Source organism: Podarcis erhardii (genome assembly GCF_964252035.2).
Source record: "Podarcis erhardii genome assembly, chromosome: 6".
Lineage (NCBI taxonomy): Eukaryota > Metazoa > Chordata > Lepidosauria > Squamata > Lacertidae > Podarcis > Podarcis erhardii.
Window position 1 is genome coordinate 35,974,009 of NC_138510.1, and position 53,580 is coordinate 36,027,588.

The following is a 53,580-nucleotide window of genomic DNA, read 5'->3' on the forward strand; positions in this document are numbered from 1 at the left end:
TCAAGTTCAGACTCACTCTAGTTATTCAGCATGCTCAGGACAGCCACTTACAAGTTACCAGTATTCCTAGGAACAGAAATAACATTCAACAGGAACTCCTTCCTTCAGTACAAGTGTAAAATATATTCATACTGGACACAAGAAATGGACTACGCACTTAGTCCTTTCTAAGACTTTCCTCTTCCTCTATATTTACCATGAAAAACCAAGGAGTTCACTGTGTCTCTTTATTGGACGAAGGTATATTACAATAGACAAACATATTACACATGCTATACAAAATATACATTCTGATAAGTGAGAAAAATATAAATAGATACAAGGAAATGACAGCTGCAAGCAAGGAGGCATTGGTTTGTGCTGCCTTAGAAATGTCCAGCTACAATTACTTTGGCATTGGCAAAAATCGAAGTATTAGTCAGTGGAAAGAACTTTCTTTCCATCAATTTAAACACAGAGAAGAGATGGGTGAAGCATGTTTCAAAATTAAGTGCCCTTGCTTCAGTCCCAAACAATATCCCTTACAGTGCCTCTTATTTTAGAATGAGAGAAAAATTTCACCCAAGGAGTCCCCCCGCCCCCCACAATTTATACCACACATAGAATGAGGCACTTCACAATTCTTAGATTCTTCTACGTGCAAGAATATTCTCAGCTCAGCTCAAAGATCCAGCTCTACTGCTAAATCCCATCACTCCTCTAAACCTGCGTGAATTACCATATTTTTTGCTCTATAAGACTCACTTTTTCCCTCCTAAAAAGTAAGGGGAAATGTGTGTGCATCTTATGGAGCGAATGCAGGCTGCGCAGCTATCCCAGAAGCCAGAACAGCAAGAGGGATTGCTGCTTTCACTGTGCAGCGATCCCTCTTGCTGTTCTGGCTTCTGAGATTCAAAAAATTTTTTTTTTCTTGTTTTCCTCTTCCAAAAACTAGGTGCGTCTTGTGGTCTGGTGCATCTTATAGAGCAAAAAATACGGTACTTTACACAACAATCTTGCCACGATGGTAAAGCACTGAAGTTGAGTGACTGACGAAAAGGCTTGGGCCGGTAAATTTCTCTCTGTATTTATGCTTTTAAGTTTCTAGCGTGAACACTCAGCACCATTTATGCCATGGTTCATTTGAATCCTGGCATATCTCACTCCAGTAATGCATGTTGATACAGGATGAGACCTTGTCACTGTACACTTTGCCAGCCTCTTTCCTAAAACCTGAATAAGGCATACCAGATTTTCTATGGGAAAGTCAAGCTGTCCTAACTTTTTGGGGGTGGGTGGGGGTGGGATGAGAGCTGCAAGTGCTCATTTACTGGAACAGCTTTACATCAGGCAGGAGAGGAATGCTTTAACTGGAGGCATGTGCTGCTGTACATGCAGAATCAGCAACATGAGATACCACTGCAGTACAGCCTTCCATTAATGAATGATTTTAACCACAGTGTGACATCATGACACACTTTTGACTTGGATTACAAAAGAGCAATTCATACCAGTTGCCCTTTCTTCAAAAGATGTGAAGCAGACCAGATCAGCTTTAGCTACTGCATTACTCTTACCCTTAAAAGCACGTAGTACTTCACAAGGGGCTGTCTAAATGAAAGACACTTCTCTTGCACAACTCTTGGCCAAAGACCAAATCCCCTGACATCTGAGACTAAAGTGCCTTTGTTCTGTGAATGATGGGAATGGCTCTCCTCCTCCCTCTCCCCACCCAAATATTGCATATCCAGTATTTTCACTTTTGCTTCTATAGATCAGATATGGGCTATCACAGACAATAAGGCATCAAGCAGTGAAGGAGGCGGCAGTTAGCAGTGATACTCTAATGCTGATCATATACATTCAGTACTGTGAAGCAAACACCTGGCAGAGACAAAGATAGATGGCTACATCTCTCTGCTCCGAGAAAGAGCGGATTTAGGCTTCTTGTGGACCACAAGCTGACTTGGCTTTAGATGTTTAAGACACTTTTGAAGGCCCCTGCTTTAGAACCCTGTAAGACTTTTGGGCGTAATATAAAGCAGGAATAAGCAGCATGAGAGTTGGCACTATCCACTACTGCCAATAAAATAAAGGCAAGGCAAGGAACTGCCATGAAATGAGTTTGCACTTGTATAGCTTAGGTGCCTGGCTGGGCTCTTGCTGTAACTGGGACAAGCCCTCTGGGGATTCTTAAGTACAAAGGAAGAAGAAAGTACAGTTGTTCTCAACTAGAACTCCGGCTTCATGTAAGAGGATACACAGCCATAAGAGAATCCCAGAATTCTAACTACTAAAAGGAAGCCTGCAATCAACCTGGCCCAGTCTGATTCATAATGAGCTGTATGCAAATAAGTTAACTTAATTAGGATCTTGATTGTCCTGGCAGGACTTTCTTACCCACATCATCTTAATATAAAATGACACCCAAACAGTCCAGGTAACACCTTTTACTGGGCTGTATGGAAAGATTGCTGCACAGAACAGGAGTTGTGGCTAATCTGCACATATAGTTTTTCATGTGTTTTGTTCCGACTTAAGAACATGCCAGGCCATAGATAATATAATTATACCTAATTCCATGTTTACAGCTTGCAGGATGTCTTCAAGCTGCACTCTAGAACCCCAAAATGTCACAGCATGTTAAGATTAGCAAGAACTAATAGTTTGACCTTCTTTACCCTGAGTTAACATTTCTTTGCTTGCAATTTCTTCCCAAATCCCCTTACTTTTGATCATGTGCTATAGGAGACAATTTGGGGTACAACAGCATGTTTGAAGGGTGAGAAATTCATTTCCATTCGTGCTGTGACAGCTGGAATAACCAACATTTCCTCTATGGCTAGCTACAGGTGTTCGCCTCATTAAATCTGAAGACCCATGTATGTCCGACACTTGATTTTTCTCAGATCTCACCGGAAAGCATTATTTGAGATATAAAAGTTCTACCTAACCTTTGACGGCTCATCCACATATAGACGTTATCACTTCCATCTTTCTAATCTCTAGGACACAGTGCTGCCATGGTGTTAATCTTTCACAGCAGTCGTGAATTTTAGAAAATGACCCAACTTGACAGCTCATTTACCTGGGACTTTCAACAGTAACTGACACAGGAAAACACTTGAGCTAAGTTTGGTGCCCAAACTACATATATCTAACCTTGTTTCTGCTCCTCTGCAAGGCCAGCCCCACCATTAGGTAGAATGAGATGGCTGCCTCAGGCAGCAGAAGCTGGGGAAAGGGTAGCAGCAGTGCAGTGTTGGAATACACACATTTGAGTGCCCCCATGGCTTACCCTGCACTTCTTAGCTAGTCTGTTGCCCTCAGATGTGACAGGGATGCTGCCCACTGCCAGTGTTCAACCATCAATCCATTTGGCTTCTGTACAGAAAAGGGGCAGGGGCACCATGTTTTCCTTCCACCTCAGGTAGCACAATGACTTGGGCTTGCCTTGGTATGGATCAGTTCACATGAAAGCCCCATGCAAGACAGCTACTATCCACACCTAAGACAAAAAAATGTGTGAAGAGCCATCACATAAATGAAAACTTCTATGAACCAAGTATCATATGGTAATTATAACCATCGTGTGCAAAACATGATTGTATAAACTGGCCCTCAAGCCTTCAATCCTAGGAAACAAGCCATTTATAGTATCTGGTCAGCAAATGTCCAAATGACAGGACAATATGTAGTTTTTGGCATAGTGTTTTTTAACATTTCAGCCTGAATGTGTTTAGTAGTGTATACAAAATATTTATATTATGCAAATGTATTTACAACTGAAGTATTTATTCACAGAAAGGGTAGAGTAAGTTTGTGATTGGGCACAATGATATGAGTTCCTGCTAGTCATCAGGAGGAGAATATAAGTCAATCAAGTGCTTCATGCTTACGATTACTGAGGGATCTTGAAAATGGGCTCTTACAAGTTTATTTCTTCAGCAGGAAACAACATCTGTGAAGCTTTCAGGGGATTGCTCCCAGGCAAACAAAAACCTCTCATTTATCATGTCCATTGCTGTGTATCCTTTATTCTTTTCTGCCCACCATTCAGTTCATTAGACTGTTGAGCCTTGTGCACATCTTATGCAGAACAGAAGGAAAGGACTCTGTCATTACTTTTTCCCTCTTTACTTGTAGCTTGTAGTCACTGATTTTGTCCACTGATGCTGCAATGCTACACACATACACCTGGGAGTAGGGCCCATTTAACTTGAAAGAGACTTACTTCTGGGTAGAGATGCCTAAGTTTGTTCTGTAAGCCTCTGTTGCAAGCATGGAACATCTTTGACCAGGAGGCCAAACCTGAGGTAGTAAAAATACTGTTAACTCCAAGCCTGCTGCTAAGGCTTCTTACTTTTGATGCATTTTATGTAGCTTCGTGATGTTCCTGTATGTTCCGAGTCCTGTTAAAGTCAAAGTTATGTTCATGTAACCTGTGGCAAGGTTTGGGGGAAATAGCTTGCTCACGTTCAGTCTCTGTGATGCATTCACTTTGCAGAACTCGAGGCACCTCATGGGTCTTTGGTTGAGTTGAGAAGTGAGGATGCAATGATCCCATATCTTTATTGATGCCCCATAAAGGCAGCTGAAAAGGATCTGTGGAAGGAAAATGAAAAAAAAGAAAGACTGAATTTATGAAGAAAGCTCCCAGCACAACGGTTCTCCATTGTCTTTGAAATTCTGGCAGTGAGAGGCACATTATTAAGTCAAACTGGTTTTGCTCTTCCTAATATTGCAAAATTATTGCTAGAACCAACAAACACAAGCCTAAGAAACAAGAGGCTCCCTACAAAAACACAACCACAAGAATATTCTTTTGAACCTGCAAAAACCAGAACAGATTTCTAAGTGAGCTGAAGCAAGTGTTAAGAATATACTTGTATCATATCACATACCATATCATATCATATTGAAAGCAGAATGTTTGATTTTATTTTGTAATGCAGCCACTTAGTACTTTAACTATCTGTTCTGTGACAGACTGCCTTGCTCTTATTCAGCTGAAAATGGAATAATTTTAAAATCAAGGTACAATAGCATCAAAATACACCACTTACCACTGCTGCATGGTTGAGAGCATGGCTTCCTCTCATGTAGTCTGTCTTGATTGTTAAGGAAAACAGACATGTCTCTGTCACCTGAGAGACTATCCAGAGTGATGGCTTCATGCTGGGGGCAGACTGGATAGGGCTCTTTAGACATCTGCACCATTAGGCTGGAAAGCGTTTGATCAAGTGGGTCATCTTCGGTGATGTATGTGTAAGGACAATATTCTCTTGTTCTGGAGTAGATGTTGGCATTGTCATAGCAATCTGAGCAGATTACCAACGGCCCTGTGCCACCTAGTGGAAGCAGAATAGTGGGTAGTTAGCAGAATATTCTGGCATGGGTCATCACTATAGACCCTTACAAGGTGGCAGAAGCATAAAGCCTAGCTTGCAGAGATGGCAGTCCTTTGAGCCAACTGGCTGGAATTGGCAGCTGTGCATATATTAAATTCTGTGCATATTAGGAAACAACTTTGAAAGCATAGAAGAGTCTTATCAGCAAGTGTCACAGCCCCAAGAAGAAAGCTTCAAAATAAAATTCAAGGAGTGAGGCACTTATACACATTTGCCGAAAGGAAAAGGACTCTTTCCCCCATCACAGTTAACATAATAGCACTTAGGGTTTTTTTGTTTTTTTAAAAAGAAGCACAGGAACACAAAAAACAGAGAGCGTGGGTGGGTGTTGATTCCAGTATTTGACAATTTGCCTACACAGGATAGAAGCTGTGAGCATGTATTTGGTACAAGTACCTGGTTATTTGAGGAGATATCTGCTCCCTTGAGGCTAACTGTGATAAGCCAACAGAAGTAGAAAGGAAGGCAGAGGGGACTTTCAGTGATGTAGCAAGTGAAGTCTCATGCTGGGATCACTTAACACATAAGTTATGCTTTGAGCATGCACTTTTGCTTAAGAATGCAAAAAGGGGTTTGCTTGATCACATAAAGCACCACAAAGTCCAGCATTCTTTGCAATAACTTCAGCAACTAGCAGGCACTTGGTGAGCCACTAGAAACTGGCCAGTTTTCTGTCCACCTCTGATCAAGAGAATCAGGGCTTACCATCTGTGCCTTTGTGCACATATCCGTTGGAGGGAGGCATAAGTTGCTGGTTGCTTCCTGCTTCAGAATTACTATACCCTTCCTGTGGCTCTGACAGAGTCCCTTGGGAGGATAAGTAACTGGGAATGTCAGTAGGTAAATTTACCTCCTCTGAAAGAGAAAAAAAACAATAGCAATATGATACTGCATTTTTGTTATGGCAACAAAATCATCCAGCAGATCTCTGTAAAAATGATGGTGCTCACATAGACCTCACTGTATACAAGTAAATAAAGATCACCTTGTGGGGATAGAATGCAGTTCCTAGGAATATTTTCCTTTCATTCCTTTCTAATGCTGATTTATGGCAATCTTTCACAACTGTAAAAATGAAATTTCCCCACTGCGATACAACACCCCTTTGTCAAAGCATAATGAACCAATATTCTGAACATTTGCCATTTATAATGGCAATTTCTCTCTCAAATTCTGTGGCTTTGCTGAAAAGCTACAAGATCATCACAAGCAGCCAGACTAAATCCTGTCTATGCTCATTTACTGGTTTGAAATACTCTCCTATCCAACCCCTACTTCGTCCTTTTGCTCATTTGACTGTTACATGGTATCAGAGACTGTCCATACCTATGTGCATATAATATCCATTATATACCCTCTCCATCAGATGTCAGGCTGTTTTCCAAATGAAGAACCACCCTGGCAAAGGGACCACATACCAAAACTCCTAACCGTAACACAGGATTTTCTTCTGGTCATGCTGAGCTGAATGACTCCAATCCCTTATCAAAGCACACATACTTATGCCGAGTGCTCCTCACCTGTGCTAGTGATGCTGTAGTCTTCACTCTTCCTTCTCATATGGTAGATAACAATAACCCATATCAAGGAGGTGCCCACAACGCAACAGACTACAACAATTATCACAATGCCAACTGTCGTCCAACCATCTTCTTCCATGCCACTTTGGGAAGTTTGGGAAGAGTCGCAGTTTGGTGAGGATATGACATTCAGGTAAATATGGCCACGCACTGTGCCAAGTGTATTGGACATTATGCAAGTGTATTTTCCAGCATCCTCTAATCCAGCATCTACAATGATGAGGAGTTGATTGGCGGCAGCAAAAAAATGTCGTTCTGTTACTGTGAGAGGCCCATCATCTTTGGTCCAGTTAAGGCGAGGGGCAGGACTGCCACTAGCAATGCACTGCAACACTGCTGTTTCACCTTGGGCCACAGTCCTGTCTTCCAGGGGCCTGACAAATGAAGGCGTTTCTGAACACACAAAAAAGGACCAGATTAGATTTAATGCTACAGAATTACAATGACAACTGCATGAAACCAAAGATACACTGCTACATATATGCAGATTGTGATTTTGAAGACTGATCTGACAGCAATGTAGCTCATGGACAAAACAAAAGGGGAATGTGTGTGTTTTAGGCTATACTCTCTCTGACAGAGAAAGAAGCCTGGTGTGGCTAACCTGTGGCCTTCAAATTGTTGTGGAATTACAACTCCAGTCAGCCACTGGTTAACTACCTCTGCTGAAAGTGTCTAGGGGTGTTCTGCTTAATTACAGACTTTGTCCAGTTCATGAGCCAAAGCTCATGGGAGTATGAGAACAGCCACCTTTAAAAGAGTTCTTGGTTTTCTAAAGATGAAGTAGTTTTAGGGGGACGTATCATTTGTTTAATTAAATTCTTACTGCACATGCATGCCCTATACAGAGTCTGTCTCTAAAAACTTAGCACAGGAGAGCATAGCAGTGACACCATATTAAACCAGATCTCTTTCAAATTATCCAAAATTAAGTGGGTCAGCAGCAGGCAACCATACTAAAAACAGATGCTCTTGAATAATTTGTGTTAGGATTTTTTTTTTATGGGAAATACCAGACCAGCTTCTTCCCAGATTGTAAATCAAACAAAAAAGGAAGGAGAAAATTGTGGTGTCCCTTTTCAATGCTGCAATTGCATCCACTGGAATGAGCTCAAAACTACTTTTGAAAAGTACCACATAACTTTAGCAAATCCAAACCAGTAGGCGAAGCTGATTCAATTAACTTATCTCCCAAGTTTGTTCCTATCCCCCAAATAAGGTGAGACTTAGAGCAGTTCTCAGACTTGTAGGCTTCCTCCTCCTCCTTGTATGCTTCCTTCATTTGCCTGTGGGATAGCTCAGTCAGTAGAGCATGAGACTCTTAATCTCAGGGTCATGGGTTTGAGTCTTATATTGGGCAAAAAGATACAGTGGTACCTTGGGTTAAGTACTTAATTCGTTCTGGAGGTCCGTTCTTAACCTGAAACTGTTCTTAACCTGAAGCACCACTTTAGCTAATGGGGCCTCCTGCTGCTGCCGTGCCACTGGAGCACGATTTCTGCTCTCATCCTAAAGCAAAGTTCTTAACCCGAGGTACTATTTCTGGGTTAGCGGAGTCTGTAACCTGAAGAATATGCAACTCGAGGTACCACTGTATCTGCATTGCAAGGGGTTGGACTAGATAACCCTCACGGTCCCTTCCAGCTCTACAATTCTACGATTCAATTATCTTTTCATCAGAAAAGGAAAAATCTAAACTATGAGATCCTGTACTTATCTGAACATCTGGCCTACTATAATCCCAAATATTGAAACTATCCTTTAGTAATTTGAGTACCTTGGTTACTAAAGTAATGCCATGTTCAGGTAAGAATGGGCTTTCAAGATTGGGTGTTACCTTCTCCACATGGTGAACGGAGATGAGGATGAAGTGCGTGAACTTTACTCCTCCTGCAGCCAGAGCATTCAGGCAGTCCACAAATACCACCAATTACAAGCATGAAAATATACAGTAATCAAATAACCCATGCAGGCTTCAATAATTTGCTTACCTAACACTGTCAATGTGGCATTTGCCGACAGACTCCCGGCCACATTTTGTGCCATGCAGCTGTAGATGCCCATATCTTCTATTTTCACATTTGCTATGAAAAAGACATCGTCTTCTGGCATCACATGCATGCGCCTTTCACGAGCTGCAGGGAAGTCTGTGCCTCCATCTTTCTGCCAGGAAATCTGAGGTGGTGGATGGCCTTCTGCAGCACATTCCAATTTAGCTACAGCTCTAGTCCGGATTGTTAGATCCATTGGAGTTTTCACAAAAGAAGGCAGCTCTGAATGAAGACACACATTAAAATAACTAAGTAAAGTTTCCTAATACTAGTCACAGCATCCCTGACTTTCACTTTGTTAAGAATGGCATAACCCTTGTTAAGTTTTTCAAGCTCTTTAATTTAGATCTGTAAGAATTCTAGCATACTGCTCTTAAAAACCACCCTAAACAGCAATTCAGATCTCACGAGAAAGGAGGATGTTACACCTAACCTTTCTTTAAAAGAAATAAATAAACTGGCACACAGCAAGCTTGTGAGTCCTCATCATGTTTGAGCTTTTTTCTTGAATGAGGTTGCTTGCAGAAGTTTTAACAATTTTTCACAGGAGAGACAAATGATTTTTTGTCTTTTTCGAATATGCCACCCCTCGAGAGCTCTCTTTCTGTCCCTCTTACACCCATTAATACTGATTAGAGTGGATGTGAGTTATTTTAATTCAGCCAAAGGTAAGTAAAAACCTGCCCTGGCAAAGACAACCCCATTAGGCTGCTTTCATTTAGTAAAGGGTAATACACAAGGGAATAATTTGAAACTGGCTGCACCTTTAGCAAGGCAAGAGAGAATCTTTATTTGCCTAGCATAATAAGCAGCTGAAGCTGCTTCTTAGACATGGACTAGTTCTAAAGAAGCAGTCTTGGATTGATGAATCTGTGCACAAAGAGATTGCAGCTGGTACAAACACTGCTCATTTCCAAACTAGAAAATGCTCGGGGGAAATGCTGCTGTTTGGGCAGCTCTCTATGTCTGGTTAGAAGGAGTCTCTGGGGATTTGTGCAATCCAAGCTTTTTTATATCCAAAACTATTCCAATGTCTTCAGCTTCCCTAGTGCATGGGTAGGCAAACTAAGGCCTGGAGGCCGGATCAGGCCCAATTGCCTTCTAAATCCGGCCCACGGATGGTCTGGGAATCAGCATGTTTTTACATGAGTAGAATGCATCTCTGAGTTATTTGTGGGGCCTGCCTGGTGTATTTACATGAGTAGAACGTGTGCTTTTATTTATAATGCATCTCTGGGTTATTTGTGGGGCATAGGAATTTGTTCATTATTATTTTTTTTCCAAAATATAGTCCGTCCCCCCACAAGGTCTGAGGGACGATGGACTGGCCCCCTGCTGAAAAAGTTTGCTGACCCCTGCTCTAGTGGATTAACAAAAGAGAAGACCTCTGGGGGTGCCTTTCCTTTAGTCCCTGAGTGAACTATCCAAAGTTTTCAAACCGTTTTAGTGATTTTTGAGTGTGTGTGTAGAAAGGAAAAACAAAAACTACTGCATACCATTGACAGTCAACTTGGCCTTGTTGGAATAATTAGATCCAAAATGATTGGAGATGATACACTGGTATTTTCCTTCGTCAGTGAAGTTCACATTGAAAAGGTGCAGGAGAGTAGTGTACTCCAGTACTTCGCCATCTTGCTGCTGGTACCTGACAAAATTCTCAATGTCTGCATCATACAGTATTTCACTGTCCTTTCTCCAGGTGGTGGACATAGGCGAATCACTGCTGCTCACCGCCTTGCAAGTCAGGGTGACGTTGGTGCCTCTTAGTGCAATGGCAGTCTCAGGATGCGCTCTGATCTGTGGCTTGGGAAAGTTATCTGTGAAACACAGATCACATTTCTTCAGCACGTAACTAAGCTAACAAATACTGATGCAGAATGTAACAGTTGAGCTTGTGCTGGAGGTGACACTTGCCCTTAATTCCTCAAACTAAGAGACATCTATTATCTATGTGATCACACTAGAACTGGCTATGTGGGTATGAAGCAGGATGTCAGTGTTACGAGCATAAGCAAGAGGTACACTGCAAGATGAAGGGATTTTGTCATGAGTCCTTAGAACTCACCATTAAGGAATATGAACATGAATAAATCTGCAGAAGGTCTCTTAAAACCCAGTTGTGGATCTCAATTGGAGGGGAAAAGAACCACTTTATGCATTCACCACAAGTGATATTACCACCTCCTTGTCACAATGTTTGCTCACTAACTATCTGAATGCTACCTACTTTCAGGAATTAAGCCATACTGCACTGGGCAATATTAATTTCCTTCCCTAATAATAATTTAGTTGTTAACACACACTCATCATTTTCCTGAGTATTTTGGCAATGCATACATATTGTGTGCAGCCAATTGTTGCTCGAAGGAAGAGAGATAAAGCTCCTGATACTCAAGCTCTCAGATTCTGCCTGCCTAAAGGAGATTCACTGACTTCAGGAAGATCCAGACTACAATGTTAATATCTACAATTGCTTTTTTAAAAAAACCCAGTTAAAAGTCTTTGCAGTTAGGTGCAAAAATTCAACAGTAGTACTAAACAGCAATACTGCAGCCTCTTCTTAATAGATTTTTGGATTAAGGGGTAGTCAACATGCATCTGTAAAGGTCTTTCCTAGAAGCCCTGAGAGGACCCTCCTCTCCCTGCTGCAATTAGGCTTGAAAAAATGTCATTTATTGTGGCAAACAGAAGGCTTTTTTTGAAGGCTAATTACAGCTTGGGCTGAATTTGGGTGTGGACACCACTGTGACACCCGTCCACCCCCACCTGTCAATTAGCCTTGAAAGAAATTTTCTATTGGCTACAGTCTCTGCAACAGAGGACGGAAAATTTCAGGACTGCCACAGCTGGGGAAAGGAAGAGTTAACCCCAGAAAATGTAGCCCACTCCGCAATTAGATTTGAAAATTAGATTCTTGCAAGCCTAATTGTAGCAATGTCTTTAGGCTTGAAACAAAACAAACAAACAAACAATTTTTTTTGCAAGTCTAATTGCTGGGGCTGGGGTTGTAGTGTGGGGTGGGGTGGGTTGTCCCCTCAATAGTTTCTTATGTTCTGAGATGTGCCCATGGGCCAAATGAAGGTTGGCACCCCCTGGCTTAGATCCTGGGAGAGGAAGAGCTTTTACGTTTCAGCATGACATAATTTCACTGGCTTCAAAACAAAGGCTTCTTTCACACTCTCTGCCCCTAACTCTCTCCCTGCACAACAGATTTCCCATAGGCCCTTCAGTTATTGCTAGACTATGACTCCCATAATCCCCACATTCTGTCATGCTGGCTGGGGCTGATGAGAGATCAAAGTCCAACAACTTCTAGAGGGCCACAACTTCTCCACCCCTGATTTACAGTGACTTGCTATAATGGTTCCACTGTGGGAAAACTCCTACAGATGATGATCTAGAAGTATCTTTAAATGAACCAGTGTTCCTGTTAATCTCTGGAATCTGGATACAAGAGTGCCCAATATACATAAACAGGAAGCATAAATGTTGTCTTGTAACACTGCAGGGCATCACAATCCATGAGAATCCAATTCAGGTTGCAATCCAAACCACGCTTACATAAAGTAAACTACACAAAACTCAATGGGGCTTATGTCTGACTAGACATGCACAGGATTGTAATATATCCACTGAACAAGTCAGTGAAGCCATCTCCCCTCTCCCCAACTCTCACACATGATTATTTTCCAAGGCAGATGTCATAAGGGCAATGTGCCCTGGGAAGCTATGATAGAAATGCAGTAAATAAATGAAGCCATTAAGAGCACAAACCACAGATGAAGTCTTCAGGGTTCACACTGAGGATGCTCTGGCCAGACAGCCATTCGGGGTGGGCACAAATGACACCAACAGCATCCTGCAAATGGTTGTGGTTAAGCCACTGGGGCAGCCATTTCAACTGGCAGTCACACAGTAAGCTGCTAGTGTTCAATACCCTGAAAATGTAAAGGCAAAAGGAAAATGTCTAAGTTTTTGTAAGTAAGCAAATGACACTTCATCTGCAGTCACCAAGCAGATCTCCCCCCCCCCACCCATACATCTGCTAAAGTATTTGTAACACTATATACGTGAACTGCCTGGTAATGAGTCCTAACTGTATTTTGAGTAGCTTCAGAGTCTCTCGTTGCTGTAAACAAATTCACATTTCTCCATCTTCACATATAATGTGTTATTCTAAATGAGAGGCTGTTCCACAAAAAGGTCACCTTCCTACAAAACACTTTTTTTAAAGCATCCTTCGCAGGACAGTAGCAGTACAATCACGTAAAGGACAAGTAAGAAGAAACACCGCCCCACACACACTATGCACCAAGTCAAGAGGGTAAAAAGACATTAAGAGATGCTCTTTATGTTTTAGACAGCAATAAGGAACTCCTAACTCCAATGGCCCCACATGGCCATAAATTGTGGGAGTTGAAGGTCACTGGCTTCCAGGGGACCACAGGTTTCCTATCTCTGTTTTAGACAGTTCAGGGGATCGCAGCCCTTTAAAATAAAATATACTGTAGTGTAAATATGTGGCAAAAGAATATAAATCCCAATCCATACCCTTAAAAACTATATCCACACCCACAATCATGCCTCAAGGATAATCCTAAGATTTCCATCAAAACAATGAGCAGTCTATGAGAAATAAAACATGACACTGTAATTTGACTGTTTAGATGATGTTGAGCAGAATACCGTATTTTTTGCCCCATAAGACACAATTTTTCCCCTCCAAAAATGAAGGGTAAATGCGTGTGCGTGTCCTATGGGGCGCATGCAGGCTTTCACTGAAGCCTGGAGAGCGAGAGGCATCGGTGCGCACCGACCCCTCTCGCTCTCCAGGCTTCAGGAAGCTATCCACAAGCCTTGCGCGCCTGGCGGGAGGTCCCGCCGAGCGCGCGAGGCTTGGGGCGGCAGCCTGCCGCCTGAAGCACGGGGAGCCCTCCGGAGGGCTCCCCGTGCTTCGGGCGAGTGTCCACAAGCCTTGCGCGCCCGGCGGGAGGTCCCGCCGGGTGCGCGAGGCTTGGGGCGGCAGCCTGCAGCCCGAAGCACGCGGAGCCCTCCGGAGGGTGCCCCGTGCTTCGGGCAGGTGTGCGCAAGGCTTGGGGCGGCGGCTGGGGGGGGGAATAAAATTTTTTATTCATTTCCCCCCCCCCCAAAAAACCCCGAGGTGCGTCCTATGGGCCGGTGTGCCCTATAGGACGAAAAATACGGTACCTCTGGGACTAAATCAATTTCTAGCATTGAATTATACACATGTATCTTATTGGTTATATAACTGATTTCATAATAATGCCTTTCACAAACACTGTAATTCTGAAAATGCCTCCTATTCTTGACAGCAGGTATGAAAGTAACTGGTGAAAACCCAGAGTAATGTATCAGTCCATTTGAGAATTCTTTTCCTGAACACATACAGGAAATGGTCCTAAATTGCTCAAGTGCAGAGCCAATTTTGACCTCTATACCCTGTGCAGGGAAGAACCTTCAGCAAGACTGCATTTTACAGTCCATCTGGTAAGAATTAGCTGAGAAGCAGTTTTAACAAACAGTCTTCATATTCTTCATTTTAGAGAGTGCTTATATGATATTGCTTGTAAAGGAAAGAGCAGGGTTCTGAAAAAACAAGCCTGATGCTTAGAGGACAACAGCTACTCACAAGGCAGAGAAAAATACTAATTTCCACAAGAAAATAATGTGGAACAGCATTCTCCATCTTTTTCCAATTACAGAGAAAGTACTGTGACCTTGGCTCTTTCAAAGTACACAAAGCTGTCTCATTACCTTGCAAGGCTAGATGTTTTCTTATTTTTCTCTCCTAAGCCTCACTGTCCATTTTCTCATTAGTATTACTTTCAGGTACTCATTTCATGCCAATTTTTGGAGCTCAGTCCTGTGAATGTGAATGGTGTACCAGATACCTGACTAGCAACCACCACATGCTCCACGCCACCAAAAAATATGACTTGCTGGGCATGTCGTGAATCTGTTTGCATATCTGCGTTTCATGCAGAGCTTCAATAGATGGTTGCTGCCTGAAAATTACCTTGTGTGGAACTGAGTTGTTTGACTCTAGCACCTTGAGAGGGGGGACTGTTCTGTTTTCTGATGTCAAACCATATTAACATTTTGCTTCAGACATCAGGCTTACTGTATATGTATTCCACCATTTCTTTTGTAAGAAAACAGTTGGTATTCCATATTCATTCTTAAAAGAGTCATCTAACCACTGGCCTCTCAGATGAAACACGACAAATATTTTCAGGACTGCCTTTACCAGCCCCTCCCCCCATCTTGAACTTCTATTATCAGCTTAAATGTTTATGTATGAATTAAGGCTGTTTTTAGAGTATTGCATATACTCTACAGCAAAAATGAACTCGTATACAGATTGTGGTGTACTTCAGACCAGTACTATGTCATTAACTGAAACTGTCAGGAAATTTCTAAAGTCATTTATATTGTTAGCCCAGTTTGCAGGTTATATTAAGCCGTAGTCTAAAACAAACTATGGTTCAATGTGAACAAGCAGTGTGGTGGTGCACCCTGCTCAAATATTCCAAGGGCATTCATTCCCAACGCCTGCCATGCTGCAGATGAAAGAAGAGTCTGTCTTGTCATGTCATCCAAACCCTGAAAGAAGTGGTTTGCTTCTCTCAGACCATGAGGAGTAAGCCAAGAACAAGCCAAGGAAACTAACCATAAGCGTAGGATTAGACAGGACAAGTAAGACTTTGGTTTGTTTTATCTGTGGTGCAACAGCAGGAACAAGGGAGGAGAACCAATGGAGCATTTGAGAATGTATTACTAAAGACCATGAAGAAATGAAACTGAGTTCCAATATACTTTCATTGATCACAAGTGCCTTGCAAGTAAAATATTTATACCAGTTGTAACATTTCTATTGAAGTAAAATATGTAGCACTAGATACTTACAGTTCTTTAAGAAGAGGCTGGGAAAAAGCACTTTCTTGAATAGACATTATTGCATTGTTGTTCAAATCTCTGCAAAATTAAGTAAGAATCATGCCTGCATGAGTGAATTGTGTTCTGCACCTCTGAAAACTGGGATGCATGCAAATTTGAAGAGAAAACTTGGTTGACAGAGAAAAGGTTACAACATATACTTACAGATATTCAAGAGCCTGAAGGCTAGAAAATGCTCTCTTTGTGATTGACTTAATCTGGTTTCCTTGCAGAATCCTAAAATATAGCCCAAAGGAAAATCTTAAGTAATCTTAAGTAAATTAACCAACATTTGTTACGACATCAGAATCGGGGAGCCTGGTAAATAAGTGTTTAGGACCACCACCCCCGCCAATTCTGATGCAGAACGTGTTGCTACTATAATGGCTTCAAGCGCCCCTCCTACTTCTCTGGCCTTAAGATTGTAAAAGAGGAGGAAGAGGAGAGTATACACATTTCCAAAGCATAGAATTAAGGGTCAGAAAATAACCAGCAGCAGGGAAAGGCAACTTGCAGAGACAGGCAGTCAAGTGGTAGGCACGTCGCAAATTGCATGGACAGAATTGGGAAAAGATATAAAGATTACAGGTTAGGGGTCCCTGACAGTGGCTAGAAGTTTCCCCATAGCTATTTGTTTTCTAATAAACATACAAGAGGTGAAAAGTAATTTGTGTCCCACCACATGGTGGTGCAGGGGCTTTTCCTTCATAAATTGTGAGGGTAAGAAACCTTTAGTGTGATCGGTGGAAGAGAGAGGAAGAACACAAGCTGAACTGTGCTATCTACAAGGCTACAAAAGCCCTTGGACCCTGAAGTCAAAAGGTTAAAAATTACCCCTTTCCTGACTCCCCTTCCATATGGGATGAAAATGGGCATGACTTTGAACCATGTCTGTAAGAATATACTGTAAGAGACAAATTACCTGAAAAATCCTAGCTCAAATTTGGAATGTCCAAGTCAATTATTTTCTTGATGTACTAGTGATCATAAAGTAAAGGTAAAGGGGCCCCTGACCATTAGGTCCAGTCGTGGCCGACTATGGGGTTGCGGCACTCATCTCACTTTATTGGCCGAGGGAGCCGGCATACAGCTTCCGGGCCATGTGGCCAGCATGACTAAGCCTCTTCTGGCGAACCAGAACACCGTTTTACCTTCCCGCCAAAGCAGTACCTATTTATCTACTTGCACTTTGACGTGCTTTTGAACTGCTAGGTTGGCAGGAGCAGGGACCAAGCAATGGGAGCTCACCCTGTGGCGGGGATTCGAACTGCCGACCTTCTGATCCACAAGTCCTAGGCTCTGTGGTTTAACCCACAGCGCCACCTGCGTCCCTTGATCATAAGCGTTACTAAATAGATTTTTCAATTCAGAGTAAAACTCTTCAGGTGATCATTTGTATGAGTGTAATCAAAGCTCTAAATTGTGTAGCAGGGAGCTTCTAATAATAGAAGAGGCTCCCCAGTTCAAAAGAATGCCTTAATTCATGGTGGTTGTAAAGATGGATAGGGTAACCGGGGGGGGGGGGGGAGGCTTTCCAGCACAATCACATGCCTGAGTGGGGCTACTGTTGCATAAGTTTTTGAAGTTTTTACTAAATACAAATACTTGGGTCTTCACTTCCATTCTGGTAGGTATGTCAATTCTATAACGAGTAAGACTTACAATTTACTGAGCCTGTCAAGTCCAACAAATGCTTCATTTGAGTCTTCTATGGCCCAGGAGATCTCATTATTTCGCAAGTCTCTAAAGAAACAAATGCACCAAAGAACAACACATGAGAACTTTAGCCACAACTCCAACACCAGCTCCCCTCCGTTCCCTTTGCTGGCTTGTGATTTTTGAAACGTAAGATCTCATCTATGCAAAGAGATTGTCCACCTGTTTTACTAAACTGGGACTATAAATTCTCATAATGAGAAATCTGCTGGCTTCAAAACGGCAGCACTCTTTGCAGAGACAGTAATATTAGTGCATAGTACATACCCTACCCTAACCCATTATGATCAGACATCTTTGCATGAAAGCAATTTTGGGCACTTTTAATATATGAAAATGTCCCTATGGAACCAATACAAAGTGAAAGACAACTGCTCAGTCAACTAAAGTTACCAGCATGCTTGGGACTCACATGCCCTGCAGCACTGTTTCCTCAGCAGAGTAACATCTGTTAATCTAGTAAACACAATATGCTATTGACCATGAACTGGGGGAGCCTTCATAAGAGACTTATGAATTGAATTAATGCTGCCTGTACATTGCTTAATCTTCTGGAGTGAGAAGCTTGTAATAACGTTAGCATATTAAGAGATTATATACAGGTCAGGTGAAGAACGGCTAGGCATAAAAGAGTAGAGTTTCAGAGAGAAGTGTGGGTGGTTCTGCTCACAAATCCTGTTACAGGCTAATGGGATTTCTGTCTGACCCTTACACTGCACTTCTACCCCCAGCACAGAAGAGAAGGCTCTTGTTTAAAACCAATTCAGTAAGGTCCTCTTGGGCAGGGGAAGATGCTTCATTAAGGTCTAATAGATTCAGCAGTGCATTTGCTTTACAAGGCAGGTCATAAATATATCACAGCAACAATTCTCTTTTTGTTTACAGCTCAGTGAACAGAGGAATTTAGAGCTTAGCCAGCAGTTTATCAGTGACAAGGCATATAAGACACAATCAATACTGCATTTTTAAATAGGAGGATTCTGCTGTTTGATACAATCTATTGGTATACATCACAACATTAAATATGTTGTTTCATTTGTTCCATTAATATTATAAAGTGAGAATACACTTAAGAAGATCTGCAATGCTTTATACATAACTGCATAAATGTCTGTAGTCCAATGCCTTGCCTACTGGCTGGTTCCATAACTAAAAAGATTTCTCTCAATGGCTGTGTTCACGGGTCACACTAAAATTAAGCGGCTAAACCATAGCTTAGCAAAATATGTATAGGCCAAAAGAAGCAAGCTATGGGCTTATGCATAATAGCTCTTCTTTTTCTGTGTGGTTTCTGCTTCCCTGTGGTTTTTTGTTCTGTCCAAATCATCAAATTGTAGTGAGGCTGTGGTTAACACTAGTGTGTTTGAAACAAGCCAAGTTAAATCACAGTTTGTTGGTTCAGAAGCTTCAGAAAGCCTCTTGCTGACCTTGTGGGAAGAGGAGATGGGAGGGGGGATCATGTGAGTCTGAGGCTCACTATGGCTAATTCTAGTTACTAAAATTGTGCTTAACCAGGGAGAGCCAATGTGATACTTTCAGCCAGCATGACCAATGGTCAGAGATGATGGGGGTTGCAGTCCACAACATCTAGAGGGCACCACATTGGCTGTCTCTGACCTAAGCTGCTTTAGAGTGATGTATTAACACAGCCAATAGGTCCGCTAGCGTTAACTTACACCTTACAAATGCAAAGAGAAGCTTGTACAGTGGTACCTCTGGATGCGAATGGTATCCGTTCCGTAGCCCTGTTCGCATCCTGAAGCAAACGTAACACACGACTGCGCATGTTGCGTTTTGCTGCTTCCGCACATGCCCGTGACGTCATTTTGAGTGTCTGTGCATGTGCAATGATGAAACCAGGAAGTAACGCATTCCATTACTTCCAGGTCGCCACAGAGCGCAACCCAAAAATGCTCAACCTGAAGCGTATTCATCCCGAGGTATGACTGTACTGCATAACAAATCTTCTATGGCCCACTTTTCTGCCTGGAACTAGGTCCTTGAAGTGGTAAAGTAATAAAAATAGAATATATTCAATTTTATGAGAATTTTCCTGGCTGTTAAAATTCCCACATTTCCATCCCACTTTGAAGCATGGCAAGTTCTTTTGAAGAACCTAAGAAACTCAAAGCAGGCCCTTATTGTGTGGGCCAGCTGAGTTTGCTGTTCATGCCTGGTTAGGCATGAATGCTTGGAGCCCTGTTAAACATTTTCACCCCATTGTCTAAAGAGCCAGCGACCCTGAATCAAAAAGCCTCTGGGTCAGCTGCCTGACACCTCCTTAGATTCTAACAAAATCCACTAATTAAACTGCTGCTCTTTTTCATGCTATTGTAAGTCTAAAGATTAGTTTTAACTGGATCATTTAAAGTTTGTATTAAGATTAAGAGACTATAACTGCTTACATAAGCTTTTCTGAAGACTGTGACTATTTAGGCATGTGCTAAATGAACCAACATTTAACATTTGAATTCATTTTTTAATTTAAAATCTGCTACTTTTCATTGTTTTTACTTATCACAGTGGATAGCTATACTCTTCATAATAAATGTCTACTTTATTTATCTGTTTTACGCACTTACAAAGACTGCAGATTTGAAAGTCCTTTAAAGACACCATCCGCGATATGACTGACTCTGTTGTCACTCAGATTTAATCTCTCCAATAAACTCAGTCCAACAAAAGCAGATTCATCTAGGCGGGTCAGCTGGTTGTAAGATAGATCGCTGAAATGTAACACAATGGAGAGAGAAATTTAAATAGATAAAAAAGTAGAAGTGCAATGACATCACGAAACTATCTAAGAAGAATGAGACCTTTTTGTTGGAGAAATTAAGCAACTTTCCCTGCAGAAACTAAAGGAAGATCATTTTTGTTACTGATTTTACTCCAGTTAACATCAGAAAAAAGCCCCAAGGAATCAAATCATAGTTCTTACAGTTCAGAAAGCCTTTGGCAGAACTCCCACGCATCAGGACTGATCCTGTTAATGGCATTCTGGCTGATATAGAGCTGCTGTAATGCCTTCAAACCATACAGCCAACCCTTGTTTATGTCTGTCAGGTTATTCTGTTCCAGTTCTCTGTAGAAGCAAAAGCAAATGTTATATGTGAGCACTATACTTTTCTACCACTTTACTGGGGACACATGCAGAGTGATTTACAAATACTAAGCTTCATAATAGTCCTCAACACACAAGTAAAAATCCGAGAGCACAGTGAAATAAAATGGTTAACTAGAAAGCAAGAGCACATGGGGAAAGTGGCCTTGTGAGGCAGGAACAGGGTTAGCTGATGAATTCAGTAACTCAATTCCGTTTATGATTGTATTATTTGGGAGAACATGACCTGCCACCATTCTATGGAAACCTAGAAGTTACACAATAGGGAGCATACTGTTAAATGTGATGATTATACTCTCTACCAAAACCAGTTTTGGTCCAAACTACTCAACCCTGGGAGACTGTTCAAATCTCTAGAGGCATCCACTTATCGTTCTGCTTTGCTTCTTCTAAAGTTAAAAAAGTGGTGACCACTTTAACACTACGAAGACATCGTAACAATGTCTTTTGTCCTATAACTGAGAAGTAATCAACTCAATCAGAAGACATGCTAGTAATTCAGCATAGTGCTCAGGAGATGGCTTGTCTGATGGAATGATCTTCCTTCTCTGTGCCCTCCAAGTTCTGGAAGTTCTCCCACCCATTCATCCTAAAACAATGAGGAGGAAGGAGAGCGGGGAAGAGACCCATTGTGCGAGTGGATGTCCTTGCATGGGCTTCTGCTAGCAGGACCGGTTAGTTAAATCCAGTCCTAGGTTTGTTGATTATCAAGTACAATCCTCCAGGCCTTCTTATGAAGAAACCATAACAATGTGTACTTACAATTCTTCCATGTTATCCAGTCCAAAGAAGGCACCATCCATTAGCTTGTTAATTCCATTCCGCTGCATTTTTAATGATTTTAAGGAGTCCAAGCCTTGGAAGGTAAGGCTCTCAATTGTTTTAATTCGATTTCTTTTAAGTTCCCTAAATAATAGTATTATAAATGTTAGTTGGTTGAAATCAAAGTATAATCTTTATTTGCTCTATGCTTCTTGTCTCACAAAAACACTAGTAGTACTATTAAGATTCTGATCTATGCGGATGTCATTTAGCCATTCAAAAGGGAAGCAGCAGAACTGCAAAAAAATCAAATGCAGGTGAGCAAGAACTTAGTTGCAAAATCATGCAACATGGATTCACTGATTATCAATATGAATTTCCCTACCAATTCTCTGCAGTTTTGGAGGAACAATACATATCCGGACCACAGCACGGATGGAATTGCTTGAACTTGCCCTCCCCACCTCCTACAGTGATGATTATCCCACTGGAGGCTACTTTCATTCTTTAAAAAAATGTGCACATAAAATGCAAAGATATATTTAATCTCACATCTTTTTGATAGCGATTAGCAGTAGCAAATGAGGGGGTGGCATGGTAGCAGTGCCCTCCCAGCCAGTTGGCAGGGTGGGGCAGAATGAATTGTCCCCATCCTGCCAACTCTGGTTGGCAGCAGCGGTGGCAACCCTGCAGATGTGCCTGCACCTGCAGGGTGGACACCACTGGTGACCTAGCGCTCCTCCTGACCCTGTTCCAGTCCAGTGAGTGAAGAACAGCAGCACCCACACCCTAAGTCCTGTTGCTAACAGTGCTTGGCATAGATAGGTAGCCGTGTTGGTCTGCCATAGTCAAAACAAAATTTAAAAAATCCTTCCAGTAGCACCTTAAAGACCAACTAAGTTAGTTCTTGGTATGAGCTTTCGTGTGCATGCACACTTCTTTTGAAGAAAGCTTCTTCTTCTTCTGAAGCTCATACCAAGAACTAACTTAGTTGGTCTTTAAAGTGCTTGGCATATTCAGCATAAAGGTTCAGAACTGATTATAGGGTATAATCACTTACAATAACTGTACATGAGGCAACCTGAAGGTCTTCAGTGGAATCATGCTTATTCTGTTTCTGTTTAGTTTCAAAACGATTAAGAAGCTGGTTAAGTTATCAAAACAGCCTGCTTCCAGAGTAGTGATTCTGTTGTTGCTCAGATTCCTGTTAAAGCACAGTCAAAAGGAACACACAGCTTTATATAATTGAATCCTGCTTGACAAACTACACAATAATTTCAAAGGAGCTGCTACTCCTTCCCTCGAGGAAGCCCAGTTTCAAAAAGGAGAAAGTTTATTGAAGGTTATTTCACTGATCCTGAGTGGCTACAGTCAAGAGCTAATCAAGCACAATTATGTACATAAGAATATAAGAAGAGCCGGCTGGATCAGGCCAAGGGCCCATCTATTCTAGCATCCTGTTATCACAGTAGCCAACCTAATTCCTGTAAGAAACCAGTGAGCAGATGGGCACTCTCCCCTCCCTTGGTTTCTAGCAACTGGTATCTGGGAACACTGCTGCCTCCAACTGTGGAGGTAGCCACTAATAGCCCTCTTCTCCATGAATGTGTCTAATACCATTTTAAGGCCATTCAAGTTGGTGGTCATCAATCTCTCCTGGGGAGAACTATTTTCCACTTTTTTATGTCTGTTTGAATCTAGTGTGGGGTTACCAACCCAACACCTGTGGGTGTCATGCCACCCATGAAAGCTTCCAGTGGTGCCCCTGAGCAGATGCCCCAGCTTCCATTAAAAAAAAACCCTAAGTCTCTAGTCCTCCTATAAAGTAGTTTTGGAGCAAAATGTGCAGGTGCCTTACAAGTGATTTCCGTGAAATTGGAGTGGTATGGCTACGCTGTATATTTTCCCTGGTGCTGAGGAATGTTCCCTTTTGTTATTAGACACAAATAGCATCTGTGTTTGTGTGTGTTCTCCATAATCAGCACCAGCAGGACATAGCTGACTTCCCCGGGTAAGAATGAGGTTATTGAGGTTGGTCATCTCTAATTTTGTGTCATGCCACACTCCACGCAGCAGCCATTTTGTGTTATGCCATGCTGCCTCCATGGCAGCCATTTTGTAACTGGTGCCCTCTCTCAAAATTCAAAATGAGCCCACTCATCAGAAAACATTGGCAACCCCTGATCAAGTGTAAATCAATTTCAGTTGAGTAATCCACACCATGAACAATTATATAAACATTTATCATGTTCATCCTCCTTACCCCCTCCAGCAAACAGAACTGCATGTTCCTGCAATCCAGAGGGACTCAGTTACAAGACCTTGAATTATGAAACTATAGCATTTCCTGACCATATTAGTAATCAGAACAGATTTATAACTTTGTTTCAGAAATCATTCTGCTGTTGAGAAGTTATGTGAAGATGAAACATAAAAGAATTCTGTTGCACAGCATTCCATGCTAGTTCTTGAATCCTTTGGGAAAGGTGTTGAAGATGGATATACAGATGTTAAAGTATGTGCTTTCAACATAGCAGGTTAGCAACCTCCTCCTACTTACAGATACTTCAGCTGCATCCGTGGGAATGAAGAGGCTTTGATTTCAGAGATTAGGTTAGAGCTGAGGTCAAGGTTCTCCAAGGAAATGTAATGCTGTAGCTGATCAGGGACAATCTCTGAGATTGTATTATGCACTCTAAAAATAGAAAGAAAAGTGCTAGACCATTTCTGAAGTTCAGCAGCAAAATTTAAAATATTTTAGGCTAATGCAATGTGTCTCTAATGCGACACACGGAAGTTATTTTGATGCCTGTAGGAATCTGGTTTAAACAGCCAGTTGAAAGCTGAACCTCATTCTCTTAGTATGAGTGTAAGGTTGAGTTTACAGCAAAGCATCAAGGGATAGAACATTTCTCTTTGGGAATTATGATTCCAGAACAACTGAACAGCCCACTGTCCAGGGACACAATGTAACAAAAGTCAGAATAATCAGATGGGCAAGTTAGAAAGATTATGGACACTATTCTGCTATTAACTGGTGTTTTGTAATGTAAAGACATACAATACTTCATACATAGATTTACACTTAATAATAATAATAATAATAATAATAATACCCTGCCCATACCCAGCCACTCTGGGCAGCTTACAGTATATATAAAAACATGAACAAAACACCAAACATTAAAAAAACCTCAAGTGCATGCTTCAATTTCCTTTAACAATGTTCCCACCAGTCAATGTTTGTGCACTGCTCATGCTCAACTGCAGATTTAAAAAAAACCATAAATATTTACTTACAGCGAGAGTTGCGTGATATTAGAAGTCAATTCACCAAAGTACGGAATGTCAGTTAGCTCATTGTAATTCATTTTTCTGAAAAAGAGATTCCTTTACTGGCACTTCAAATATATAGATGGTCAATAAAGACAAAGGGTAACCTAAACCCTGTATGTATTTAAATATCATCACAACCCTTTCACGCTGGTTTGACACCTGCAAAACACAAAGCTAGCATATTCCTCAACTATGAACATAATTACAAGTCTGGAAAGCTAAGCAATTCAGAGCACATAAGTGTTTTACTTAAATTAGCAAAACCAAGAATTTCAATCATCATGGCTGGGCGAAGAATTCAGGTAGCAAGATTAGTAGTAGTACTATAAAACTGACCCTGATATACCTTATCAATGAAAAGTAAAGGTATGATGTTCATATAAAAGATTCTGAAGATTAAAATATGACTATTTGAATTTAGATTATAGATTTGCCTTCCCTGATGGGCATCCCAGGAGCTGTTGACACCTAAAATCTCCTGAAGTTCATAAATATAGTATCTCTACTGTTTTCTGAAGACGCTTGAGCATGCAAATATTTGGGAGTCGGAATTATTGCTAAATCTTGAAGTCAAAATTAACAAAATTCCCAACAACACAGCACTATTATTTCTATCTTAATAATCAGAAATTAAGCAATGGAAGTGCAACAAAAAGCGCACACTCCCAACTAACTGTAGTTTGCCAAGGTCTCAGAAGCAAGTCACAACATTTAGGATTAAAGATTTTAAAAATTCACCACAGCACCCCAAAGCTACAAATCTACATATGCTGACCTGGAAGTAAACCCACTGAAGACAATGGAACTTGCTTATGAAAAAATATATGTAATGTTGTGTCGAAATCATCACTATTCACCTTCAATCTAAAGCATTTATAATGACTAGAGGGATACAGCCACAGATTATGCTGGTCGATTAATATCAGTATTCAAATGACAACCTTCTATAGTTCCTGCCACATTTACATCTTCTAAACAGCTTCCCTTCCTGGGACCCTCCCTCTGGGTTGTTCCCTGAGCCAACCCTACTGTCAAAAAGACAGGCAACTGGTGCCCTCAATATATTGTCAGGACTACAACACTCATCGGCACTGACCACTGGACATACTGGCTGGGGCTGATGGGAGGTGGGAGTCTAGCAACAACTGAGGGCACCGGGCTGGCCATCCCTCTCTGCTTAGCCCATTTTTTCTATTTCTCCTTTCTTAAACCTCTGCCTGTTCTGTCCCCCTGTAATATTACAGCAGCTCAGCTGTTTGCTGACGGAAATTACATTACTATGCCTGACACCAAAACAAACCCATGGCGTATTACAATATAGCTAGAAGAACTTACACTTCTTGTAGTGTTTGACCCGATGAATCAATGCTCCAGTTAGAAGATAATAAATGACTCAAATCTCTGAGGATGGAAAAAGGAAATTTCAAGATTATAAATACTTCAGACAGTATAAAACTAAATTTATAAAACTTCAATGATGGTAGAGGTACAGTGGTACCTTGGGTTAAGAACATAATTCGTTCCGGAGGTCCATTCTTAACCTGAAACTGTTCTTAACCTGAGGTACCACTTTAGCTAATGGCCGCCGCGCCGCCACCGCACGATTTCTGTTCTCATCCTGAAGCAAAGAGGTACTATTTCTGGGTCAGAGGAGTCTGGAACCTGAAGCGTATGTAACCTGAAGCATCTGTAACCCGAGATACCACTGTATTTGCAAATTGAGTACATACAATCTAAAGTTACACCAAAGAGACAGAGAATCTTCTAGTCTCACATCTGCAGCTTTTAATTCATACATACAAAAATTCATCCAAGTTATCTAGTCCTGAGCAACCAGCACATGCCAATCTGTACTTCAAACTAGTAGTACAAAGTCCTAATACACTGGAAATGCTCATTAAAAGGGGGACGGGGGGAGAATATGCTTTAAATATTCTGACTAAAAGTATGATAGTTTGGTTAAAAGATATCAAATTGGGCAAACTAATCTACACTGATAACATGGATCATGGCACTCTTGGTTCTTTTATACAACTGACTGAATAGACTGCTTAGATAGAACATGGTTTTCCGCTAGTATGTTTTAGATGTTCTAGATGTTTTAGAAACGAACCCAGATTGCTTGTGATATCCCAATTGGACAGGTGCCACCTGGATAAATTACCAATTACTGAGTAGAAAACCAATGTTTGCTATTAGTTTGAACAAGCATCTATTGCACTCCCTATGTCAGCTTTAAAACGGATTGAAGAAATTAAATGTAAAATGTATCTGAGACAAATGTCTAATTTGTCAAGATTTGCCAAGATAACACAAGTATTAATTGGAAAAGGCTTAAATTAGCAATATTATATTATTAAATACTATTAAGCAGTCAACATACTGGAAATTCTGAGTTAACTAAGACCTTTTAACATACTGCAAGACATAAGTGTGGGAGGAATGTAAAGAATATAGTCTCAGTTATATACAATGTTTTTAAAAATAAGTCACCTGACTTGCAAAATAAGTCACCTGACTTACAGTAAAATCAGGATTTACAACAAAATATTTCAGATTTGACTATAGGGATATAATCTCTCACATTTTTCAATATTAGCTTCTATGAAAGAAGCAATAAAATAAAATACTATTACAGTATAACTGAAGTGAACACAGGTTGAAATTTTTAAGTAGAGAAACACATTTTATGGAGCTGTCATTAGAAGATCACAGGGCAGTTCGCAAGATAAAAATACAATGCAAAGGCACAAATAAATAGTTAAAACAAAAACAACAAAATAATAACCCCTCCCACAAACACATTTAAAAGGCTGTAGAATATCAATCTGTCAAAGACCTGGTTAAAGAAGAACCTGAGATAAATCAGAAATACTACTTATAATTATGATATTACTCCAGAATGTACTGCTTGAACAAGAGGTGAATGGGCTCAACAATAGAAAGTGACTAATCAAAGTTCAGGAAATAGCAGGAATTGACAAACTGACTGATACTGTGTATCAAAAGTAGTAAGCTACATCTTCAAGTTACTTACTATGAACAATAGTCTCAACTATTATTTGTGGGCAGAAACTGTTGAAGGCACACTAGACTATTTTTATTTAATTAACACAATATAAATTAAAATAACCCAATACCAGAATCAATTCAAACATGCAGTTCCTTACACAATAAAGTTATTGTGGGCCTGTACTCTGATACTTCATATGGCTGGCCATTTGTTTTATATCACACCACATGTCAAAAGATTATATCAGATATATAAATTATTTCTGACGTGTACTTTTCCTATGAGACATAATTTTTGTAGGATTACCAGCCTCATACAAACAACATGCTTAAGTCTAAGTAACACATGAACTTACCAAACGTGTGGTCTTTTTCTGTGCTAGGGGAAGTGGGAAACTTTGGAAGGAACTTGGAAGGGCATGTTTTAAAGGTGAAACAGCCTATATTTCCACACTTTATTTTGCTGCGTATTTTATGATTTTAAATCTCGCCTGGGGTTCTTTTACCAAAACATACTTGCCCCCAAACTGGATCTTAGAATCCAGGGAATTCTCCTTTCTATGTATATCCTACCACCACTCTGGCAAACCATTTTGAGGTAGGTAAAGCTTTATGCAAGGAATCATCTGTTGAGAAATCAAGAGGAACTTAAACATCCAAACCATACCAGAGTTGACAGGTGGGGCACCATACATATCCAGTCAAAATATTCAACACTGACATGGTGACTTCATTAAAGCAAGGTTTATAACCTAACTGAAAGCTTTCAGAAAACATGCACACCTTTCTACTAAATCTTATGTAGCCAATATTATTTGAGTGTTACAGCAAGTGTCTAAAAATCCGGTGAATGTTTACATTTGCACATGAATGCCAAACATGCCAAGATGAATTTTTAACTGTTAAAAAATTGTTAATGTTTTATTCAATTTACGTTATAAATGCTGAGTGTCATGATTAGGTAGATGTAAGTTTTTGAACATTTACAAGATTTGCCTGGAATTTACAATATTCACAAAAGACAGAACTGTAACATGGAATATTATGGTAAATACATATATAGCCAAGGTGGTGCCCCTGCTAGTATGGCCAATGGTCAGGGACTATGGGAACTGAAGTCCAGTAAATGTGTGGTGGACACCATGTTAACTCTCCCTGTGATAATATACTGTATTTGGGAAACCTATTGGCTGTGAGTCCAAGGAGACCTGCTCCCTGCCTTGCAGGCCTTTTCCCACCTGGCCTAGGAGGGCAAGACCCTGACTGACTCCAGCTACAAAAGCTGAGACTGAAGTGGACAGATACCATCTTGGTGCAGACCCAAGTCATTAAGCCTCAGCTGCCACCTGCCATGGCAGGTTTAGCAGTAACAGCAGCAGATATGCTCAATGGTTATGATAATATTTTATTCTCTTGTTAATTATGTTGTTTTAAATGTGCATTTTCTAACTGGCTTCCTTTAAGTCAGTGTTTCCCAACCTTTTTTGGGCAAAGGCACACTTGTTTCATGAAAAAAATCTCGAGGCACACCACCATGCCAGATGGGGAAAGGTCACTTTTTACTTATGTAAAAAAAAATAAAAAAATAGTAACAGCATAGAAGGTAATGGTTATCTCTTTGATGTCTGATGGGAGGGCATTCCACAGGGCGGGCGCCACTACTGAGAAGGCCCTCTGCCTGGTTCCCTGTAACCTCACTTTTCACAGTGAGGGAATTGCCAGAAGGCCCTTGGCACTGGATCTCAGTGTCTGGGCTGAACGATGGTGGCGGAGACGCTACTTCAGGTATACTGGACCGAAACCGCTTAGGGCTTTAAAGGTCAGCACCAACACTTTGAATTGTGCTCGGAAAGGTACTGGGAGCCAATGTAGGTCTTTCAAGACTGTCGTTACGTGGTCTCGGCGGCAGGTAGCAGCGCTCACAGCTTACGGACTACACCGTGTAACAGGTGTCTGGCCCAGCAGCCTAAGGCGGACAAGCCACTGAAACAGGCATTCAGAATCCATTCATTTCATAAAACCTGCAGGGCTCAATCTCTGTGTTTGTGTATGTGTGTGTTTCTGTTTTGCCCAAGGGTCTGGGGGTGGGAGAGAGCTCTTTAGCATGATGCTTTTAAAACAATTAAATTATCAACAAACAAACCTGATGATACGAATAGCAACGTCAGGTGCTACTGGGGGAGGGGGGAAGGGGGCCTACTCGGAAGTAAATACTGCATCCAGGCGCAATTAGCGCTGATTTAAGGTGCACCAAGACTGCCTAAAAACCTCACCAAAGATATGCAACAAAGCGCTTCGTTGCAGAGGGGAGAGTTTGTGCACCGTGGAGGCTGGAGGGCTTCTATTCTACATGCGGGGGTTGGGGGGGCGAGGAAAATGTGCTCCATGGGGGGGGGGGCGGGGAAGGCAAGAAAAGGAGCTGAGCTCTAACTATAGGCTCCCACGCTTGAGCACGCCCGACTCGGTGGGGCGGACCACCCTCTCTCCTGGAGGAGGAAGAGGAAGAGGAGGAGGAGATTCCCATCCACGGCGTGGCCTCCCGCGCTCCTGAACGGGAAATCTCTGCAGCCCAAGACTCTCCGCGAGGCAGCTCCTCCCTTCCTGCCTTGAGCCGCCGCCAGCCGCGCCCCCTCCCCAGTTATCTGCTGCCTGCCAAGCCCCGCCCCTCTTCATTGTCCTCCCCTTCTGTTTATTCCCCTTCCTCCATCCCTCGCTTTTTTCCCTCTCTTTCCTTTTTTTAAAAAAATATTTTCTCTTCCCCTTCTTTTTTCCCACCCTTTCTCCCCGCCCTCCTGGGTTAAAGGATTTGAGCAATGGGTCTGGAGGTGGAGCTCGTCGGAGGATTAGCCCGACTCGCCCGCCTCCCTCCCACGGCACACTAGGCAACATCCGGCGGCACACTAGTGTGCCGCGGAACACCGGTTGGGAAACACTGCTTTAAGTAATGTTTTCTTTTGAAATGTTTTTTTTTTTTTGTTAACTTTGCTGTTTAGATAATATTTTCGTTTCCTGCTAATATGTTGCTCTGAATGTAATTTTATATTTTACTTTCTTCATTAATGTTTTATTTGATGTTTTAATGTGTTGCAAACCACTCGAGATTTTGTTCTTTAAAATATAAAGCAGTATAGAACTGAAATTAATAATAATAATAATAATAATAATGCTCTGAAAGTTGAATAAAAAAGAAACTTATTCTGTCAACATCAGCATGATTGTATGCATTTTATGGAAGGTTCTAACCTGAACTTTCAAAGGGGCACTAGGTTGCTGTTTCTTATTGCAAGAACAATTTCCCTGCTGATTCTTAAGAGTGAGACCTTGGGCCTAAAACTGGCGCTCCTAAAACAACTACAAACATACAATAATCAAAGCAGACTTCTATTTTTACCTTGTTAATGCATTTTGGCTCTCTTCCAGAAAGGAGATGAGACCCAGGTTGCTTGTGCTGACAGCTCAAGCACAGTATGTGAGAGAGCAGGGTTGGCACCTAGAGCAAGTTTATGAAACAGTCCAGATAACAAAGATGGCAAGCAGTTTATCTTGTCAGAATGACCGAACTGTTGACAGACGCTGGCATGTTTGAACAATATCTCAATTAAAACAGAAAGTTCCGGCCCGGCTAGTCAGCCATACCTATCTATCGATGAAGTAGTAGCTATTTCTCCCCTGATTTTTCTAAAAGCTTTGTCCCCTAGCTAATAACAGAACCTGCTACTTACATTTTATAGCACCTCTCTTTTTAAGATGCAATATTATTATTGCTATAATGGAGGTGCTACACCAAAACAGGAGACAGAAGATCAAAAATAAATTCTCATTAATTGTGGGGTTTTTTAAAAAAATCTGGTTTGAGCAGACTCAAGAGGATACAAATTTGCTGCTTTGAACTTTCAACCTTTGAGTTATGTCAAATTATGTCATTCTTGGAGTAGACCAATTGAAATAATGGACTTAAGTTAGTCATGAGTCTTAAATTCACACTACTCTTAAATATGGCTTAGTTAGTCTGATACATCCCTTTACTACAAAGCAACTTAGTGGACAATTAGGAGCACACCACACACCACTGTCAGGTTAGTAATGAAACATGTGGAACATTTCCTCAAAATAATTTACCCTGTTATTCTTTCTACCAAATCTTGCAATGACCAGCTTCATATTTTGAATTATACTGTAACCCAGAAACCTGCCACACCATCATGACATCGCAACATTTAGCTAGTAATGTTTTAAACAGACAGAAGTAACAACAAACAGGTTTTCCAAAGGCAGCTCTGCAACATGCATATTAGGCAAAAATAACTGCACCTTGTTATATGAAGCAATCAATAACTGGTTAGGAACAAAGTGATAATCATATTCAAACAGATGATTTCCCCCTCCCCTTTCCAAACATGTCAGAGCATACAAAAATCATGCTAAGGCAAGTAAGAAATTCATAATAACCTTAAATGGAAACAAAAAGCTGACTCGAGTTTTGCTGCTTAACTGTTCTACCTCTACTGGGTATCTGAAGAAGTGTGCATGCACAGGAAAGCTTATACAAACTTAGTTGGTCTCTAAGGTGCTACTGGACAATTTTTGTATTTGTTTCGACTGTGTGAGACCAACACGGCTACCTACCTGAATCTGATCTACCTCTACTGTTAGAGGCAGAGTGCTTCTGAATGCCAGGTGCTGGGAATTGCAAGTGAGGAGAGAGTTGTTACTTTGGGGCATCCGGTTGGCCACTCTGAGACTAGGATGCCAGATGGGCCATTTTTCTGATGCAGCAGGCTGTTCTAGTGTCCTTAATCAAGCAATCTATTTTGTTATTAGGTCACAACCAGTTATAATTTTATGACATGAATCTGGCAAATAAGTCAGATTCATCACTACATGGCTGGTTGTTTATCTTGTAGGTTTCTGTTTTTGCTTTGGCAAGGACATTAGCTGGTGGACTTTGAAGGGCTGACTACAAGATCAAGCAGATATATCTTTGCTAAAATAAGTATAACTTAAACCTGTATAGGAGGGTACAGCTGCCTTAATAAAATCTAGTTGCACCTGTCTACAATAGGGATTTCATGGAGAGTTGCAAAACAAACAAACAAAAGGCAATTAAGAAATCTCTAAAGAGAAAGCCTTCCCCTGTCACAAAGTTTTACTGTATAGAAAACAAACCACAGAAGTGAAACAATTTTTGTTACTGTATAATGGAAATGGAAAATTGCTTGTGTCAGGTTTTTTAAGTCATTAAAGTACTTTACACCAGGGTGGATTTGATTTAAATGCAATCAATTTTAATCATGATTTTAATTACTAGTCAGTAAGACTTGATTTAAATCATTTTTTTACCGAAAGACCTATTCTTCCTGGTATCATCTTAATATTTACAACCACAGAAAGGTTTCATTTTTGGAATAATAAATTTTCAGAGTAGTTTTTATAGTTATATCAAAAATTACTGATTTGGTTATACTATTAGAAATACATAGACAGATAATTATGAAATTACTGTGAGGTTTAATAGGTTAACTGTTTATATTTGGACAACTTTTCTGCTGTACTTTATTGGAAGGAGAAAAATAATCGTTTCCTTAATAACAATTTAAACAATTTATTTAACATTATAGCATATGTATCCATGTTTGTTAACTGATGTGATTAAACAATATTTTTTTTAAGAGACTGAGTTTTAGCACACATGAAAAACTTAAAACTAATCCTTATTTCCTGATGAATAGCCTTTGGACTATAATGTAACTTAAATAGAAAACTATCTTTATAAAGATTTTTTCCCCCAAAAGCATTTTATTTTTAAAATCCATTTTTTAAAAAATCCAATTTTTAAAATCTGATTATTTTTAATCATTGATCTTTATCCACCCTGCTTTACATACAAAAAGGTAATATGGTATCTTTAAGCTTCTGGAAATGCTTAGATCCAGCCTAGCTGGATTCTAATATAGAGCCTGAATCCTAAGGTAAGTAAACATAAGGAAATTTGCATCAGTAAACTTTCCCCGTTCTCTCATTTGTCTTCTAAAAAGCCTCTGTAGGAGGTAGAGAATAGAGGGCTCTCATGGACAATATGGGATGGGTTGCTGCTGGGATGAGAATCATCCAATACCCTCCTATCAAACATTGTTCAGGAGCGACTCCTGAAATAAACAAGAGGCTGGAGGGAGGAAGAAGATAGAATACTAGCATGAAATTTTATGGATAAAGCCCGTTAAAATTGTCTTCTCTTCTGTTTTTCAATACTATACATACTATGAGACTATCAACAGGAAAAATACACTAATGCTGGTCTCAGCAGGGAAAGCGGTTTGTCTTTTACTGCTGTTATAAACCAAGCATCTACATATTCTAGTCTACAGGGATTCAGCTGTAGTAAGCAATGAATTATTAAAATACCAGTATCATGTAGTCAGAGGTGCTGTTAATGTAGCTGTTCGGTACCATGAAGCTGTAAATAATTCAGGGAAGGTATGAAGAATCACAGCACATTTTTGAAGCAGTTAGGTCTGAATTTTACAAAGTAGCAGAGAAGTGTAGATGATCTTTCCTTCCTCAACATTCAAAACAAGGGCAGCAGGGTTTTTGTTTTGTTTTTTAAAACCCCCATTACTCTTCAAATATTAGCTTGGAACACTTAGAACACCAATTACACATTAATGGTGCTATTACAGACTTTGGCAAAGACATCTACAAAACTGTGCTGCAATCTGTAACTGTGCTATATTTGTAAACTGCAAGTGGGGCCTTTATTTTTGTATTTCTTCCACAGTATGAAATTGCCACAGAAACTGTACCTTCCTTCAGGCTCATGCTTCACAGTAGGAAAAAAGAGCATTGCTGACTACGGACTTGTTCACACTAGAATGGGTCCCTGAGGCAATGAATGAGGGAAGAACATCAGCTCCTTGGTGCCAGAAGTGATGTTAGTGAAAATGCAGATGTTTCAGAGGGAAGCAGCAAATAAGAGACGCACACAAATACTCACAGTGACTTTATAGATACAGCTTCGCAACATTAAGACCTAGAACAGACTCCAGCAGACTTGAGGCACCCTCACAGAGCTAATCACATCTTTGCCACCATCATCACTTATGGTAAAAGAAAAAAGGTTTTAGCAACCTTTCATGCTTAATCAGTGCCCATCCAAAAACCACAACCTATACGAGGGCAAAAAGGGATCAGGGATTGTCTTAGCTGCACAGAAATTCAAACTGCATTGCCAATTTCCTTCTGTTTGCAGCTTCTAGACCCAGATTAATGGTACAGCTGCCTGATGTCAAAAGTCTCCTCTTTCAAGAAGGTCAAACTGACACCATAGGTTTCTAACATTAAGTCAGTGTCAGCAAAGTATCCGGCTTGATGTATGGTATTAGATCATCATTTCCAGAGTCAACAGAAATGACTTTCTAATAATACTGCTCCAAGTGAGCGGTTGCTATAGTTATTAGTTAACTGCAAATAGGGTAGAACTTTCGGATAATATTATTAAGCAGCAGTTTGCACTATGTACAGGTTGAGAAAGTCTGCTACACAGCATTCATTATCATGCCCATATCATTTAGAAGATGCTTGCATAAAATTCTTCCTCTGGCTAGCTGTGCTTTCCTGGGCTTGTGAAAGGGATGAGTGGCAACCTTGGAACTTGGAGTGGTATCATTTTCATCCACCTAGGAATCTGCATATGACTGCAGAAATTCAGCCAAGCCACGTATGTTTTATGGAAAACTCCTCAGAATCACTACCAGCCATGCATCTAGCACCACTCAGTTACCATTAATATTTTTAAAATTATTATTCCTATGAAGTTTTAGAGGTTTGCTATGCTAAACATTTCTAGACATTTGTTCTACACTGAGCACATTTTTATTTTGACACTGCAAGGTTTCACGTGGCACTTGTAAGCAACACTCTAAAGGGTGACAGATTGGTTAGAAATGGAAGAGAAAATAGTAATCACTTTGATTATATTGAATACCCCACCACAGAGCCTGTTTGACTGCATCAGCTATTAGCACAAAGCTACCCCCATGGGGGTATCCAACTTGCTATTTTCCTTTGCCATGAATGATTCATAATTCAGCCCTAGAAAAACAGCCTATGGTATCTTTCACCACTATGCCAACAGAAACTGCCAACAAAATCCCCTGAGGTTCTGTTCTGCAAGTTATGAACTAATTGGCAGATGTGCCAAGGGCAAACAAAGCCCTCATGCCCCACATCACAATAAAGTATGACATCTGGCAACTGATTTTTGTCTTTGAAAACCTATTATAGACCAATTCAAGTGAAAAGTAATAATTTTACACACTATTAACTTGCTATTTGTCAAAATACTCCACAATCACAATGAATGTACCCATGCTGTTATTTACAGCACTTCGAAGATTGCATAACATGAGAACCCCACCTTCTCACTGTATTTGCTGCTAAGCTGGTCTGTATACACAATCCTTTGCCTGCTTGGACATAAGGGTTTTTTTTTTGGAAAAGCTAAAAATCTGCTCTCAGTACAAATGTCAAGGAAAGATTTTCTTTTGTTTTCCTAACGCAACACCTCACTTATTCTTGATGAGGAAACCATTTTTCTTGGCAAAGGCTTACATGTAACCTGGAAGAGACTTGAAAGGCTTGTTAAATGTAATAAATGGTGGAACATTATTAGTGCACTTAAGTAATATTAAGATAAACTTCATAGGTACCACAGGCAGAGCATTTCCTAGCTAGCATGTTTTGAGTGAGGAAAAAAAGGATTAACTTTTAAAGTTACGATTTACATGAAAATTCTCACATTTTGTCAGTGCGGATGGTTCTGAATGATCAAATGTCTAGTAGTTGATGCAAAATAGTTTTTCAGCTTCTTAGAGAATGATGATAGAAACCCATGTCAGTGTCAGAGAACTGTTTGTGAATATACCACAATTGTATACTGATGATTGTGTTGATAGGCAGTTACAACACAAATAAGATAATTTCAGTACTGGGACTGGTCTACCCAGTCTGCTTTGTAGAGTTAAAGCAGGAGTATCTTGATTAATAAAGCCTACTGTTTCACTTGAATTCCATCAGGAACTACACTTATTTTCTGAATTATCATGAAGTGTTAAGGAACCCAAATGTAACTCTGGTCTATTTGTACCACTTTAGAATGAAAGCAAGGTTCTCACATGATTCAATACGCCACGTGGAAAACAACCCTTCCTCAGTTCAGCCTCCATACCCAGGGACTGGAAACAGCCAATGTAACACCATTTTTTAAAAAAGGAATCGGGGGGGGGGGGGCTTTCCTGAAAAATTACAGGCCACACAGCTTAACGTCTGACAAAATGCACTGTTAAAGACAAAATCACCAAATATACAGAAGAATAAGCCTTGCTGAAGCACAGCCAGCATGGCTTCCCTAAGGATAAGCCCTGTCTCACTAACCTATTAGAGTTCTTTTACAGTATCAATAAGCATAATAGGAAGAAGTGATCTACTTGATATTATGTATGTGGACTTTAAAAAAAGCTTTCAACAGACCCCCAAGTAAGTTTGTTGTTGTTTAGTCATTTAGTTGTGTTCGACTCTTCGTGACCCCATGGACCAGAGCACGCCAGGCACTCCTGTCTTCCACTGCCTCCCGCAGTTTGGTCAAACTCATGCTGGTAGCTTCTCTTCTCATGAGGTGGCCAAAGTATTGGAGCCTCAGCTTCATGATCTGTCCTTCCAGTGAGCACTCAGGGGTGATTTCCTTAAGAATGGATAGGTTTCATCTTCTTGCAGTCCATGGGACTCTCAAGAGTCTCCTCCAGCACCATAATTCAAAAGCATCAATTCTTTGGCAATCATGAAATAATAAATAAGTAGTTCCTATTCCCCAAGAGGAGCTCAACAGGAAGCAAAGAGTAGGAATAAATGGACAACGTTCCTGATGGAGGGAGGTAGACAGTGGAATCCCTTAAGGATCAATACTGGGACCTGTGCTTTTTAACTTGTTCATAAACCATCTGGGGTTAAGAGGTGAGCAGCGAGATGGCCAAGATGCTAATGATACTAAGTTGTTCAGTTGTTAAAACAGAAAGGGATTGCAAAGAGTGGAGTTGGATGGTCAAGGGAATGGAGAAACGCCCCTATGAGGAAAGGATGTCAAATTTGTAGCCTTTTAGTTTAGATAAAAGGTGAGTAAGAGGAGAAGTGATAGAAGTGCAAAAAATTATGCATGGCATGGAGAAAGTGGATAGAGGAAAAGCTTTTTTCCCTCTCCCATAATGCTAAAACTCATGAACATCCAATGAAGCTGAACATTGGAGAAGTCAGGACTGACAAAATAACTCTTCACACGGTGCACAGTGATGGCCACCAACTTTGAAAGAGAATTAAACAAATTAATGAGTCTAAAGGCAATCAATGGCTACTAGAGAGAACAGGATGCTGGACGAGATGGGCCACTGGCCTGATCCAGCAAGCTCTTCATATGTTCTTAAGAATGGCTACGATACCCTTGCCAAAACAAGTACTTTTTAAATTACAGACTTTATAGTTTTAAAAGAGATAAATCATTGTTTTGTTTCATTCACTGCACGTTATAGTAATGGGGAAATGCTGCTGCTCAGTGACAGGGGACACACTTTACATGCAGAAGGTCCTTGGTTCAATTCCTGGCATCTCCAGAGGTGGGAAAGACCCTGTTTGAGACCCTGGGGAGCCGTCACCAGACTCGACAATACTGAGTTAGATGGCTCAGCAGCCTTGAGCTAAATTTTTTATAATGTAACAAGCAAGAAAAAGAGAAAGTGTGTTGTAGCTCCTCCGCTTTTCTCCCCAGATATACTTGCCCTTCCCCCTACTTTTTGTTGGAAACCAAATACTGAGTTAAAAGGGGGGGGGGGATTGGGAGGGGACACAGAAGAGAACTTCCTTTGTTTCAGATTAATTGTAAAATCATAAACTGTCTTGGCTAGGACTGGCATTAAGAACATTTAAAATTTAATTAAGATAAATACTTGGCTATAATACAAGAGCTATTTATTTTCAAGGTGTGAACTGATTTAATCCCAAACGGCTTATAGGTTGTGAGTTCTTGCTCATCTCCACCCCTTCAATTTAGTGAATTTGAGGAAATTAACACATATGCATTCCAAATCTTACATGTTTACTTTGAAGTACGTATCATTGTGCTCAAAGACGTTCAACAGTTATTTTATTTCAAGGTGGCTTGAAGGGCATGCAGAAGACCCTAGGCACAGTCCCTAGTATCTCCAGGTAGGGATGAGAGATACTCTGCCTAAAACCCTGGAGAACTGTTGCCTGTCAGCATAAATACTGAGCTATGGTTTGATTTGGTATATGGGTGCTTCCTATGTTCCTAATAACACTTCATCACCACAAGGACGCCTTATGGAGGCACTGAATGATCCCCACTTTCCTCCCCCTCACCTCCTGAGCAGATTTGAAGGCACACACAAGGGGAGGAGAGACAGGAAAGCACACTGCACTAGCACAAAAAACCACCCATACTTTTAGTTATAAGAAAACTCAAAGCAACTAAACTTCTGTACAAGACTCAGGATTTGAGTGCTTTGCATTAATCCAATGAACACTACACCTACAATCCAGAGAGCTAGCAAATACATAGAATCATAGAATTGTAGAGTTGGAAGGAACCCTGAGGGAGGGTCATCTAGTCCAACCCCCTGCAATGCAGGAATCTCAACTAGATCATACATGACAGGTGTGTGTAGCTCATCATAGGGTACATCTTCTAATTTATGGGTTTTAATTGAGTACTTGACACACTCTGCAAATGCTTTTTTGGGGGTGGGGAATATGATGCTCAGACATTGTTTGTTAACGAAGAATCCTTTCCCAGAAAGACACCTGGGCTATATACAGATCACATTTAAACTAGTCAATCCATAAGACAATACCATCATCCATTCTCCACATGGACACCATGTTAAAATGCATGGATTGGAAGCTCAAGTGGAGATTTTGAATGGAAAAAAATATGTTTATTTAAAAGACAGAGAGGCAAGGAGGAAAAGAATGGATGAACTGATGGTGTGCCTTCAACATGGTGAGTGAAATAATGCAAGATGAAATCTTATATATAGCATGTCAGACAAAATAAAGGTTAGAAAAAAGTAACATATCCTTACATACTTTGGAAAGAGAAAAGCAGCCCCGACGAGCAAGATCAAGGCCTATCCAAACCAGCAATACATTTCAGGGAATGGCCAGGGCACAAAAGCAAAATGCTCTCCCATAGTTTGTCACCAGCACTGAATACTGTAAATTATATAATGCCTCTGAACCTGGAGGTTTTATTTAACTATCAGTTTGACAGATTGTGAATGGATCTATCACTTTTGCCCTGCTTAGGGTGGTGCACCAACTGCAACTAGACTTAATTTTTGCAATGCACTCCACGTGGGACTTCCTTTGAAGAGCCTACAGAAACGTCAGTTGATCCAGAATGTATCAGCAACAAAACCAGTTGATGTTTGTCTACATGAGCATATTATACCTGTTTTACAACAGCTGCACTAGTTGCCTATTCACAATTCAAACTGTTGGTGATTATCATTGAACTCATAAACAGCATGTGCTCAGGATCCCTGAGGGTTTGTCTCCTCCCGTATCAACTTGCCTCCACCCTAAGATCCATCAGGGAAGCTCTTCATCATGTTTTGTTTGTGAACAAGGCACAGCTGGTTAGATCACAGAAGTGAGCCTAGATTGCGGAACTCCCTATCTTGGGTGCCAGTTTGGCCTTCTCTCTCCTTGCTTTTTGCCACTTTAAGACGTTTTAGTATTAGTCCAACAGGCATTTGACATGCTGAGTTCTTCAGGATACTTATGTGATCTTATTTTAAAGACTGGTTGCATCTTCTTCACTTGCCTTTTTTTCTGATGTTGGATGCCTCTTGAATTTCATTGTTATTTAAAATGTTAGGTCCCTGAGCACTAACAATTCTGTAGAAGGGTGGGCTATAAATATTTTTAATATCACCATAGTCTGTGGACTCCATTAGCTGCTGTACAGCATAAACAGGGTCAACAACTCTTGGCTGGTATTGACTGCAAGTGAAGGTTTGTCATCATGAACCAGCTGCCTCAACTTGGGAGAGGGGCATGTTCTTGTCTCTATCACCATGCTAAGCTAATATTACTGATTATTATTTTTTTAAGTTGACTGCTTTTGCAAAAGAAAATGGTGATCATCCTCTGGCTATCAAGTGATAAAGTAAAAACAGAATTAACTAAAAGAAAAATGTTTAGTTTAACAGTAACTATTAAACAGTTTTTAAAAGGGAACAAGGATTAGAAATCATAAAGCATTCATGTAAAAAATAAAAAGCAAGGTTTAATGATGTATTCAAAATTAGACCTAACAAAATTCTAGGTGCATACATTTTGCAGGATGAGTGTCAGGAACACTGCTTTAAGGTGCTTCAGATCTTACTTGCAAGGCTGGTTCCAGAGAGCAATGTGGCAGGCATGTTCTTGACCCACCTGGCATTTGTATTATGAGGTGCCACCAGGCACTATTTTGTCCTCGGTGGTATTAAATGTCCATGTGAAGACATAAGGAGTAATCACTTCAGGATTTGGAGCAAAGTGTCATCAGTATGCTCTTGGAGCTTGATGAAGACTTTTTAAAATTACAGCAGGTATTTTAAATAAGTGTCTCTGATTTTACAGTTAACTTTAACCCATTTTATTCCCACTATATCCCTTTTGTACACCACTTAGAAACTATAGTGTTAAGCAGTATATAAGTGGTTGAAAAAATGAATAAAAGATTTTCCTGCAGCTTGGATTAAGCACTAGAGGACTCAGCATGTTCAGTGAAAATGGGATGCTGACTAACTGTTGAGGTTTGGAGGGGCGGAATGGAATGAAGAGACTGGAACCCTGAACAAAGGATTTTCACACTGTAATGTTTTGTTTTAGGGCTCCATGTGTTACCATCTATATGCTGTTTGGTATAAGTCTTGCACAACAGAACTAAGTCACATATTTATTACACAATATGGAAAGCTAAATGCCATATGACGTGGCTCTCTTATCTTGATTAAATAAAGCCCACGCTCAGTAGCAGAGCATTTTCTAAGAGCAGGAACCACAAGCAATGATAGCACTTTTCTAAACCTTTAAAAGCAAAAAAACATTTTTTCAATTAAACTTAGAGAGCAGCTAGCAGCTGTTCACCAGATTTACTTAATCAAGCAAAGTAGCAGTAAGCATCTCATGTACTTCTGCCTGCAATCCCAAACTCTTACACAGGAACATTTCCCACTGAATTCAGTGGAATTTACTTACAAGTAGATATGCACAGGATCAGGCTGCAAGACGGGTAAAGCTCCTTCTCTCATACAATTCATCCTGGACCCTGCGGTTGGTAGGTTTGTTGCACTAGGCAGTGAGGTAGGTATATGAGAGCTTTCTCTGTTGTGGTCTGACTGTCAAATATGCTATTGCTTGAAGCTGAGAAGACAGAGACCCTGACAGGCTTCTGCCACTAAAGCATTCTTATTCTCCAGGCATGTGAGGTAAAGTAGTGAGACCACTTCTGTGTTTAAGTACTTCCAGGCTCTTCTGCTTTATTAAAAAAATACTTTTAGTGGCCATTTTAACATACATTCTTTGTGTAACAGCTGTTTATTTCATGACACCCTGGAAATCACTATGTGTGATGGTCTATAAATTTGGATAAATCAATTAGGCATCATATTCAGAAGTATCAAAAATAATCTTAAATGGTAGATTTAAGATTAGACTGCACTAAAAGATTACATACACTTCATAAACATCTATGCAGAAAAGTAATCAGATTTCAAACGGGGGTTTTACGCACTTACAACCCGTTTCTTCCAAAGATCAATATTTATTTTTTTAAAATGATGCTACAGCTCCTTTATTTAGAAAGACATGTTGTGAAGGAAAACACATTAGTCTTGTATGCACATATACCGGTACATCCATGCATACAAAACTAATGGGAATTCTGAACTGTGGGGCCAACAGGACATAAAATGCAAAAGGTCTGTGACATTTCTAAGCAAGGAGCCTGTACACATTTGGGCTATGCACAGAAATGTTACAGACCCCATTGTTTATCATTGTTTATCATTTTTTCACTCTGTACCCACATGTGTATATATAATCTGCCAACTGAGGATAAGACTTCATGAATCTTGACAAAGTGAGCTCAAGTCTCCAAAATCTTATGCTGGAATACATCTGTTAGTCCCTAAATTAAAGGCTGCAATCTACTCAAAAGCCCACTGAATTCAACTGGGCTTATTCCCAGGTTAAATAGGGTTAAGATTGCTATGTAAATTAGCTGCATTTTGTTCCAACAGGACCTAACTGAGTCATGGCAAATTTTTCATACTGATGTCAATAGGATCCAAGTTCTGGATTTTAAGTGCCACAATACTTTTTCTTGTGTACATGGCATGCTTAGCCATCATCTGCTTTATTGTGCAGATTTAGACGCGTGACAAAAAAATAAACAAATCACACTCCTCTGGCTTGACTGTAATATCCCCAAGATATTCAAAGTCACCTAACTAGCAACTGCCTTCCACAGTCAGTAGCAATACCATTATTAGGAAGCAGTAGTCTCATAATTAAACAACTTGGCATTAAGGCCAACTATGAGAGGTCAGATACAGCCCTGGGCTCATGACCAATGACTAGAAGAGTCTCATCAGGAACAAAAACAGCAACCACACTGCAAAAAGAAATCTCAGTTCTGTCTTTCACAATATGAATTGCAGACAGATTCCATTTTTACAAGTCAAAACAATACAAATACATAAATGTGCACTACCTTACCTTTTTCACTTGCCTTTGGTATGCTATTTATAGACACTAGCTGACTACACAGAACAATATTTAGCATAGGGTTACCTTAACCATCAATGATGCTTCAGTGTCTCACTGAATAACACAAAGACACATCCCAGGATCTTCCCCAAGCCAGGCAAGACTACTAAATTTAGCAGTTGTCCTTCTCTCAAGTACTGTGATTTCATCAAGAGGTCGTGAACTTCTCACAGAAGTTCCAATACCTGCAACGTACTACAATTACCAAAATTAGTTGCTAGAAGTCAAATTGGTTTATTTGGTACATTTATATCCCATCTTTTCTTTCAATGAGCACAACATGGTGTACATGTTTCATGACAACTACACTGACATAAAAACTACCAGCATATATATTTGAGCGGATAGACACTAAGCAAAGGAATACCAGGGCAACTTATTTTTATGAAGACAGCCCCAAATTTGCCAATCAGAAAAGGGATACTCTTGAAAAGGTTGGAATCAGAACTACAGAAACAATGAGAAATAATGATGGTAACTGATGCTCAAACTTTAATAACCATTTTTAAAGGAAACAAGAGTCATACTATATAGCTTTATATATTGCTCCACAATAACCCATATCTAATATACCACTAAGTGATACCTGCCCAACATGTTCAGTGAGATAACTGACAGGCAAGTGTAACATCTGTGTAACATGATAAAAGGGTCCACTCATGGGGGAATAGCACAGTAACTACCTAGTCCTTTATCTTCTAGAATCTAGTGAACATACTTCAGCACTTCTTAGAACACTGTCACAAGCTCCTTAATGACACTGAAAACAGTCTCCTATCTGCCTGCCTTGAAGTAAACATCATCTGATAACAGGGCTGAGCAACTGGTGTCCTCTCCAGATTTTGTCAGACCTCAGTTTTGATCATGACTACTGACCACGCTGGCTAGGCTGATGAGAGTTGGGAGTCCATCAACATCTGGAAGGCCACAGGTTCTCCACCCCTGCCTTAAAATAACAACACTGTCGGATTTCCCTGATTGTGGACACTTAGCCAGTACAGCAAAACTCCACAACTGGTGTTTTGGTCTTCTTTGTGTGTTCAGCAAAAGTTAACAGACCACACCACAGATTCACCAAGGCCAGGTTCAGACTATCAGTAGCAACTCCTGCCAACTTTTATCAAGACCAAGTGGTAACGCTGTCTGAAAAAAAAGTTCCAATAAGTAATAATACGACACAACAGAAACCGGCAGGCGAACTATGCTGTTGTAACAGCAGCAGAACCCAAAGCGGATCCTTTCACACAAACGAGTTGCGCGTGAGCGTCCCACCATTTGGCGAACAAACACAAATCCCCAGTTAGGAGGGGGAGAGAGAAGACTCACAAACAGTTCCCATTGTTTTGAGACACGAACTTGGCACCTGCAAGCGAGGGGATCCACAAGATCCTCTTACCTGCCCATCCTTCAGCATCCACGCATACAACCACCCCCGCTCAGCTTTGCCCCGCGTCAAGGTGAAAAAACGAGACGGGAGGCTAGATTTGCCCTTTAGGATCTGAAAAGGACCACTTCTGAAACCCCCACTCAGGATACCGCTTTGCCCGTGACGACTGAGGGGGAGGTGGAAGCACCTGCCGTGTCTGCGGGGCGGAGACCCTCCTGCCCCTGGTGGAAAAGCCCCGCTGGGGAACGTGAGGAGGGAGACGCAGAAAAGAGGCTACTCACCTCGCGGAGGGGCCACCGCTGCGAGGCAAAGGCGAGAGCAGGCCCTGCTCCAGGCTCCGGCCGGACAAGCGGAGGCGGCTGCAGTCCAACACACCTCGCCGGCAAGAGCAAGGCGAGGCGGCGCACGGGTCCCCGGACGCCCCTTGGAAAAGAGGCGGGAGGGGGAGAAGCAGCAGCAGCAGCGCCGCCGCCGGCGGGAACAGCGCCATTGGCGGCGCCCCCCGGCCAGGCCCGGAGCTCCACCGCATCCTCCGTCCCTCTCTTTCTCTTTCTCCCCCCCCCCTTCCCCGCCCCCGCGAAGGCCCAGCCAAGCCAGGCCTCGCCGCTATGAGCTCGGCCTCACGCACGCCCCGCCCCCTGCTAGCTCCCCTCGGCCTGCCCGTGCGCAGAGCGGAGGAGCCCACAGGGGAGGATCCGGCCTGGGCCTGGCCGAGGTCTGCGCACGCGCGCCGAGCCTTGGGAGAACGTTCGGGGGAGGAGGGGGCGGGGCCGCGGAGGCGCCTCGGGCCGCCGGAGGGAGGCGCTTGAGCGTCGGCGGAGGAAAGGGCGGGGCAATTGCACCGCGGGGGGTGAAACTCCGCCCTCTACGCTCACCTTCGCCGGCGGCGGCAAGGTTGACTTGAGCGCCTTCAGCAGCCCGGTCCTCGGTGTGTTTACCCAGAAATAAAGTCCACTGTTTTCAGTGGGCCTTACTCGCGAGTAAATGGGAGCGGGGCTGCGGGGATTAGGCGTTGCCCTTCGTCCGCCTTCCCGCTCCGTGCTGGCGGGATAAAAGGGATGTGGTCAGCCCTGAAACTGTGCGACCCTCACCGTCTCCTTGTATCTGAAGAAGTGTGCATGCACACGAAAGCTCATACCTAGAACTAACTCAGTTGGTCTTTAAGGTGCTACTGGAAGGAATTTTTTTATTTCGTCTCCTCATAAATACAGGAATCCAGTGTTTTTTTTAATATTTAATCCCTACACATCCACCTTTCAGATTCCACATTATATCCATGTCTATGAACAGAACCATGAAAATTAGGGACCTGGCACTTCCCAGTGTCACCATTGTGCAAAAATGTGAATCTAAGGCATTGATCCTGCTGAACTTACATAAAGATAAAGCGGCCTTTACCTTACCATTAGGTCCAGTCGTGACCAACTTTGGGGTTGCAGTGCTCATCTCGCTTTATTGGTCGAGGGAGCCGGCGTACAGCTTCCGGTTCATGTGGCCAGCATGACTAAACTGCTTCTGGCAAACCAGAGCAGCTCACGGAAACGCCGTTTACCTTCCTGCCAGAGCGGTCCCTGTTTATCTACTTCCACTTTGATGTGCTTTCGAACTGCTCGGTTGGCAGGAGCAGGCACCAAGCAATGGGAGCTCACCCCGTCGGATTCAAACCGCCGACCTTCAGATCGGCAAGTCCTAGGTTCTGTGGTTTAACCCACAGCGCCACCCCTTACATAGATTTCTTCAAATCCACCATCAAAGTAGAACTCAACCCCCTCCCCAAGGACAGCTCTCTATGAAGGGTGTCCCTCAGTGTGTAAACTGACCCCTCCCATTATCTCAGTGTTATCTGTGATCCCAAACAAATGCCCTTATCTCCCTTCAGACCATTCCACGTGAGGGCTGGAGCATGCAAGGCCAGCAAGCACAGAATGCTGAGAGCAGGGCTGGTGTGTAGAACCCATATGCCCCTTGCTCAAGCTTGCATTAGGCCTGAACAGTGCTATGGATCTTTTCAATTTCTTCAGGAACCCCCTCCCCCCGAATACCACTATCAAAGTGCATGTATCAGTGTCCATGGATTGTACCACAAAAAAATATCACACACACATCACTTTCTGATGCCACTGCTACACAATCCATCCTGGAGTCTGCAGAGGAGGCTGTCATTTCTTCTCATAACAGAGCATCCAAAAATTCTATCTGTAGCCCTTTCTGGTCTAGCTGCTGTTAAATGACCTGGTTAGGGCCTTATCTTCTTGGGAAAAAATCAGTATTTTCTCCATACTCTTGCCAGTCAGAATGGGTGCTACCATTAGGCAGGGTGAGGTTATTTGCCTCAGGCAACAGAGGTTGAGATGCCACTAAAGGGCATCAAACTGCCAATTATTTAGCTTATTATAATATTTTCACAATGTGAAGGCGCCATTTATACTTTCTGCCTCTGGCTCCAAGTGTTATGGGCCATCTCAGTTGCCACTTCTTGTGTCAAGTGAGATGGGATTCTAAGCAGGGGTTGTGCTCCGTGTGTTTTATTAGACTCCAACCAACTTACACTTTCCCTTTTCTTTTTACAGATGGCTGACGCCTTTCATCTTGGCTGTGAAGTTCATTAAACCTGCAGCAACATCTTATAATGCTATGAAGTTTGAGAGGATGACTTGGAGAAGTGTCCTAGAAACTGGTAGCTAGTTCTAGAAACTGAAAGGGCAGAACTATCAGACAACTTAACTTATTTGGCACTGAATCAGAAAAAGAGAAAGATGCCAAGTGCCCATGGTGGGTTGGCCTCAGACATAAAGTGTGATACAAACTGTGATGGGTTACACCTGCTGTTGAAAGTCATGTAAATGGTGTGGTCTTAAAAGTTCAGTGGCACATACGTAGTTTTCTCCAATAATAAAGTGTGATAAAATGAACTAAGAAACTTGGAACAACTGATAAATGTTTGGCCTTGGTTTGATCCAGTATAATACAGAGAATACATAGGTCACAGGGTAAAGTAAAGAGTCTGTGGCACTATAAAGACTAACAAGTTTATTGTAATATAAGCTTTCATGGACTATATAATACATACACAGCGGAGGGATGTAAACTGTAATCCATAAGAGTCAGTGCTGTGTAAGCCCACACACCCACACAGCTTTTTTAAAATAACACTATTCACCATTACGGAGTATCACCACCTCTTTTTTTGCTGCCCATGCCAGCCATTTTATGCTAGCACCCTCAACACTTTTGTCAATATATTTGCACTGGTACCTCATTTTTCACCAAGAAAGCACTGTATGGGGGTGGGGAGAGTGTGTGTTTTAAGGAACCACAAGAGTCTTTATTGTGTTTGCTGCAACAGACTAATGCAACTACCCTTCTGGAAATAGAATATACCCTAAAGTAAATGATATTGGTATAATAAGGTTACCGTCTTTGGATTTTCCAAAAGCAGAAAACAAACAAACCAGTGCTTATTCGGGTTACTCTTAGGACTCAAGTACCTTTTAGTATTTGCAACACAACTGCAAATCGTAACATTCTGTTCCCATCACAGCATCTCCATGCTACTTGAAAAGACATTGCCTGTTGAATTTATGTCTGATGTGCACTTGTTGAAGGCACAGAATACCTGTCAGAGAAGATATTGTGTACAGTGCCTCTGGTCAGGCAAAACAGAGCAGTACCAAATAACAGTCCATTTAATATTGAGTACTTCTAGATCATATTGAATGGGAGAAAATTAAACACATTCTTCTCACTCAAAACCAAAATATGAAAGTGTTCAACTTTGGGTAGATCATGCCCTATGTACTTAATATAGGAAGAACTCTAGGTGAATCTTCAAAACTCTTTGGTCACTGTCATTTCATCAGTGGTCTGGTTTCAAACTGTGCTCTTTTTGCAATAATACAAATTCTTCCTATATTCACATTTCTGTTTCTTCTCAGCAGAAGCTGCTCTTAGTTTGAAATTTCCATTAAGGAGCGGCACGTTCCATTGTACTCCTGTATTGTAATTGTTGTTAGCGGGTACACATCTGTTAATTATGAGAGGAAGTCTTTTCTAGCAGGTTCAACCCAGTCACACTTACATTGTAACTATTTCAGCTCTTTCCCACCTCATATGACAATTTTGTCAAGTTTCTGTTTCTCTCTCTCTCCCCTTAACTGGATTAGAGGTTAATTACAAAGTGGGCTTATTGTGATTTATTGTGTTAAATATGCAAGAAGTTTGTTTACTAACAAAGGATTATAATAGACACTGTAGCTTTTTTTTTTAAAGGAAGAAGTCTGCTATTTGCCCTGAATCTGAGTGTTTGCTGTCAATTTATATTAAAGAGAAAATATTTTCCACGATATATGTATATAACAAATCATGGAACAATGAAGACAGAGCGGAAAATGCGCACGTGAGGTTGCCATGGTTTGGAAAACACCATGTCTGTATTGAACCTTACTGTATTGAACCTTACTGTCAAAACAAACAACCTGCAAAAACAATTGAGCATAGATATCTGTGGTATTACCTTTTGCAACCATTTCCATATTCATCTCATAGCACTTTTACAAATCCCTAGATTTAAAAAAGCAAAATGAAGAGAAGGGATACAGCCAGACTACTGAGCTAAGGCCCCTCCCTAAAATGAATGCATATAATTAGGTAGAGAAAGACACTGTTGTGGCACTGTTTAAGTACCTGTTTCCTGTATTTCACTGACATAATTACCTATGTTCCTTCTTTCCATTATATACAGAGGAACAACTTAATGTGAACTACCACATATGATTAAAATATAATATGGAAAGTGGTCCTCTTAAAACTCAACTGAAATCATTTATTTTAAAGTGCTTTCTTACTAAAGCTACAGGAACAACTGACCTGATAGTGAGCCTATGATGTGGGAGAATATTCCACTGAAATTTAGTTGCTTGGGGTTGCAGCCCTATTCTCATTTTAGGGAGTAAATCCCATTGAACTCACTGGGAGTTACTTCTGTGTAAAGCTACAGAGAGGCCAGACTGTAAAAGCTGAACATTTGCTCAAGGAATGAGGAAACACAAAAGTGTATAAGCCACTTTTTGGACAGGTTTATGCCACCAACTAAGAAACTGTTGTGCAAGAAATTATAAGTTGTTAGCTACAAAACCCTTAGTTCAAATCTTGCCTTGGCATGAACTTACTTGGAGACCTCAAATCCCTGTCTCTTGGTCTCACCCATGCATTTGCAACTTGGGTTTAATACTACCCAACTACTTGACAAGTTAGTGTAACAGGGGTCAGCAAACTTTTTCAGCAGGGGGCCGGTCCTCTGTCCCTCAGACCATGTGGGGGGCTGGACTATATTAAAAAAAAAATGAACAAATTCCTATGCCCTACAAATAACCCAGAGATGCATTTTTTAAAAAGGACATATTCTACTCATATAAAAACACGCTGATTCCTGGACCGTCCACGGGCCGGATTTAGAAGGCGATTGGGCCGGATCTGGCCCCCGGGCCTTAGTTTGCCTACCCATAGTAGATAGCAAAAAGGAGTTATCACATTTCCAAATATAATCCTATACTTATTTTTTTAAATAAAAAAAATACTTGGAAATGTGATGTCAAAGACTGAGCTTGCTACAACACTTCTCTCCCAGGTGTTAAGATTCTTTCATATGCAGTATAACTCATCCTTTTTTTAAAAAATTAATCACCTATGTAGACCTTCACATCCTCTGATGTTAGACGAATAACTGTAAAGGAAGTACCTAGCCACACTGTTCGCTATGCTGATTTGTGACAGGAGCCAGTGGTAGTCTGCTGAAAGTGAATGCTTAGGGGTATGCTAAGGTATGGCATGGGACACGGGTGGCGCTGTGGTCTAAACCACGGAGCCTAGGGCTTGCCAATCAGTAGGTTGGCAGTTCGAATCCCCATGACGGGGTGAGCTCCCATTGTTCGGTCCCTGCTCCTGCCCACCTAGCATTTTGAAAGCACGTCAAAGTGCAAGTAGATAAATAGGTACCGCTCTGGCGGGAAGGTAAACAGTGTTTCTGTGCACTGTTTTGGTTTGCCAGAAGCGGCTTAGTCATGCTGGCCTCATGACCTGGAAGCTGTCTGCTGACAAACGCCGGCTCCGTCGGCCTATAAAGCGAGATGAGTGCCGCAACCCCAGAGTTGTCCGCGACTGGACCTAACGGTCAGGGGTACCTTTATCTTTTAAGGTATGGAGGGGTTTTTCTTAGGGTTTGCAAGACAGAAAACCAAAACCAAAATGAAAGTCTGTTCTTATTAAGTATCCTCTATGAATGAGATTTGTTGGTGTGTACTCCCTACTACCCACAGGTAGGATGGAAGAGTTAGTCATTACAGCCTACTTCCTGTTGTGCAAGCCCTGCTGAGAACCTCCCAGGTAACATTCCATTCAGATCTCTACAAGTGTTTATTGGCAGGACCAGTTAGACAGGTGTTGCCAAAATGCAAGAAAAACATACCCCCCTCCCGCCTCGGGTGCTTGCCAGGTGTGAGGGAAAGCCACCCAGGAAGTGACAACACCCTCTGTTTGATCCCCTGCTTCCAGTATTATTGTGATCATGCTTGCCTTTCTGTACAGTACAGATTCATTTCTGCTAGCTTATTTTTCTCTCTCTTTTCTGGGTCAAGCTCAGTTTTCCCCTCTCTCCTAGTGAAGCTTTTGAAGATAAAGATGTCTACAAAAACCTTGTATTTCCTGAATTACCAAAGAAAAATATGAATTCCTGCTGTATTTGTTTCTGAAAATGGACAGTTTATGTCTCCTGCTTCAAGGAGCTTCTGGGTATTCAGTGTGTCTGCTGAATCATGGGGACTTCAGCAATTCCCACCCCCCTCAGAAAAAACTGATGCTCCATCAGTTTGAGTGGCTATCATGAAGTGGAACGTTGATTTGAGGGTTGTATGTATGGACTTGGTGTGTTTACTGACTCTGATAAGCTTGTACTTTTTGTCTTATCACAGCAGGGATGAAGTAGCACCTCTTATTTCAAAGCAGGGGCAATTATGTTATCTCTGCGGGTGCTATTTGCCAATCTTCCACATGCCCAGTAAATAAGCTCTTCCAAATAAACTAAGCAGCAGAAGAGGTTTGTTACACTAACATGCAAGGCTACTAGTATTTTGAAAAATTCCAAAGTCCAACCAAAATATCAAGCTTTTGAGTTTCCTAGAACTCATAATCAGGTAGATGTTAAGCAAGATGGGAAGAAGTTGAATGGAAAAAGCTGGCTAGGTACTGAATCCATAGTGTCTGTGTTGGTGAAAAATTCATTTTTGCTGTATAGGCAACTATCATTTTGTGCATTAGAAAGCACCATTGCCTCCTGTCAATAAAATCAGGATGATTGCTCCATGAACAGGTCATTTAGAAGTAACCCTTGTTTCTCTGAAAGTCATCATAAAAGAAGGGGAGATGGAGGAGGGGGACAGGAGCTTCCTCTATCTGTTCATACTCCTGTCTCCTGCATTTAATTACACCCACACTTTGGAACACACTCCCCTTGGAAATTTGGATGGCACCAACAATTTATTCTTTTAGGTGCCTCCTTCAGATTTTCTTGTTAAATAAAGGCATTTTCAGAGTAGCATTGTTGGATATCGTTCCTATTGGTTTTACATATAAATTAAATGTATTTTTCATGTTTCCATGTTACTGGGCTTGGTTTTGGCTTTTGTTTTTATATCACCACAATATTTTTGAATGGTTGATGGTTCATAAATTATTTGAACAAACAAACACATTTATCATCTTCTAGTTAGAAACTATCTTTCCAGTGAGGACAAAGCAAAACGTTTATTTAACACTTCAGTCACACAACCTGCTCAGTGCCTGCTGAGCTCAGCTTGTGCTAGCAGCAGTCATACAACCTCCCTCTGAGAATGTGCTACCAGATTGAACTCAACATAGACTAACTGTATTTCCAGCAGCATCTGTGTTTCCGAGCCATAAAATCTCAGCGCAAAGTCTCCACTTCACTTCTGAGAGATCCCCATCTCCACTCCTGCTTGCACGCAAATAGGAGCAGGATTGGGCAGCTCAGTTAAGGAGCACCTGGCTGCCTTCAGGTGGTGCAGGGGCTCTCAGATGCAGCTTCCGGGCTGCCTCCACCTTCTCCAACCCCAGCTGAGCAGCCCCAATCCAGCTCCTGTTCCCATGCAAGCAGCAACGCTGCCTAGCAGAGCAGCCCAATCCCCTTCCTACTTGCCTGCAAGCAGGAGTAGGCTGGGGTGTGTGTGTGCAACATCCGTTGCCTGCCCTCTTGCCTGCCCAGCCTAGCCTTCCCTCCCTCAGTGCCTCCAGAGCTGGAGGAGGGGGTGGTTGCTGTTGTGGCTGCAGCAGCGGCAGCGGCAGCAGTGGAGGGACCCAGCACTGGAGGGCAGCA

The 53,580-nt window shown here is 41.4% G+C and overlaps 1 protein-coding gene and 1 long non-coding RNA gene across 2 annotated transcripts; one reads left to right on the forward strand and one right to left on the reverse strand.

Moving 5' to 3' along the window:
* Nucleotides 1-3,755: 3,755 nt before the first annotated feature.
* Nucleotides 3,756-45,837, reverse strand: LRIG2 (leucine rich repeats and immunoglobulin like domains 2). Its single transcript, XM_081864897.1, has 18 exons — nt 45,476-45,837; nt 26,249-26,314; nt 24,878-24,952; nt 24,138-24,272; nt 22,638-22,781; nt 21,578-21,721; nt 20,633-20,776; nt 20,277-20,420; nt 17,641-17,721; nt 16,144-16,215; nt 15,949-16,017; nt 12,796-12,959; nt 10,518-10,838; nt 8,962-9,243; nt 6,911-7,363; nt 6,096-6,245; nt 5,046-5,330; nt 3,756-4,584 (listed from the first exon to the last, which is right to left on the reverse strand). The coding sequence occupies exons 1-18, from the start codon at nt 45,721-45,723 to the stop codon at nt 4,355-4,357; spliced, it is 3,207 nt and encodes a 1,068-aa protein (XP_081721023.1). The 5' UTR covers nt 45,724-45,837; the 3' UTR covers nt 3,756-4,354.
* A 103-nt stretch (nt 45,838-45,940) lies between these two features.
* Nucleotides 45,941-48,132, forward strand: LOC309343477. The gene is made up of 2 exons (XR_014157290.1): nt 45,941-46,122; nt 47,765-48,132. It is a non-coding gene; the product is annotated as an uncharacterized lncRNA (long non-coding RNA).
* Nucleotides 48,133-53,580: the final 5,448 nt, after the last annotated feature.

Bases quoted from the DNA above. Each gene is read 5' to 3' on its own strand.
- LRIG2 (XM_081864897.1), bottom strand. From the start codon at position 45,723: ATGCGGTGGAGCTCCGGGCCTGGCCGGGGGGCGCCGCCAATGGCGCTG. The intron at 24,273-24,877 runs GTAAGTAAATAT...TTCTATTTTTAG, and splicing joins AATATCACGCAACTCTCGCT to AGTGCATAATACAATCTCAG. The intron at 20,421-20,632 runs GTAAGAACTATG...GTTACATTTCAG, and splicing joins TGCCAAAGGCTTTCTGAACT to CGATCTATCTTACAACCAGC.